This window comes from Rana temporaria, chromosome 2, assembly GCF_905171775.1.
Source record: "Rana temporaria chromosome 2, aRanTem1.1, whole genome shotgun sequence".
Lineage (NCBI taxonomy): Eukaryota > Metazoa > Chordata > Amphibia > Anura > Ranidae > Rana > Rana temporaria.
In genome coordinates, this window is record NC_053490.1 from 64,674,977 (window position 1) to 64,747,065 (window position 72,089).

General features: G+C 45.7%; 1 protein-coding gene and 1 non-coding gene across 5 annotated transcripts; both read left to right on the forward strand.

The window, feature by feature from the left end:
• The first annotated feature begins 2,208 nt into the window (after positions 1–2,208).
• Positions 2,209–47,666, forward strand: ARL11 (ADP ribosylation factor like GTPase 11). Of its 4 annotated transcripts, XM_040340282.1 has the most exons (3): positions 16,738–17,089; positions 21,402–21,434; positions 46,681–47,666. In XM_040340282.1, the coding sequence occupies exon 3, from the start codon at positions 46,690–46,692 to the stop codon at positions 47,230–47,232; it is 543 nt and encodes a 180-aa protein (XP_040196216.1). In that variant the 5' UTR covers positions 16,738–17,089; positions 21,402–21,434; positions 46,681–46,689; the 3' UTR covers positions 47,233–47,666. The 4 variants fall into 4 exon arrangements, with proteins under 4 accessions (XP_040196215.1, XP_040196216.1, XP_040196214.1 ...); XM_040340281.1 differs by lacking the exons at positions 16,738–17,089; positions 21,402–21,434 and adding an exon at positions 2,209–2,379; XM_040340280.1 differs by lacking the exon at positions 21,402–21,434 and having other exon boundaries at positions 16,739–17,089.
• Positions 47,667–62,267: 14,601 nt separating this feature from the next.
• Positions 62,268–62,426, forward strand: LOC120929864. The gene has a single exon (XR_005747530.1). It is a non-coding gene; the product is annotated as a U1 spliceosomal RNA (small nuclear RNA).
• Positions 62,427–72,089: the final 9,663 nt, after the last annotated feature.

Here is a 72,089-nt window from a genome sequence, read left to right on the forward strand (position 1 = left end):
GATCCCTGCAGCCAAGCATCGGGACATTGTCTCCCTGGCTGTGATTAGCGCAGCGCCGTGCAGACTTCCTGGCGGGCTCTGCATGTGTACTATGCGAACACGCCTGAGCTCAGTGAGGTTGAGTGGAAAGATTCCCCACCGTGCAGGCGGACTACATTGGAGCCCATGTGTAAGGCCCCTTTCAGGTCATTAGCAGCTCACCATCCATTGGAAAGGGTCCCTATAGAAAAAAGAATACAGATTGACCATTGTCATTTTCCTAGTGTGGGCTTAATGTACACACTTTACATATTCTGTCTGGTATTTTATGCTGTTATGTAAAGGTGATTCACAGCAATGGCATTAGTCTTCTAGTTTTAAGAAAAGTGGAAGTTGCATTCTTGGCTTCTAAGAACCCATGACAGCAATACATTCTAAACATATTTTCTTTCCACGATTGATTGCACTTTCTAATACAGCATGCAATTTCATACTTGTGTATCTATAGTACACATATTTTTGGCCCCCACCAGAAAAAAATACAGACATATACACAGTGCAGAGGCGTTGCTATGGGAGTGCGGGCCGCACCGGGTGACACCCGCCAGATGGGTGACACCGGGGCTGCCACCCACCGCTATACACTGTACTTCTGCTTGCAGAGCTGCAGCAGAGCGGTGTGAGGTGTGAGCAGGGCACCAAGCCTTGCGGGGGGCTGCCTGCCTGTAACACTCCCCCATCCAATGCTGTCCCTCAGGGATCTCCAAAGTCTCCGGAGGCAGCCGGAGTTGGTGGGTGGACCTGGGGGGTGTGGCTGTTTCCTCCACTCCTCCCACAGACTTGTTCACTCTGGCTGAATGAGAAAGAAACAAGGACACAGCAGCATCTCCAGGCATGCTGTAAGTTAGTTACTGCACTGCTGCACATGTCACTACATAGAGTCCTAACCTGGCACCATGCCAACTCAGCCTGCCCTATGCCACTTCAGCCTGCCCTATGCCACCCCAGCCTGCCCTATGCCCCCCCAGCCTGCCCTATACCACCTCAGCCTGCCCTATACCACCGGACCTGCGCTATGCCACCCCGACCTGCCCTGTGCCACCGCAGCCTGCCCTATGCCACCGCAGCCTGCCCTATGCCACTGCAGCCTGCCCTATATCACCCCAACCTGCCCTATCCCACCCACCGCAAACTGCCCTATACCACCTCAGCCTGCCCTATCCCACCGCAAACTGCCCTATACCACCCCAGCCTGCTCTATACCAACCCAGCCTGCTCTATACCACCCCAAAATGCCCTATACCACCCCAGCCTGCCCTATGCCACCGCAACCTGCTGGAAACCACCCCAACCTGGCCTATGCCACCACACCCTGCCCTATATCACCCCAACCTGCCCTATACCACTGCAAACCTGCTCTATACCACCTCAGCCTGCCCTATACAACCCCATCCTGCCCTATGCCACCCCAGCAGTGGCATATCCAGGGTATGGCAGATATGGTAAATACCATGGGTGCCATGTGAAGGGGGCGCTCATGAGTGGCTGGGCAGCAAGACACTTATCACATACTTGCCATCAACAGTTACAATTTTGTTAGGACATTCCCAGGTTTTGGACCTGTGGCCGTCCCATGTATTTTTCAGAAAAATCGTTTTTGGGCATGGATGAACTGGGCAGAGGTGTCTGATCCCCCCCCCCCCCCTAAAAAAACTTGAACCGCTCGGCTCTCACCCGGCGCCGCCCACACAGTATGCTGGGAGGGATGTAGCAACCAGCTACTAGCTAAGTAGATAGAACGGGCAGGGTTGCCATTAGGGTTGCCACCTCATCCCTTTAAAACCGAACACATATTAATTACACAGGTTCTGTGGCTAATTAAGGTGGTAATTAGACTCATTTGGTGCCTTACCTGCATTAAATTTGCCTCAGAACCTGTGTAATTCATATGTGTTCGGTTTTAAAGTGATGAGGTGGCAACCCTAGTTGCCATCTTTCAGTAAATTTACAAACAGTTTGTAAAATCTGTAATGTTTGCATCTGTCCATAAATGTCCATTATGGACGTGTAGTCTGTATGTCCGTAATGGACATTTATGGACAAATTCAAAAATTACAGATTTTACAAACTGTTTGTAAATTTACTGACGCTTGGCACCCCTGCTGCAGGGGCCCCCTAGCCAATCAGCGCCCTCAGAGGTGTCAGCTGACTGCCATCACATGACAAGAGAGATGGCTGCCCCCTGCTGCATGCTGCTGATGGTGTTGGTTCCCTCAGTCTTGGGGGCGCAGAGCTCGGAGGTGTCTGGCACCCACTCTCTGGGAGCCTCAGCACCGTGCCTGGGAGGAGGGGGGACGCTGTGGCCTGGGCTGCCCTGAAAGGCACCATCAAGCATAACAGGTGAGTGATACTGGGGGAGGGAGGGAGATCATAGATAAGGTGAGGACAGGAGAAAGTGGGAGCTCATTACAGAGCTGATACCAGGAGGAGCGCCGTGACATGTAATGAGGATAACGTGCTCATGGCAAAGGTGATACCAGGAGGTGGGTCTCTCTCTCACACGGTGTCACAGCTGCAGAAGCCGCAGCAGCTCCCCCGTCCTGTATGCAGATCAGCCGGCACTCACAGCGGTTAGGAAATTATTCCTTGCTCTTCTCTTTATCTATTTACATTGCACACAGGATGGGGAGCACACAGGATGGGGAGCACACAGGATGGGGAGCACACGGGATGGTGATCAGCCTTCTGGAAGACGCTGCAAGAGTGTGACAGTATTCCTGGTGATTTGCAGCTGTTTCTGGAGAGCTCTTAGTGCCGGAGTCCTGGGGGCTCTGCATGATTTGTTTTTATATGGCCTTTCTGGATTTATGCTGGTCAGGCTTGGATCTTCACAGGCTTTTTAACCATTTATTGTCTTACTGACTGTGCTTGGGGAAAAATAGGCTGTTGGTAAGCCAGAAACTGCAGTCTGACCATCTCCTGTAAAAAAATATATATATATATTAGGGCTGTTACTGATTACAATTTTCGTGTTCGATTAATCTTTTTTTTTTTAAATCGATTAATCGACTAATTTTGATTATAATGCACATACATTTTTTCGGATCACCACCATATATAGTCCCCACTGTAATATCCACAGACATCTCCCCCCCCCCCCCCCCACTGTAATCCACAGACATCTCCCCCACTGTAATATCCACAGACATCTCCCCCACTGTAATATCCACAGACATCTCCCCACTGTAATATCCACAGACATCTCCCCCACTGTAATATCCACAGACATCTCCCCACTGTAATATCCACAGACATCTCCCCCACTGTAATATCCACAGACATCTCCCCCCACTGTAATATCCACAGACATCTCCCCCCACTGTAATATCCACAGACATCTCCCCCCACTGTAATATCCACAGACATCTCCCCCCACTGTAATATCCACAGACATCTCCCCCCACTGTAATATCCACAGACATCTCCCCACTGTAATATCCACAGACATCTCCCCACTGTAATATCCACAGACATCTCCCCCACTGTAATATCCACAGACATCTCCCCCACTGTAATATGGTCCACATCTCCCCCGCTGTAATATCCACAGACATCTCCCCCACTGTAATATCCACAGACATCTCCCCCACTGTAATATCCACAGACATCTCCCCCCCACTGTAACATCCACAGACATCTCCCCCCCACTGTAACATCCACAGACATCTCCCCCCCACTGTAACATCCACAGACATCTCCCCCCCACTGTAACATCCACAGACATCTCCCCCCCACTGTAACATCCACAGACATCTCCCCCCCACTGTAACATCCACAGACATCTCCCCCCCCCACTGTAATATCCACAGACATCTCCCCCCCCACTGTAATATCCACAGACATCCCCCCCCCACTGTAACATCCACAGACATCCCCCCCCCACTGTAACATCCACAGACATCCCCCCCCACTGTAACATCCACAGACATCCCCCCCCCACTGTAACATCCACAGACATCCCCCCCCACTGTAACATCCACAGACATCCCCCCCCCCCCACTGTAACATCCACAGACATCTCCCCCCACTGTAACATCCACAGACATCTCCCCCCACTGTAACATCCACAGACATCTCCCCCCACTGTAACATCCACAGACATCTCCCCCCACTGTAACATCCACAGACATCTCCCCCCCATTGTGATACCCACAGACATCTCCCCATTGTAATATGGTCCACATCTCCCCCACTGTATAGGAAGATTAGTGCTTGCTTAGTCTTACCAGAGAAGCCAGCCGAACACGAGCAGTTGAGGCCGGGTGATGACGTCAGTGCGCCGCTCTAGGCTCACCTAGGCCACCGCTGGGTGGACCAAGATGGCCACCGTTTCGGGAGCTAGGCCGAAGCTGCGGCCTTTCCTATGGCCGAGGCAGCAGCGGATCACGTGGTGTGCCGATCCGCATATGGTGACCCGTTATCATTTGCGTTCCGCGGTACCACTAGTACCGAGCAAAAGAATTTTGATCGATCAAAAAAATGTACGATTAATCGAGGAATTAATCTTTAATTTCCACAGCCCTAAAATATATATATATATATATATATATATATATATATATATATATATATATTTTGGCAGCAGGCGGGTTAAATTCCCTGGTTGCATCCAGGATGCAGTGTGTGTGTGTATATGTGTATAAAATATATATATATATATATATATATATATATATATATATATAATCTCCTAGGTTCAGGCTTTATGCCAGTGTATACCTCTAGGGGGAGTACTGGGAGGACTTGATGAGCCCAACTTGGAACCAGATCTGTGTGGATAGTCTGGGGAGTGTGATCTCTGTGCGGTGAGACAAAGCCTGTGTGGCTACTACTAAGAACTTAAACAGCAGGGAGTTAGGGACTGGGGCAGCACTAGGCTGTACCCAGGTGTTAGTCAGGGGCACTAAGGGCTACAGGAGGACTGTATGTCCGCTTTTTCATCCATTCGTGTACGGATCAAAAAGAGACATACATTGGTCCCTATGAGATTGCAGGTGTCAGCGGATGCGGGTGTCACCTGGTTTCGCAATCCTCCGATTCTGCAGACGGAGGAAAACCCTATTTTCCCATCTGTCATCGGATCGGATGTACACGGACAGACGATCAATGCATATTCATCCGATTTCCCCCCCATAGGGGAGAGTGGAGATCTGACAGGGCGGTCCCTGCATCCGGCGGCTCAGCGGGGATCAACGGAGCGATCCCTGCTGAGCAAGCAGAGGTTCACGGGGTGGATTATCACGGATGCGTCCCGTGTGAAAGAGGCCTAACGTATATAGTGAGCGGTGAAGTGACCAGGGTTTCTTTTTTTTTTTTTTTTTGTGTTTTTTATTATATTTATTTTTGTATATAGTTCAAATAAAACTGCACCCTTTTTGTTTTTCCATTTCCCCATTGTCTGCTGTGCCTAATCTTTGTGTGGTGAACCCATCCAGGGGGTCACACACACCTGCTGACGAGTTAACCCCTATATATATATATATAATATATATATATATATATATATATATAATTACACATACACGTGTAGCACTCCCTCCGTAGGAGCTGCTGGTTTAGATTTCTGTACGCGGTACAGAATGCACAAAAGTATTCAAAGTTCCAGTATTCACCACTCGCTCCTGAGTGGGTATTGCTCACCCGGATAGACCCCTCTCGCATGGCCTAGCAGCCGGAATGATGCACGGACAGTATAGTACAGTATAGTCTCTGCCACAGACCGTCTGAATGGATAGTCAGGAATCCTTTGCCACAGGATTTAAAGTCCCAAACTTCCTGCCTTACAGCCAAAGAGCCTTTAAGCCGATCCGGCGAACTGTAAAACAATTTGCGTAGTGGATCCCTTTCTCTTAACGAGGTTACCAGGCCTATCCCGAGACATCAGCTTGCCTTGCTTGGTCTCCTCCAGGGCAGGTCCTCCCCCGGTTTCCTTCGCTAAGCAGCTTCCTCCACTTGGACGGACAGCTTGGGATCCTTTTGTAGGCCTACTCGACAGGAACCACAGCCTCAGACCAACGTGGTCCCGAGACTGGAATTACACACACTCACCTCGCGCCAGGAGGGCCTTGAGGCAAAGGAACCCCAAAAAACGGCGTCTACCCCTTAAGTATCCTCTCCCAGCATGCACAGCGGGTTGACCACTCCCACTGTGCTGCTGCCGAGAAGGGTCACTCAAAACACTATGGTTTGCCTGAGTTCCAACATGGGCCTGAGGTGGTAACTATTGGTTCAGACACTCCTAAATTTACAATAGCGCCAGACTCGTTTAGAGACCAGCGCTACATACACAAAGACATACAGTTACACTGACATCATACAGGAATGTATGTCAGTGTATGCTAACGATTATGTGTGTGCATTGAGTGTGTGTTATATTGTTTTTGGATGAGTTTCTGTGTGCACCAATGTATTTTAATGACTGAGTGCCAGTGTTGGATTATCAATGATTTTTGTATCGGTGTGTGCCTGCGGACCATTGTGTTGACTGGGGTCGTCAATCCTGGGTCTGCCATCCCACCAGTGTGTGGCCCTCCTGGCCGGGGGTGCGTGTTCAAGTGTTCCTGGCTCCGGGACCACGTGGGTCCGGAGTTGTGATCTACTAAGAAGGCCCAGTAGTCAGACTAGGTCTACGCTTAGATTGGTTCTGTGCTGTCCGTCCTGGAGAAGGAAGCCACCCGATGAAGAACCTGTCTTGGAGAGCACCGAGCACAAGGCTGGTATCTCAGGAGAGGCCTAGAACTTTATCGAAGGACGCACGATTACTGAAAGGCTGAATGTTGGTCGTCTGTCAGGTCTAAGTTCACAAGAAGTTAATCTGGAGAGATCCGGGTGCTGAATCCTGTGGATATTGGACCGAATATACCTCCCACCTGTGGGAAGGTCTGTGGCAGAGACTGTACCATTATCCGTGCGCCATCTCGGCTGCTAGGCTAGTGAGAGAGGCCTATCCGGGTGCGCAATACCCACTCTGGCTAGAGTGGCGACGAAAGCTGTGTTGCTGGAAGCAGGAGTGTTTCCAGACAGAAGTTGTACACCTGAACCTATTACCCTTCCACCTCTTCAACTACTTATTTTATTCTTTTACCAAGTTCAGCAAATAAATCAAAGAAAAAGAAGTCTAAGGCCTAGTACACACGAGAGGATTTATCCGCGGATACGGTCCACCGGCGACGTGCGCGACGCTGTCATAAAAGGAATTCCACGCATGCGTCGAATCATTACGACGCATGCGGGGGATCCCTTCGGACGGATCGATCCAGTGAGTCTGTACAGACCACCGGATCGATCCGCGGGAGCCAATTCAAGCGGATAGATTTGTAGACATGTCTACAAATTTTTATCTGCTGGAATTGGGAAATTTCCGCGGATAAATATCCGCAGGAATGTACACACCATAGAATCTATCCGCTGAAACCGATCCGCTGAGATTTTTCAACGGATGGATTCTATCGTGTGTACGGGGCCTAAGGGGCAGATCCACATAGAATTAGATCCGCGCAGCGTATCAGAGATACGCTACGCCGCCGTACCTTACCTGGCGGAATTTCGAATCCTCAACGATTTTCGCGCCGTAAGTTACGGCGGCGTAGTGTATTTCTGGCGGCGGATTTCAAATTGGGCGGGTAGGGGGCGTGTTTCATTTAAATGAAGCGCGTCCCCGCGCCGAATGAACTGCGCATGCGCCGTCCCGAAATTTCCCGCCGTGCATTGCGCTAAATGACGTCGCTAGGACGTAATTTTTTTAACTTAGACGTGAGTTACGTCCATCCCGATTCACGGACGACTTACGCAAAAAAAAAAATTCAAATTTCGACGCGGGAACGACGGCCATACTTAACATGGCAATTCTAACTATACGCCGCAAAATACCAGCTTTAACTATACGCCGGAAAAAGCCGACGTAAGAGAATGCGACGGCTGCGCGTACATTCGTGGATTGACAGAAATAGCTAATTTGCATACCCGACGCGGAAAACGACGAGAACTCCACCCAGTGGACGCCGAAGTATTGCATCTACGATCCGAATGCGTACGAAGCCGTACGCCTGTCGGATCGAACCCAGATGCCGTCGTATGTTGGTTTGAGGATTCAAACTAAAGATACAACACAGGTATTTTGAAAGTACTCGCTCTGAGGATCTGGCCCTAAGTGTGGACATTGAACTTTTTCTCAACTCTCATCCGATACCCTAGACGGCGAGGAAATAGAGGTAACATGCCGCCAAAAAAATCCAGCAGCTCCTCCGGGGTAGTGCTATAGTTACATAAAAGATTGGGAGATACACTCACAAATGAGCAGTAACATTGGGCCTGAGGAAGAAGCATGCATGCTTCGAACGTGCGCACCTCCCCACTGATCATACATACTAGGGGGAGTACAACTGGGGGGATCTGTAGTGGAGAAGGATCTGGGGGTCTTGGTAGATCATAAGCTCAATAATGGCATGCAATGCCAAGCTGTGGTTTCCGAAGCGAGCAAAATCCTTTCTTGTATTAAGAGAGGTATGGACTCCAGAGACAGAGATATTATTTTGCCCCTTACAAATCATTAGTAAGACCTCATCTGGAATATGCAGTTCAGTCTTATTTTTTGTGTTTTCACTATGGATCCCGTTACGGGCTTGTGTGAGGAAATGCTCCTGATGTTGCTGAGGCTCTAAAGATGTAGAAAATTGCAAGATAAGACTAGAATTCATCGCTACTGGACTGATCCATTGATTCAGGCAACAGCATGTGGTATTTGTTTTAATAAAAATTTTATATACAAAAATTATCAGAAATGTTTTCCTCTTTAACCACTTAAGGACCAATATGCAGCTAAATGACCCAAGGGGTTTTTTACAATTCGGCACTGCGTCGCTTTAACAGACAATTGCGCGGTCGTGCGACGTGGCTCCCAAACAAAATTGGCGTCCTTTTTTCCCCACAAATAGAGCTTTCTTTTGGTGGTATTTGATCACCTCTGCGGTTTTTATTTTTTGCGCTATAAACAAAAATAGAGCGACAATTTCGAAAAAAATTCAATATTTTTTAACTTTTTGCTATAATAAATATCCCCCAAAAACATATCTAAAAAATTGTTTTCCCTCAGTTTAGGCCGATACGTATTCGTCTACCTATTTTTGGTAAAAAAAATCGCAATAAGCGTTTATCGGTTTGCGCAAAATTTATAGCATTTACAAAATAGGGGATAGTTTTATTGCATTTTTATTATTTTTTTTTTTTTTTACCACTAATGGCGGTGATCAGCGATTTTTTTTTTTTTTTTTTTTTTTTTTTTTTTTTTTTTTTTTTTTTTTTTTCGTGACTGCGACATTATGGCGGACAATTTTGACACATTTTTGGGACCACTGTCATTTTCACAGCAAAAAATGCATTTAAATTGCATTCTTTATTGTGAAAATGACAGTTGCAGTTTGGGAGTTAACCACAGGTGGCGCTGAACGTGTTTGGCTTTACCTAGTGTGTGTTTACAACAGTAGGGGGGTGTGGCTGTAGGACTGACGTCATCGATTGTGTCTCCCCTATAAAGGGGATGACACGATCGATGCGCCGCCACAGTAAAACACGGGGAAGCCGTGTTTACATACGGCTCTCCCCGTTCTTCAGCTCCGGGGAGCGATCGCGAAGGAGCGGCTATAAACGCATGTAGCGGGGGGGTCCCGATCGGACCCACGTCTAGGCAGGTACGTTGATGTGCCTGTCCGTGCCATTCTGCCGACGTATATCTACATGCGGCGGTCGGGAAGTGGTTAAAAACACTTATAAATGTAAACGTGCATAAACGGGGGTAAGGCCTCATGTAAACGGAGCAGTTGGGCGTTTTTTTTTTTTTACACAGCTGCCCCTGAACTCTCCTCTGTTATCTTATCAGTATATGTACACTGGGTCGTTTATAGTAGTTTCTAGGCAGTTGAGTTTAGAAGCATTTTTTGGAATGCAAAAAAAATGCGTTCAGAGGCATTTGAAAGACCAATGCCTGTAACAGATTGTAAATGCATAACTCACATTTATCCATGTTTCATTTACAGGCTTTTTTAATTTTTGGCTATTTGTAAAAAAAAATGCTTCTAAACCTACACGCGGCAAAACAGAAAATGCTGGGCACAGGAGCACGCCCGCAAAGTAACCCCCCTGGGAGAGCACTCCCCGGGGGGCGTTATCTGATGCAGGGAGGAGCCTAGAGAGCCACCGTGGGACCCCAGAAGAGGATGATTGGGGCCACTCTGTGCAAAACGATCTGCACAGTGGAGGTAAGTATAACATGTTTGTTATTTTTTAATCTAACCTATAGTATCACTTTAATGCCAAACTCCAGCTAGCTAGTTCAAATAACCAACTTCCTATTCTTTATCTATTTTTATATGTAATTAGTGGCTGAACTTGCATCTCATAGCCAGTTTCAGTAATATTTTTGCCTTTTGTGCATATCATAAAAAGGTAAGGCAGCTTTTGGAATGATTGTGGAAAGAGTAATTAACATGTTGGCCACACCTTTTCATACAAGAACTGGGCTGTAATTGCACAGGTAATTTCCATCTAAGAGATACTAAGACAAAGTAAAACCGGAACTGCTGCTTCATCTACACTGCTCAAAAATGTAAGGAACACTTTGAAAACACATTAGAGCTCAATGGGGAAGAATCTCATGCTGGATATCGATGTAGCACCCTGGTGTTTAGGCAGGGTTGCTAATAAATTTAGTTTGTCAGGTATTAATCATTTTGGCTGATTGTTAGAAGATCTGCTGATTCCTCTGGATTGCTGTATCCTTTCTCTTCTCTCACTAGGTGGCGCTTGCTGGTGGCATTAGATTGATAAGTGTGTAGCAAGGTCAGATTATGGCAGGATGGGGTGTCTCAGCCAATTGGCAGGGTTGTTGTTTTTTTTTTTTTTTTTTTGGTCCCCTGGCTTGCTGGGAGAACCTGTTTATTTGGGTGGAGTCAGGTGATCAGGGTTCTGTGTCACCTGGATGGCTGTCTGGGTGGATGTGTGTTATGTCGCCCCGGGCTGCTAGGTCGGAAGCCTGGGGCCTATCCCAGGGACACTTGGCTGCTAGGCTGCCTGAGGCCTATCCAGGAGCGAGAGAAGCAGTGTGGGGTTGAGACTGCAGGATTGGAGTCGAACCGAGTTGTGATTGTTCAGCTGGATGGGGAACCAGTTGTGGTCGGAGGTAGAGGGGAAGCAGTTGCCACTAAGGGACCATCCACCTTGTTACCGGAGACTACAGTGAGTAAGCTGGAGCCAGTACCAGAGCAGTCTTCTCACCAGCCGGAGTCAGTGAAGTAGGGGAAAGCTTTAGCAGGTGCCAAGCCAGGGACCCAGCAAGACAGCAGGGGTGACGCTTGAGGAGCATCGAGTACCAAGCTAGGGACCCAGCAGGATAGTGAGGGTGAGGCTTGAGGAGTATACAGTGCTCTAGCTGTGGAAGAGCTCAGGAGATTTAGTGGTGATTGGATTTGGAGGTCTAGTGAGAGATTGGGAGCTCAGTGAGTACAAATCTACAGCGAGAGACTGTAGTGTAAGAGAAGAACTATTCTGTGTTGCCAATAGTTAAATACCGTTAGTGACTGTTGGGGCCAGGACACCCTTAAAGCGGGGGTTCACCCTTAGAGGGCACTTTCCCCCCTTAGATTCCTGCTCGTTATTACTAGGGGAATCGGCTATTTATTTTAAAATATGTGCAGTACTTACCCGTTTACGAGACGCATCCTCTCCGTCGCTTCCGGGTATGGGCTTCGGGAATGGGCGTTCCTTCTTGATTGACAGGCTTCCGAGAGGCTTCCGACGGTCGCATCCATCGCGTCACGATTTTCCGAAAGAAGCCGAACGTCGGTGCGCAGGCGCAGTATAGAGCCGCACCGGCGTTCGGCTTCTTTCGGCTACGAGTGACGCGATGGATGCGACCGTCGGAAGCCTCTCGGAAGAATGTCAATCAAGAAGGACGCCCGCTCCCGAAGACCCATACCCGGAAGCGACGGAAGAAGATGCAGCTCGAAAACGGGTAAGTACTGCTCATATTTTAATTTAAATAGCCGATTCCCCTAGACCGAACGAGCAGGAAGCTAAGGGGAGATTTTTTTTTTTTTTAAAAATGGGTGAACTCCCGCTTTAAGTAGATGCAATGATAATTAAAAGAATCCAAGACTTCTATAGTTGTCTACCTATAGAAGTCTTGGATTCTTTAAATTATCATTGCATCTACTTAAGGGTGTCCTGGCCCCAACCTTCTCTCCCACAGTTTTGTTAAGAGACAATAAATCTCTTTTGCATTAAAAAAAGTGGCACCCATCACTCCATCTTGCATCACACCCACCATGCTTGATAACCCACTCTACAAAGTCGGGTGTCGGCTATCCCTGACTCTGGAGGTCATCGTTAGGCCTTTTGGAGGTACGGGACCTTGCTACTTCTATACTGATATGGACTGGGTAATGTGTTGGAAAAGAAGAGATGCCACATCATTAATGGGAAAAGAAAATGACCATCCTACAGAGGGCTGATTTTAAAGACACCCCTGAAAATCAAAGTGAAAAAATTATGCAGCAGGCTAGTCCATTTTGGACCGAAACATAATGTCCCAGATCTGTTCTATTGGATTTAGGTCAGGTGCGCGTGGGGGCCATTCAGTGGTATACATTTTTTCATCCTCCAGGATCTGGCTGCATACCTTCGCCACATAAAGGCCAGGCATTGCTGTGCACCAGGAGGAACCCAGGACCCACTGCACCAGTGTAGGGTAGGGTTGCCACCTTTTCTTGAAGCCAAACCCGAACACTTTAGCGGCACAATTTTTTTTTTTTTTTGTGGAGTATACACTATAGGATTGTAAAAGACCTAGGACACATTTGAGTGTCTCAAGGAGAGTAGTAATGCAGCGCACTAGGTGTATATATATAAAAAAATGTTTTCCCAACAGGCTTGTTGGGGGGACTTTGGTGAAATATCATGGGAACTAAACAGACCCCTGATAGCTCACTTTTGAAACGGAGAAAGGGACTGAGGGTGGATTCTCCAGTTCTGTTCTCTGAAGCATAATAAACATAGTAAATTGTAACAAATGTACTCTGTGTGTACCCAACGTTACCTCATTCCCTCAATCTCTGTGACTGGTCCCCTGCAGCTTCTGTGAAAGTTGTGACAGGCTGTGGTAGCACTCCATCTTTATTGCACCATACAGGGTTAATGTTCCTGTATGGTACAGCTGGCTGGAACATGGAAACATAGAAGTGAAAGTAGTAATTTCCCCCCAGCAGTGCAAGGGTGGACTTTTCCCTTTCCTCGAGTTGGGCTGTATTCTGTATGTCCCTTGCTGTTTATGCTCAAATGTTTGACAATGTCAGGAATATACTGGGACTTTTCAGGTTCTACATAGAAGTACAGGTGATACTCGAAAAATTTGAATATCGCCCATTTATTTCACCAATACAACTTAAAAGGTAAAACTAATATACGAGATAGACTCATTACATGCAAAGCAAAATAGTTCAAGCCGTGATTTGTCATAATTGTGATGATTATGGCTTGCAGCTCATGAAAACCGCAAATCCACAATCTCAGAAAATTTGAATATTGTGAAAAGGTGCAATATTCTAGGCTCAAAGTGTCCCACTCTAATGAGCCAATTAAGCCATAACACCTGCAAAGGGTTCCTGAGCCTTTAAATGGTCTCTCAGTAGGAATCACTATCATGGGAAAGACTGCTGACCTGACAGTTGTGCAGAAAACCATCATTGACGCCCTTCATAAAGAGAGAAAGCCTCAAAAGGTTATTGCAAAAGAAGTTGGATGTTCCCAAAGTGCTGTATCAAAGCACATTAATAGAAAGTTATGTGGAAGGGAAAAATTTGGAATAAAAAGGTGCACAAGCAGCAGGGATGTCCGCAGCCTGAAGAGAACTGTCAGGAAAAGACCATTCAAAAGTGTTGGGGACTTTCACAAGGAGTGGACTGAGGCTGGAGTCAGTGCATCAAGAGCCACCACACACAGACGAATCCTGGACATGGGCTTCAAAAGTCGTATTCCTCTTGTCAAGCCACTCCTGAACAACAAACAACGTCAGAAGGGTCTTGCCTGGGCTAAAGAAAAACACACCTGGTCTGGTGCTCAGTGGTCCAAAGTTCTCTTTTCTGATGAGAGCAAATTTTGCATCTCATTTGGAAACCAAGGACCGGAGTATGGAGGAAGAATGGAGAGGCACACACTGCAAGATGCTTGAAGTCCAGTGTGAAGTTTTCTCAGTCTGTGTTGATTTGGGGAGCCATGTCATCTGCTGGTGTTGGTCCACTATGCTTGATTAAGCCCGGGGTCACTACAGCCATCTACCAGGAGATTTTGGAGCACTTCATGCTTCCTTCCGCAGACAAGCTCTATGGGGATGCTGACTTCATTTTCCAGCAGGACTTGGCACCTGCCCACACTGCCAAAAGCACCAAAACCGGCTTGAACTATCTCCTATATTAGTTTTACCTTTTAAGTTGCATTAGTGAAATAAATGAACTTTTGCACGATATTCAAATTTTTCGAGTATCACCTGTATTCCACATTACCAAAAAAGAAAAATGTATTCCACACACTATATCTCATTAAAAAATCAATGTGGAGCCTGAAAAGTCCCAACATATTTCTGGCATAGTCAAGATTTTTACTTTCGCTTTCGGTAAACCTGCACTGCAAGGTGCAGAACAGGTTTACAGCACACAAAATTATACAGTTTGGAAGGCAAAACAGGTCAGGACTGAGGGGGAGAATATGCAGTTTGGCATTTGTCCTCTGTTATCTTCAGTCTGCCCCGGGGTGAGCCTTGATGTCAGCTGGGCAAGCTGCAGTCAGTGTAGGGTTGTCTCGCTTGCTCCGTCCACCTGTAGAGGAGATCAGTTATAGCCCCGATTCAGCCTGAGAGGAGCCTGTGCCCAAGAGAAAGGGAGTTTCTTCTTTCTGGAAAGGGGGTGTGCTGCTGCTATAGAAAGGAAACTGGCAATAATTATGGGCTCATCCGCATCCCTGCGACAGGCAGTGTGAGCTCACTGAAGTTCAGATTCCCCTGCTTCCCACATGTTTTTGGGAGTTCCTAGACAAGCCTAACAAGGAACTCATAGAGGAAAATGATGTGTCTTTTCCGACGGGTTCCTTGGTCGTGTGTACGAGGCCTGACCCTCTGCTTTTAGTCTCTACATTCCAGGGGCTGTGCAATTCTGCATGAGAGTTCTGGCACAGATAACATCCTTTGAGGAAGTTACGTTTGTCTTGGTGCCACTCCAGACCCCTACAACCCAAGACAAATCAGTTAATTTTATAGACACCCCACTTTCCTGACACCAAAAGACCAAGTCATCTCTGGTATTGGATAAATCCTTCCTCCCATTGTCTTGGAAGATCCAAACAACCAATGCTAACCTGAAGGGCTGGGGAGGAATCCTAGACAACTTGTTGGTGCAGGGACTTGGTTGCCAGAGGAATCTCATCTCTTGGTCAACATTCTGGAGCCTGCCCTGCAACAATGAACACCTCAACTGGAGGATCATGCAATCAGGATTCATCTGGACAACCGCACAGAATTGGCATGCATCGTTGATCGGGGAGAAACAGAAGTCCTACTGCGGCAAGCAGGGGTAGAAAGGATTCTAGCCTGGGTAGAGCTCCAGGTTTCAGCCTTGCTCGCTGTTCATATTCCAGGTGTGGACAATTGGTGGAAAAGTCCCTACACCCAGAAGTATTTCAGGACCTAAAATAAATGAGAAGTAATAAAACTCTGAAACAAAGCTGTATATCTCTCCCTCAGCGCTCACAGGAAATTGTTAGCAAACAAAAAAGCAGCTACTATAATAGGGTATAAATATATAAATATGTCAAAGTAAAAATTCACTCGCTAATGTTTGAGTGAATTTTTACTTTGACATATTTATATTTTTCGGGAACCTAACCTTCTGGCCTTCAGGATCAACAACACGCCTTATCCTTGCTCAGGGGTCAAGTCCTGGGGGAAAAAAGTGTGGGAACTCCCACCCAAGATCCACTCCACCACCAAAAAAAAAAAAATGATACGCTCATATGCATAATTACTAAACCGCATGTTTTTTTTTTTTTTTCGATCCACTGTACCTTAGTAATCCTTTATGTTACTGGCCGCTTCCTGTATATGGATTCATTGGGTAGTGTGCAGGTATTCTGTCACTTCCTCCTCCACATAAAGAATTACTAAGGTTCGCCTGCCCCTGACAGTGACTCGAGCTGGGCATCGCCGCTTAGTGAAGGATTGGCTCGGGCGGCTCGGCTGCTCTAGTCCTGCAAAGGGAACCGAGTTCCTGCTGTGAAAAAAGTGCAGGAACTCCGTTCCCACGCGTTCCCGCAGGACTTGAGCCCTGCTTGCTTTCATGTAATGAGCTAAACCAATGTTCTATAAAACTCTGTTATGTCAACCTTTTGGAAATGGTTTTTGTGTTCATTGAGATAGTTGATTAAAATCTTGCTTTTCAAAAGGGGTGTACTCATTTATTCTGAGCACTGTATATGTCTCCAATTAAGCATAACTTTCATCAATGGATGGCTAAAAATACTTCTCAGGTAACACCCTATAATAATATGTAATTTACTAGTTTGTAACAAGCCATGAAAAATGCCTTATATTTAATGCAAAGAATTTGTGTCAAATGTGTGACAATCGTCGCCAAACGGAGAAATCTAACTACAGCTGCCTGGTTACAATGAATTACAAACAGCAACACTATACCTCACCTATCACCTTGATTCTGTTTAACTTTCCTTGTCTTTGTAACTTCATATGAAAAACCTGTTTGGAGATGTATGACAGGAATCTATGAAATCTAACGCACTGACACAATATGCAAATGTAAACCCATTGAGGAAATCTTATTGGACAGGGAGGAGACATCCGTTCCGGAGTCATTCTTTGCTGCGTTCTCCGGTTATTGTACTTCTGCTTTGTGGCAATACACTCATTGTCAGCTAAGAGTTTGTAGTATGACTAGGATACCGAGCAGGGAAATGAAGTTTCACCATTTCCAGTAAGACATTGGAGGCTGAAATAAAGGTAAGATGCTTCCTGTAATAAATTCAATATGTACTATACTGTTTGTATGTTATCCAGAGATCAATGATAATGTTACCAGGTAGACTATTAGAAACTAGGCATTCGCTCTATGATCATCTTCTATCCATACTAAAGGTGTCTGAGTATTACAGCTTGATTGTACAAAGTACTTTTTTTGTTGTAATTTCCAGCTGTTTGCATAGATTTCACAGTTATTGGGTAACTCTTCTTTTGTAGGAAATAAATATAGCAAATAAAAAAAAAATAGTAATTACATATACGAATACTACATAAGCCAAACTGTAATAGAAAATTACCTTTCCGTTTCAATCTGCAGTGCTGTAATTTTTAGTAAAATTTTATGCAATACGGCATCTTGGGGGCATTTAATACACAGGGGTAGATCCACATACAAATACATTGGCGCAGCGTATGTGAGATGCGCTACGCCGCTGTAACTTACTTTAGGCCGTTTCGAAACCCCAAAGAATTTGCGCCGTAAGTTACGGCGGCGTAGTCTATCTCTGGCAACGGAATTCAAATCGGCGATTAGGGGGCGTGTTTCATTTAAATGAAGCGCGTCCCCGCGCCGAATGAACTGCACATGCGTCGTCCCTAAATTACCCGCCGTGCATTGCGCTAAATGACGTCGCAAGGACTTAATTTTTTTTAACATAGACGTGACTTATATACATTCCGATTCACGGACGGCTTACGCAAAAAAAAAAGAAAATAATCAAATTAAACGCGGGAACGATGGCCATACTTAGTCTAACTATACGCGACGAAATAGCAGCTTTAACTATACGCCGGAAAAAGCAGACTACAGACGACGTAAAAAAATGCGACGGCCGCTTGTACATTCGTGGATCGTCGGAAATAGCTAATTTGCATACTCGCCGCGGAAAACGACGTGAACGCCACCTTGCGGACGCCGAAGAATTGCATCTTAGATCCGAAGGCGTACGAAGACGTACACCTGTCGATCTAACCCAGAAGCCGTCGTATCTTGTTTTGAGGATTCAAAACAACGATACGACGCAGGAAATTTGAATGTACACTGGCGTATCAGTAGATACACCGGCATACTCGCTCTGTGGATCTACCCCTTGGTGTCATTTCTTGCTTGTGTGGCTGATTGGTTTACATATATATGTAAAAGTGATTAACCCCCTAATATATATATATATATATATATATATATATATATATATATATATATATATATATATATATATATATATATATATATATATATATATATATATATATAATATTTTTAGGGGGTTAATCACTTCCAAAGGAATGCTGAAACTGCAACGTTCTTTATTAGAGCACTGCAAGTACAGGTAAAACTCGGAAAATTAGATAACTGTGCAAAAGTTCATTTATTTCCCTAATGCAATTTAAAAGGTGAAACCAAGGGCGGACTGACCATTGAGTCACTCGGGCACTGCCCGAGGGCCCCATGCCACTAGGGGGCCCCATTAGGGTTGCCAGGCTCAGTATAACCAGGGACAGTTTGTAAAAATCTATGTGGTTTTTTTTTTTTTTTTTTTTTTAGATCTGTCCCTGATATGTCCGAAACCGGCATGCTTTTGATGTAAAAATCCTGAGATTTTAGCTGCCCCGCCTCTGCACTGCCTCCTGGCTTGGTGGCCATCTGTAAGCCCAGGGGCCCCATAATCTTCTATTGCCCGGGGGCCCCATGAGTTGTCAGTCCGCCCCTGGGTGAAACTAATATGAGATAGACTCATTACATGCAAAGCAAGATAGTTCAAGCCGTGATTTGTCATAAGTGTGATGATTATGGCTTACAGCTCATGAAAACCCCAAAACCAGAATCTCAGAAAATTTGAATATTACATGCTATCAATAAAACAAAGATTGTACATAGAACAATATTGGACCTCTGAAAAGTAGAAGCATGCATATGTACTCAGTATTTGGTGTGGGCCCCTTTTGCAGCAATTACTGCCTCAATGTGGCGTGGCATGGAAGCTATCCGCCTGTGGCACTGCTGAGGTGTTATGGAAGACCAGGGTGCTTGAATAGCGGCCTTCAGCTCTTCTGCATTGTTCGGTCTCTTGTCTCTCATCTTTCTCTTGGCAATGCCCTATATATTCACTATGGGGTTCAGGTCTGGCGAGTTTGCTGGCCAATCAAGCACAGTAATCCCACGGTCATTGAACCAGGTTTTGGTGCTTTTGACAGTGTGGGCAGGTGCCAAGTCCTGCTGGAAAATGAAGTCGGCATCCCCATAGAGCTCGTCTGTGGAAGGAGGCAAGAAGTGCTCCAAAATCTCCTGGTAGACGGCTGCATTGACCCTGGACTTAATGAAGCACAGTGGACCAACACCAGCAGACGAAATGGCTCCCCAAATCATCACAGACTGTGGGAACTTCACACTTCCTCCATACTCTGGGTCCTTGGTTTCCAAATTAGATGCAAAATTTGCTCTCATCAGAAAAGAGGACTTTGGACCACTGAGCAACAGACCAGGTGTGTTTTTCTTTAGCCCAGGTAAGACGCTTCTGACGTTTGTTGTTCAGGAGTGGCTTAACAAGAGGAATACGACATTTGAAGCCCATGTCCAGGATCTGTCTGTGTGTGGTGGCTCTTGATGCACTGACTCCAGCCTTAGTCCACTCCTTGTGAAAGTCCCCAACACTTTTTGAATTGACTTTTCCTGACAATCCCTGGTGCTTGTGCACCTTTTTTCTTCCACATTTTTCCCTTCCACATAACTTTCAATTAATGTGCTTTGATATAGCACTTTGAGAACATCCAACTTCTTTTGCAATTACCTTTTTGAGGCTTTCCCTCCTTATGGAGGGTGTCCATGATGGTTTTCTGCACAACTGTCAGGTCAGCAGTCTTTCCCATGATTGTGATTCCTACTGAACCAGACTGAGACCATTTAAAGGCTCAGGTGTTATGGATCAATTAGAGTGGGACACTTTGAGCCTAGAATATTGCACCTTTTCACAATATTCTTATTTCCTAAAAAATGTGGATTTGGGTTTTTTGTGAGCTGTAAGCCATAATCATCACAATTTATGACAAATCACGGCTTGAACTATCTCATATATTAGTTTCACCCTTTTTAAGTTGCATTAGTGAAATGAATGAACTTTTGCACAATATTCAAATTTTTTGAGTTTCACCTGTACATGAGCTAATATATAAATTAGTAGGCATCTGACACAAGCTTTGTTAAAATCCATGCAATGTACAAGGATCACATGGGGGGGGGGGGGGGGGGGGGTTGTTTTTGCTTTTTTTCATAACAAAAGTGGAGTTACTTTTTTTAATATAAAATTTAAATAGATGTGTTTTAAAAAAATAAATAATATAAGTATGATCACATTTGCTTTCTTTATTGCAATTAGACAAATGTGCCAGTGGAAGACCATAGACTGGTTAATATGTGCTTAGGATTTTATAATTTGATACAGTCCTCTTTGAAGCCCTGCAAAAGTTAACCTCTTACAGAAAATAGCCTGAGGCAATCCAGTTCCAGTAGGTAATAAAAAAACTGTGCAGCTTTGAAAAATGATCATTAACTTTATTATCATACCTGTAGACCATTTGGGCCCCCGAAAGCCCAGCTGAAAATCTCAAAGTTGGCAATCCCCAGATCCTGCCTTGTTACAAGGGCATGAAAAACATTGAACACTTAGCCCATGTTCACATTGGGCCAATTTTGGCATGCGATTTGGTGGCGATTGCTGGAAATGACGCAGTCTGAATCTGTGCAGCACTGCACCGATTCCCAATAGACATCTGTGCAAATCACCCCCGAAGTCGGACTGCATTGTTGGTTTAAAATTGTGCGAGTTCTATTGAACTTGCATGATTTTTAACCTGCATCAGTGTGAATTTGGGCTCACTCTTGACATTACAGGAGCGAAAACCAAAGGATTTTAGCTGCATTCACATCTAGGCGGACAAAATCGCGACGTTTTGTCCCACAAATAGCGTTTTGTACCGCGATTTGCGCCGACAAAACGCCACGATTGTCCGCCTAGATGTGCCCCTAGATTGTCCCCTATGGAGATGGTTCCCATCTCCTATGCCGAATGCCGAAAGCCGCCTGAAAAAAAGGTCCGGGACTTTTTTTGCAGGCGGTAGGCGGCAGGCGTGGAGATGTGAACCTTCTCCATAGAGGGCAATGTTAAATCATCCCTCTGGCGTGTCGGGGCGGCAGCGGGCGTCGCACTACAGGCGACAAAACGCCTAGGTGTGAATGGGCTCTTAGAGTCCTAGCAACAAGTCATGACACAATGATCGCTTTTTTTTTTTTTTTCAGCCAGGCTTCCAGAGGGTCCCAAATGGTCTACAGGTAAGACAATAAAATGAATGTATATTTTACAAAGCTCTCCAGTTTTTTTAATACCTACTGGGGCCTCTTGACTGTATCTTCTGGGAAAGGTGAACTTAGCCATTTATGTTTCAATCATTTTTTATTAAAGTTTCATCTAGGAAATACAACAAGAATATCTCAGCTTTTCATCTTACAATATACCAACAACTTTAGGGAATAGCATGGTGGTTTGTCAGTAATGTTAGAGAGTCTCTTCTGTGTCGCCGAAACCATCCAATCAGATGGGCTAAGATCCCGTAACGGAACAATAAACCACTCGGCCCACTGTGTCTGGTGCTTCATGTTCATGCTATATCCCAGCCCTGATCGGGTCCCTTACCCGCTGGGAGAAGACGACCCCCACTCCATCCAGAGGGGGAGCCCAACTCGCCTGCCCACGGGGGTATCGACCCCATGCTTCCCCATTGTACAATAGTCGGTGATGAATAAACAATTTGAGTAAACCTAAACTATAAAATCCTAGAGCAATACCCCAGAGTATAGAGGTATATAGAATGAGAGGTATAGAAGAAAGGAAAAAGAAGGAGAAAGATCGAAGAAGGAAAAGTGGGGGGGAGGGTAAGAGCCACGGCCCCATGCCCAGGGAGCCCACTCGCGAAAAGCGACCTAGAGAGCCAGAGTCCAGGGGTCATGTGTTAGATATCTAATCCATGGGTCCACACTTTGTGGAATAACTTCATCTTGTCCTGCACCAATGCCGTCAACCTCTCGTTTAACATAAGCCATGATAATTTGCCATTGAGCTGATCAAAGGGTAGGGCAGTGGATCTCCAATTCCTGGCTATAGTAATTTCTGCAGAGATAAATATGAAGGTCAAAAGCCTCCGTTGGAATTTGGAGGCTTCCACAACCCTGCCCCCCCAGAAGAGCGTGCCTTCCTGATTTTGATAAGTTGAGCCGGGTGAGGGAGTATATGAAGTTATAGACCCTGATCCAAAACCTCCTGACCTTAGGGCATGACCACCAGATTTGATAGTTCCAGTTTGCCTGAACTTAGCCTTTAAAGAGAAATAGTTGAATATATCCAAGAATTACTTTTTTTGTTTTCTTATTCTTTATTATAGAGGAGATTTGCACAAACAGGCAACAAATTACAGGGTTACAATATTCATGTGTCAAAGCAGGCCACATTAGCCGCCATAAATCAGTTGCAGAACCAGATAAACAACAGTCAGTATTTGAACCACTGCACATACAAACCTACTAGAGACATCAAGTCGGATCCATACCTTTCCTGTCTGAACATCAGAAGTTCAGCCCTCCTACTCCATCCCTACCACAGTGCCATTCAGAAAACGCAGTGCACTTTGTGCATGCGCAGTAGGGAATCGGCTGTAAAGCCGCAAGGCTTCATGACCGGTTTCACTTACAGGCTATGGCGGGGGCAGCACCCGAGAACCGATGGAAACATCGGCTGGGGTGCCGACATCACTGGATTCCAGGACAGGTAAGTGTCCTAATATTAAAAGTCAGCAGCTACAGTATGTGTTGCTGCTGACTTTTCATTTTTCCATGGGGGGCTGGAGCATCACTTTACATCCAGCAAGTCAATACAGTTTCTTAGCTGCCTGCTTTTACTTAAAAAGTTACTGTAGCTTAAATATCTTATATTTTCACAGAAACTTGTACATATTCATTTTTAGGGGTACTTAACAGCTCTACGCAATAAAATTCTTTAATTTTGTATTTATATCCCACACTACTATATGATTCAGAATTGAAACAAATACAAGGGATTTGTAAGAACTGTTACTAACAAAGCTATAAATCATAAAAGACAAGTTCTGGTCTTGTAAGTAAATTAGCCAATATATTGTCATTGTTGGTACATTTATTCATCACTGTTTTATTGAAAAGATTACATGCTTTATTTAAAAGACATTGTTACCTTGCTCATTCAGTGCCAATTCACACTAGTGCAATGCCAGAACCCTGCGAATCCAGTGCGGGTTCCCACAGCACACCTGAATCGCACAGTGGTTCACACTGAGATCTGCCAACTGCTGCGGGTGTCAATGTAAAGTTAACGACACCCCCAGATTGGTCAGCAGATCGCAGTGTGAAATGGTGCAGGAATCGGATTACATAAGTGTGAACACACATGCGATTCGATTCCAGTGCAGCCCAAAAAAAGGGTCTTGCACCATTTTGATGCCAATGTGATGCGATTTCAGCCACACAGTTTGTATGGCTGAAATCGCATCGCACAGACATTGCATGTGATCTGAACAGCAATCGCATGCAATGTCTGGCATCGCACTAGTGTGAACTGGGCCTTAAGGCAAAATGACTGTGTAAGTCCCACCTCTGACCACTATAGTTGCCTCCAACACTCTCCTGCTGCTCCTTCTGTGGCTGTCACAAATATTTTGAACTCTAGGGCATGGAAGAGCATGTGATTTCCTCCCATGATGCAGTGTCTGGGCCTAGTAGCCAATCACTAGGCCCTATTGAAAACGTCACTTATGACGAAACGCGTCTGGGACGTCGTGCAGTGACATCACCGCGTTCTACGCTAGGAGGAAGGGCTCCTGTTATGTCGGCCGGCATCTGTTTTTACACGCCTAATTTACATAGATGTTTGTAAGTAGGATTTTACATATTTTTTAATTAAACCTGAGTTCAAACGATATCACGCTATGGTCCGGTTTCCTTTGTTATGCATGACCCATGGATTGATTGTCCAACACGGATCTGATGTCTCTGTAACCTGAGGATTCAAACCCCCTTGTGGTTTTATTCACCCTGGTTCCATCCTGCCGTGGATTACTATACACTGCTGTTTATCCAATATCTGGTAAGCTGCTCTCCATGTGGTGGTGGTTCCCACGGATATCAAGTGCACCTGGGTGTTGTTCATCCTGATTCCCGAATCTAAGGCGTTTTGTTCATTGTTCAAACTAATTGGACTTTTTTGTTTATTTTGTCATATTTACACTTGCCCTCTGCTATGTGTATTTTTTAGTTGGCGCAGTTTTTTTCTTTTTTTTTTTTTTCTTTTTTTCAGCCAATCACTAGGCCTAAACACTGTCATGATGTAAGGGGTGGTGCCGTTGCTCCTGCTGAGCTCTAATACCAGTTGACATCGTGTATTTTGGTGATGGGTACATCAATATCCAAGGTTGCTAAACGAGCAGCCCTCGCATCTCCCCCCCACCTCCCGTTGTGACAGCCTTCCTGGAATCTTCTCCCTGTATCCGCTGTCACAATTTAAAAAAAAAAAGTGGCCTGGTGGCACATTTGTTCTGTGCATAGGAGAACTACAACTACCATGAGCCATTGAGGCTGACGGCTCGTAGTTCTCAATTAACTACCAGGGTGATGAGCGCCCTAGGTAGTTCATTAATGCTTCCTGTCATTCAGTAACTGCCTGCCTGTACAAGGTATGGGCAGACAGCTACACTGACAGTCTACAGGAGCCTGTGCAATGCTTTATATGGGCTCCTAGTATAAATAAATGCACTTTTTTTTTTTTCCTGGAAAAAGTTGGGAAAAGGGTGAAATTATCCTTAAACTCATCCTTGCCTTTTAATGCACGCGCACGCACACACAAGTAGAGGGAGAAATGTACTTTTACATTTTAAGAAGTCAATCCAACCAAAGGGATATTGTAGTTATAGGTATAGCCTGGTGGGTTTGGTCAGCCCCTTCCTATTTGTCTTGGATACCCTCAAAGTTAAATCTTGCCGCCATCATTTTTGACTCTCTTCCACCTTGTTTTGGGTGTCATTGGGGGTTATTTCCGAAAGGCAAATCCACAAACAATTATCTACAAACAATACGAGTTTTGTTTTACTAACCCTTTTATTTTTTACCCAGGCATGCTGAAAGTTTTCTCCAGAAATACAGACATAATGGGGCTTATTTACAAAAGGCAAATCCACTTTGCACTACAAGTGCAAAGTTCACTTGAAAGTGCAGTCGCTGTAGATCCGAGGGGGACTTGCAAGGAAAATTAAAAAACAGCATTTTAGCTTGCACATGATTGGATGATAAAATCAGCAGAGCTTCCCCTCATTTCAGATCTACCCCTCAGATTTACAGCGACTGAACTTCCAAATGCACTTTCAGTGCAATTTCAAGTGCACTTTGCACTTGTGGTGCAAAGTGGATTTGCCTTTAGTAAATAACCCCCATGTACAGAACATCAGAGCCATATAAATAGAAAAATACTATATTAATGACTCTTGTTAACAGGAGGGAAACAAGGAACTATTACATAATAACTTATGGCGAGTATGCACTTCCTGATGTTTGCAAGTCATATGACAGATTCAAGCATGATGATTAGACCGCTCAGAAGTAAAATAGAAAGGCCAACAAAAGCACTTCTTAGAGCTGATAATGTATGTTATAGTACCCAGTGATTTTTCTATATGCTTAAAATGTCTTGTGACAGAGAAGTTGTTTCTGGACTGTAGAAAAAAAGGGAAGTATCCCTTTACAGTAATGGGGGTTATTTACGAAAGGCAAATGCACTTTGCACTTGTAGTTCAAAATGGAGTTGGAAGTGCAGTCGCTGTAGATCTGAGAGGGACATGCAAGGAAAATACAAAATAGTAGGGATGTCCCGATACCGATACTAGTATCGGTACCGATACCGAGCATTTCCCCGAGTACTTGTACTCGGGGGGAAATGCTCCGATGCCTCACCCGATACCTGGGCAGGCAGGGGAGTTGCAAGTCTTTTCCCCGTGCTACTTGCTGTCTTTCTCCCATGCTCCATGCGTCTTTCCCCCGTGCTCCGTGCGTCTTCCCCCGTGCTCTGTGCGTCTTTCCCCCGTGCTCTGTGCGTCTTTCCCCCGTGCTCCGTGCGTCTTTCCCCCGTGCTCCGTGCGTCTTTCCCCCGTGCTCCGTGCGTCTTTCCCCCGTGCTCCGTGCGTCTTTTCCCCGTGCGTCTTTTCTCCGTGCGTCTTTTCCCCGTGCTCCGTGCGTCTTTTCCCCGTGCTCCGTGCGTCTTGCTCCGTGTGTCTTTCCCCCGTGCTCCGTGTGTCTTTCCCCCGTGCTCCGTGTGTCTTTTTTTTTCCCCGTGCTCCGTGTGTCTTTCCCCCGTGCTCCGTGTGTCTTTCCCCCGTGCTCCGTGTGTCTTTCCCCCGTGCTCCGTGTGTCTTTCCCCCGTGCTCCGTGTGTCTTTCCCCCGTGCTCCGTGTGTCTTTCCCCCGTGCTCCGTGTGTCTTTCCCCCGTGCTCCGTGTGTCTTTCCCCCGTGCTCCGTGTGTCTTTCCCCCGTGCTCCGTGTCTTTTCCCCGTGCTCCGTGTCTTTTCCCCGTGCTCCGTGTGTCTTTTCCCCCGTGCTCCGTGTGTCTTTTCCCCCGTGCTCCGTGTGTCTTTTCCCCCGTGCTCCGTGTGTCTTTCCCCCGTGCTCCGTGTGTCTTTCCCCCGTGCTCCGTGTGTCTTTCCCCCGTGCTCCGTGTGTCTTTCCCCCGTGCTCCGTGTGTCTTTTCCCCGTGCTCCGTGTGTCTTTCCCCCGTGCTCCGTGCGTCTTTCCCCCGTGCTCCGTGCGTCTTTCCCCCGTGCTCCGTGTGTCTTTTCCCCTGTGTCCGTGCTGTCTTTTCCCCTGTGTTGTCTTTTCTCGTGTTGTCTTTTTCCCCGTCCGTGCAGCTCTCCCCCCGTCCGTGCCGCTCTCCCCCCTCAATTTGTCAGGATGGAGAGCGGCGGTAGGAGCCGCTAAACCCGGGTCCTACCTTTTCCAATTGGACAGAGTCAGTGATGACTGACTCTGTCCATTCACATAACTGAGCATCGTAACCTGTGTTTACGATGCTTCAGTTTATGAATGGAGAGGAGCCTCTCTCCATTCATTTTAGCTGAGGCTGCAGAGAAAGGGACTGGGGAATCTGTGTGCTTAGTCCATTTCTCTGTCTTAAAGGGAAGATGTCAGGGGTCTGTTAAGACCCCTGATATCTCACCAAAGCCCCCCCCAATAGGGCTGATAAAAAAAAAAAAAAATTGCAATAAATATAAAAAAAAAAAAATGTAAATAAAAAAAAAAAAACACACTGACAATCCACCCCCCCTAAAAAAAAAAAAAAATTGTAAAAAAAAAAAAAGCCACCGTCACACGATATTAAAATAAAGTATCGGTATCTGCAAGTACTTGAAAAAAAGTATCTATTTGTACTCGGTCTCAAAAAAGTGGTATCGGGACAACCCTACAAAATAGCATTTTAGCCTGCACATGATTGGATGATAAAATCAGCAGAGCTTCCCCTCATTTCAGATCTACCACTCATATTTACAGCGAGTGCAATTTGCACTTGTAGTGCAAAGTGGATTTGCCTTTTCGTAAATAACCCCCTATGTGCCTACAACAATGTGTTTATTTGAGGTATAGCCAAAAGTGCAGTAATTCCTTAATGATGATGATTATTCTTATGCCGCGTACACACAATCAGAAATTCTGACAGGAAAAGTCCGGTGTGAGCTTTTGGTTGGAAATTCTGACCGTGTGTAGGCTACATCGGAATTTTTCTGTCGGAATTTCCACCAAGAAAAAATTGAGAGCTGGTTCTCAAATTTTCCGATGGGAAAAGTTCTTGTCAGAAATTCCGATCGTCTGTAAGCAATTCCAACGGAGAAAAATACTACGCATGCTCGGAATAAAGTCGACGCATGCCCGGAATCATTGCACTTCGTTTTTCTCAGCTCGTCGTGGTGTTGTATGTCATCGCGATCTTGATGGTCAGAATTTGGTGTGACCGTGTGTATGCAAGACAAGTTTGAGCCGAAATTCCATCGGGGAAAAAAAATCCACGGATTTCTTGTCGGATTTTTCAATCGTCTGTACGCGGCATACGTGTAGGCTGCCCTTATGTGCACACACTTCTCTTAAATATGTATTGGCTAAAGGTGGTGCACAATGGCAGACAGAATCAAAACATTCTCCACATCCAACTAGTCATTGAAGAGGTGCCTTGTTGTGATCTAATCTGCCAGCTGACCAGTGAACACCAAGCCTGACTCATTTTATATAGTGATTGTTCAGGACTGAAGATATTAGGTGGGAGCTGCATGCAGGCCCGTCGGAAAACAGGACAGGCAAAACAAGCAACTGCTTGGGGCCCCGAGCTGGCCTGGGGCCCCAGCAGAGCGCTGCCGCCGCTTCCTATAAATGCTGCAGCCTGTAGCGTGGCCGAGCTCCTTTCCTAATACCTCCTGCAGTCCGGCCAGGTACCGTAACCGCGCGGTACAGGAGATTCAGTTTCCTGTTCCCGGCCGGACTGACAGGAAGTGCACACACACTCAGTGCTCACTTCCTTTCAGTCCAGCCGGGAACAGCAAACTGAATCTTCTGCAGCGCGGTATGCGGTAAGGGGGGGTAAAAAGAACATGGGGGGGGGGAGGCAGTCAGAAGAAGTACTAGCTGACGTTCGGAAGCAGCAGCTGTATGTGGTAGGGAGGGGGGGCAGCAGCTGTATGCAGCGGTAGGGAGGGGGGCTTAAAAAGAACACGGGGGGAGGTAGCAGAATAATTACACTTGTCGACTTGCACCCCCCCCCCCCTTCTCAACTTGAAAATCAGCAACACCCCCTCCCCCGCTTTATGCTTGGGGCCCCCAAATTCCTTCAAACGGCCCTGGCTGCATGTGTAGGGCTACCCCTTCTATTGTTTCTCACACAATATGGGGAGTTAGCCCCTGTCAAGCCTGCTATAGCTGTGGGTTACCCAGTCTGTTGCCAATAAGGTTGACTCTTGGCAAGAAGAAGAGTTTTCAAGCACCTGTAAAACCAAAAGTACCCTAAGGCCAGGTTCACACTGGTACGATTTGAGATGTCAAATCACATCTCAAATCGGCGGCAATTTCGGCAATGGCACCGTCTTAATCGGTGCAACGCCGCATCTGCGGCGCTGCATCGATTTCAAAAAGTAGATTCCTGTACTACTTTTTGCGATTCGGGCCGCGATTTATATTGACATCTGTGCAGAAACCTACACAGATGTCTCTGAAATCGCGGCCGAAATCGTGACTGCCAGCGGGAGTGAAATCGTGCGAGTTCAGCTAAACCTGGGCTAAAAGATGCATGTTTTTTTTTTTTCCAGAATAGATTTACAGTATAGCTGGTAGTGTGCAACGAGAGGGACAATATACTGTGTATCAAATACGACATTTCCCAGCACTTAGCCATGTTAGCCAGCAAAAGAAATGTGTAGCGTAGACAATCCGCGCTACCCCCACTTTTGCAAAGTGCGTTAGTATAAGTGAATAGGTGTAAATAGAAATACACATTTATTAAAATGAAGGTGCTGCAACTAAGTAAAACAGCCTGAATATTCGGCTGGTAGTGTATGGAAAAGTGGTAATTAGATCCGCATTCAAATAACAGCAAATAAAATTGCATATAAAAAAGTTCTCTTTTCAATAGTAGAAAAATGATCAAAAGAAAAGCGACTAAAACAGTGTCCGTTTTCGAAACACAGCTGCAGAGGCTCCAATGTAATCTTATTCCTCTGAAAGACGGAATAGGTGTGTACATTTTCCTCAGAATATTTCCACCGGGCAGGTATAAGGCTGAATTCACACTAATACGTTTTTCGATGCATTTTGCAAAAATGCAGGGACATTTTTTAACATGGCTTCCTATGGAACATGTTCACATCTGCATTTTTGGAAAGGGTCAGGGATAAGGATGAGCTCTGGCGTGTTCGCATAGAACACGTGCAGAGCCCGCCAGGAAGTGTGCAGTGTGTAAAAAGCAGCGTTTTGCATGTAATAGAATTCAAAGGACCCGCATCCAAAACGCAAGTACCGCGGTTTGCGTTTTTTTTTTTTTTTTTTAGCTGGTTGCTAAAGGAAATGTAAAAAAATCAAAATCGCCGGCTAAAAAAAAATTGTATAAAAAAAACCTGCAAATCGCAGTAAAAACGTGTGTCAAAAAACGCAGCAAGCACCGCAAAAACGCTCAAAAGCAACATGCATAGGTGTGAATCGAGCCTAAGAAAGGGCTGCTTACCAGATTTCCTTCTATGGCTGGGATCGTTCTCAGAATGTGTTGCGGAAATGTATTATGAAAGGAGAAGAAAGTGCTTCATAGTGCAGTAGGTTACTTAACCACTTAACCCCCAGACCATATTGCTGCCCAAAGACCAGAGTACTTTTTGCGATTCGGCACTGCGTTGCTTTAACTGACAATTGCGCGGTCGTGTGAAGTGGCTCCCAAACAAAATGGACGTTATTTTTTCCCCACAAATAGAGCTTTTTTTTGGTGGTATTTGATCTCCTCTGCAGTTTTTATGTTTTGCGCTATAAACAAAAATAGAGCGACAATTTTGAAAAAAATGCAATATTTTTTACTTTTTGCGTATTCTTCTACATATTTTTCGTAAAAAAAAAAATCACAATAAGCGTTTATTGATTGGTTTGCGCAAAAGTTATAGCGTTTACAAAATAGGGGGTATTTTTATGGCATTTTTATTAATATTTTTTTTTTACTAGTAATGATTTTTCTTTCGGTACTGTGACATTATGGCGGACACTTCGGACACTTTTGACACATTTTTGGGACCATTGGCATTTTTATAGCGATCAGTGCTATAAAAATGCATTGGATTACTATAAACATGCCACTGGCAGTGAAGGGGTTAACACTAGGGGGCGGGGAAGGGGTGAAGTATGTCCCTGGGTGTGTTCTTACTGTGGGGGGGGGGGTGGCCTCACTAGGGGAAACACTGATCCTCTGTTCATACATTGTATGAACAGAAGATCAGCATTTCCCCCCCTGACAGGACACACAGCTCCCGGTCCCCGCTCTGTAACGAGCAATCACAGGAGTGGGGGGCGCGCGCCCCTGGTAGCCTGCGAGAGAGCTGACGTAGTATGACGGGCTGTCGCGCAGGAAAGCCAACCTGACGCCGTAGAATGACGGTGGCAGGTCGGCAAGTAGTTAAAGCGGGGGTTCACCCCAAAAAAATTTTTTAACATTAGATTGAGGCTAATTACGGGAAGCAGATTCGGGTGTTTTTTTTGTTTTTTTTAAATCAATGCAGTACTTACCGTTTTAGAGATAGATGTTCTCCGCCGCTTTCGGGTATGGTCTTCAGGACTGGGCGTTCCTATTTGATTGACGGCCTTCCGACGATCGCATACAGCGCGTCACGAGTTGCCGAACGTCGGTGCGGCTCTATACAGCGCCTGCGCACCGACGTTCGGCTACTTTCGGAAACTCGTGACGCGCTGTATGCGACGGTCAGAAGGCTGTCAAACAAATAGGAACGCCCAGTTCTGCAGCCCATACCCGGAAGCCGCGGAGAACATCTATCTCTAAAACAGTAAGTACTGCATTGATTTTAAAAAAAAACACCCGATTCTGCTTCCCGTAATTAGCCTCAATCTAATGTTAAAAATAGATTTTTTTGGGTGAACCTCCACTTTAAAAACTTTCTTTCGTTCCAATTGCTGGACAAGCTGCTGGCTCGAGCCGCGGCTGGTTTGTTTTTATGCTTCGTTTCTGAAACTTTGTATCGATAGAAGCTTTGAGATGTCAGCTTGTCCAGCAATTGGAATTAAAGAAAGTTTTTTTAAGTAACCTACTGCACCACATTCGCAGCACATTCTGAGAACGATCCCAGCCATAGAAGGAATCTGCAGGAGATTGCTTTGCTATTTCCAGACTGTCAGCGGAGGAGAGGGTCGGGGGAAGGGTTCCACCAGCTGATGATATCTGTGCTGAGCCGATTTGATCTCTGTCATAGGGATCCTACGGATCTGGTAAGCAGCCCTTTCTTATACCTGCTCTGTGGAAATATTCTGAGGAAGATGCCTACACACCTATTCCGTCTGTCAGAGGAATACGATTACATTGGAGCCTCTGCAGCTGTGTTTTGAAACGAACCCTGTTTTAGTCGATTTTTCTTTTGATAATTTTTCTACTATTGAAAAGAGAACTTTTTTTATATGCAATTTTATTTGCTGTTATTTGGTTGGGCATCTAATTGCCACTTTTTCAGCCAGCAAAAGAAGCCTAAATAAGGTACCTGGTTGCATACATTTTCACTTTTAGACCCCTTTCACACTGAGGAGTTTTTCAGGCGATACAGCGCTAAAAATAGCGCCTAAATACCACCTGAAACTCCTGCCCAGCCTTCTCAATGTGAAAGCCAGATGGCTTTCACACTGCTGCGATGCGCTGGCAGGAGAGAAAAAAATCTCCTGCAAGCAGCATCTTTGGAGCGGTGAGAGGAGCGGTATGTATACCGCTCCTTCCCATTTAAAACAATTGGAAACCTCGGTAATACCACCCGCAATGTGCCTCTGCAGAGGCACATTGCGGGCGGTATTAACCCTTTATCAGCCGCTAGCGGGGGTAAATACCGCACCGCTAGCGGCCGAATCCTGCGGCAATTTCAACAGTATAGCGCCGCTATACCGCCATCGTGCCTCCTGCCCCAGTGTGAAAGGGGCCTTAGGAGAAAGCCACACATCAGTCAAGGTACCTGTCTGTACATTGTGGTCCCTACTTTAACCTATAGGAATATCCACATTATAAATATTTATAGCAATGAATGAAAGGAAAGTAGGCCTTCCTGCAAGTTAATTTTAACGTGCTACAAGAATTTATTGACGGTTTAACCACTTAAGGACCGCCGCACAATGATATACGTAGACAGAATGGCACAGGTGGGCGTACATGTACATCCCTGCCTTCCCACGGGTGGAGGTTTCGATCGGACCCCCCCCCCCACCGGTGTCTGCGGCGGTCCGTTGCGCTTCAGGAGCGATCCGGGCTGAGGGGGCGGTCATTGATTTCTGGTCACACCCCTCATGATCGCTCCTGGCGAATGAGAAGCTTCCACTGCCCGTGTAATGTAAACACAGGCAGGAGGAAGTGATGTCATCTCTCCTCTCCTCGGCGGTCTTTTCATCCGGAGTGCACCAACAGTACACTGACACCAGGACACATAGGCACACAATCCACCCCCCAGTCAACCCCAGATCAACCCCCCCCCCCCCGATCAGCCCCCAGTCACAGTGCAACTGATTTCAGTGATCGTTTTTCATTACTGATCACTGCATTTAGTGTTATCTGTGACAGTAAAAAGTTGCAGGGCAGTTAGCTTTAGGTCCAGGGTAGCCCCCCCTACCCCCCAATAAAGGTTTTAACCCTTGATCGCCCCCCCAGTTAACCCTTTCACCCCCTATCGCCAGTGTCACTAAGCGATCGTTTTTCTGATCGCTGTAGTGTTTATATCCCAATAAAGGTTTAGCCCCCTGATCGCCCGGCGGGTGATATCAATTAGATTTTAGCGTCAGAGTCTGCATCGCCCCAAGCAGCATCAGGTTAGTGCCAGTAGTGCTAACACCCACAGCATACACCTCCCTTAGTGGTATAGTATCTGAACAGATCAATTTCTGATCTGATCAGATCTATACTAGCGTACCCAGCAGTTTAGGGTTTCAAAAAACGCATTGTTAGCAGGGATCAGCCCAGACACCTGCTAGCACCTGCGTTTTGCCCCTCCGCCCAGCCCAGCCCACCCAAGTACAGTATTGATCGATCACGTAGAGACAGGCCTGATCCCTGCGATCGCTAACAGTTTTTTTTGGTAGCGTTTTATACATTTGCTGACAGTCAGGTGCTTTTTTACCTGTGAATCCTTACTAGTGTACCACAAAATTTAGAGCCCAAAATGGCAAATCGAAGGTACACTAGTAAAGAGGCCTACAAGTTTCTGAGCATGACAGATGGTGAAGAGGAGGTCACGCATCTGTCAGATTCGGGCTCAGAATACAATCCCGTATAAGACAGCGGCTCCATGTCAGATAGCTCTGATGACGAAGATGAGGTCCCTGCTAAGGTCAGGCGTACCCGACCCCATTCTGCTTATGTTGAGGTGCAAGAACCGCAGGTCCCTCGTATGGAGCAGAGAACCTGTACTAGCGCCGCTATTTCTTCTGGTGAACTGGCAAGCACCAACTAGTACACCCTGGTCGTACATCCAGCACTGCAATAACACTTGGTGATGTGGCGAGTCCCAAAAGTGCAGTTCAAGCTGGCGAGGTGGCAAGCACAAGTAGTGTCCCGCTGCCACCAAGAAGAGGACAAAGACAGGCCCGTCATGCCCATAGTGCCCTTCCTGCTGCATTCGCCAATCCTGATTGGGTCCCCACCACTTCTGCAGCACCTGTACTTCCCGCATTCACTGGCCAACCCGGTATTCAGGTGGAAACAGCTGATTTTACGTCACTTGAGTTTTATTCGCTGTTTTTGACGGAAGATCTCTATAGATCTATTGTGGACCGGACTAATTTGTATGCTGGTCATTTCATCGCCACTTGTCCCCAGTCCACCCTTGCCAAAGAATGGAAACCAGTTACGGTTTCCGAATTTAAGATCTTTCTGGGCCTTTCCCTCAACATGGGCATACATAAATTCCCGAAGTTGCGGACGTACTGGTCCACACGTCCACATGAACATATGCCCATGTTCTCTGCCTCCATGGCCAGGAAATGATACGAGGCGATCTTGCAGTTCATGCACTTCAACGACAATGAACTTTATCGTGCTCGTGGAGACCCTGAATACGATCGGCTCTACAAAATTCGGCCCCTCATAAACCACTTCAATGAACGTTTTGCAGCCTTGTATACTCCCCATCAAGTTGTCTGCGTTGATGAGTCCCTGATTAAATTTTCTGGCCTGTTGTCTTTCAAACAGTACCTTCCCAGCAAGCATGCCAGATACGGGGTCAAGCTTTATAAGCTTTGTGACAGGTCAACAGGCTATACATGGAGCTTTATGGTTTATGAGGGAAAAGATAGTCAGGTAGAGCCGGAGGACTGCCCAGATTACATGGGGAGCGCTGGAAAGATTGTGTGGGACTTGGTGTCACCCTTATTCGGAAAGAGGTACTTCTACGTGAACAATTATCACATGAGCGTGCCACTTTTTAGTCACTTGTTTGATCATCAGATTGGAGCATGTGGCACCGTGCGACCTAATCGCCGGGGCTTTCCCCAGTGGCTTGTAGAATCCCGTCTTAGGCTGGGGAAGAGAGCCTGCTCAAGGTGTAATAATTTGCTCGCTGTGACATGGAGGGATAATAAGAATGTTTTCATTCTTGCCTCCTTTCACACAGACACGACAGTCCAAATTCGTACAGCGGAGAAATCCCTCTGTGTCCACAAATATAACCAAAATATGGCCAGTTGTTGGCGCCGTATCAAATTGCCCGTAAGGCAAGACGCTGGTACAAAAAAGTGTCTCTATACTTATTTCAATTGGCTTTGCTGAACGCTCATGTACTATACAGAGCTTCAGGACAGACTGGATCCTTCCTTACATTCCAGGATGAGATCGTCACAGCCCTTCTGTATCCAGGTGGTGCTGCACCTTACCATTCCCAACCAAATGCAGTAAGCCGACTGCATGAGAGGCATTTTCCATATGTCCTCGAGTACCCCTACCCAATGAGCCCCCCAAAGAAAATGTTGTGTCTGTAGAAAGCACAGATATAGGCGTGACACCCATTTTTATTGTCCACACTGTCTTGGCAATCCTGGTCTTTTCATTGGTAAATGTTTTGAACGCTACCACACACAATTTTTTTGTTTTCAGGTACACCATTCAGCTGCAGCGCGGATTTATTTATCTTGACAGCAACAGCGTTTGCTCCCACGATACATAAAGCCTTGACTCCAACGCTGTAGGAGGTGATTTCACCACCACAGTTAAAAAAAAGAGCATATATGTCGAAGCAGGGGCGGAGGAGCGATTTTGCTCCTAATGCCGCGTACATAAGGTCGAAATTCTGACGAATGCTTGCCCGTGGAAAAGTCAGACCATGTGTCCGCCCCCCCCCCCCCCCCCCCGGATATAAACGGCGCCATTGGGAAAGCATTTTATCACACCGATCTTGGTGTGACCCCAATTTTTACAAAAAAAGAGTACCTGTCACTACCTATTGCTATCATAGGGGATATTTACATTCCCTGAGATAATAATAAAAATTGTAAAAATAAATAAATGGAATTAACAGTAAAAAAAGCTAAATAAATAATAAAAAAAAACCCTGTCCCCCCTGCTCTTGCGCAAAGGAGAACGCAAGCGTCGGTCTGGCGTCATATGTAAACAGCAATTGCACCATGCATGTGAGGTATCGCCGCAAAGGTCAGATTGAGGGCAGTAATTTTAGCAGTAGACTCTAAGGCCGGAATCACACTAGTGCGTTGCTTTTTTGAGCTGCGTTGTCGTTGCAGATTTCTCTAGAGGGTGTTCTGCAGATCAACTGCGGTTTAGCTGCAGATCAGGTGCGAATTTGGAGACCTGGGAGAACTTCCGGGTGAGAGGAGAGTGGGGGAGAATTGTATTGAGCTGAATGAGAGAAATTCCTGCAGAGAACTGAACACATGTGCGAATTAGATGCGTACCCATAGAAGATAATGGGACTGAATTCGCACCTGAGCCGCACCGCAAGACATAAAAACCGCATGCGGTTTGGAGGCAATACGCAGTGCGAATGCATCGCACATATGTGAACCAGCCTCATTGAAAACAATGTATTTTGAAATGTCCTGCGAATTAGATGCGGTTTAAACCGCACTCAATTCGCATAGGTGTGAACCTAGCCTTAAACCTCTGTTAGGCTAGGTTCACACCTATGCGAATTGAGTGCGGTTTAAACCGCATCTAATTCGCAGGACATTTCAAAATACATTGTTTTCAATGAGGCTGGTTCACATATGTGCGATGCATTCGCACTGCGTATTGCCTCCAAACCGCATGCGGTTTTTATGTCTTGCGGTGCGGCTCAGGTGCGAATTCAGTCCCATTATCTTCTATGGGTACGCATCTAATTCGCACATGTGTTCAGTTCTCTGCAGGAATTTCTCTCATTCAGCTCAATACAATTCTCCCCCACTCTCCTCTCACCCGGAAGTTCTCCCAGGTCTCCAAATTCGCACCTGATCTGCAGCTAAACCGCAGTTGATCTGCAGAACACCCTCTAGAGAAATCTGCAACGACAACGCAGCTCAAAAAAGCAACGCACTAGTGTGATTCCGGCCTAAATCTAATGTGGTAACCTGTAAAGGCTTTTAAAGATGTATGTAGTTTGTCGCCACTGCGCGCTTGTGCGCAATTTTAAAGCATTTTATGTTTGGTATCCATGTACTCAGCCTAAGATCATCTTTTTTATTACATCAAACATTTGGGCAATATAGTGTGTTTTAGTGCATTAAAATGAAAAAAAAATTTCATTTTCCCCCCCAAAAAAATGAAAAATCGCTGTGCAAATACTGTGTGGGGAAAAAAATGCAACACCCACCATTTTAATCTGTAGGGCCTTTGCTTTAAAAAAATATATAATGTTTTGGGGTTCAACCTAATTTTCTTGCAAAAACAAATATATATTTTCATGTAAACAAAAAGTGTCAGAAAGGGCTTTGTCTTCAAGTGGTTAGAAGAGTGGGTGATGTGTGACATAAGCTTCTAAATGTTGTGCATAAAATGCCAGGACAGTTCAAATCCCCCCCCCCCCAAATGACCCCGTTTTGGAAAGTAGACACCCCAAGCTATTTGCTGAGAGGCATGTCGAAACCATGTAATATTTTATATTTTGACACAAGTTGCGGGATAAGCACAATTATTTTTTTTGCGCAAAGTTGTCACTAAATGATATATTGCTCACACATGCCATGGTTATATGTGGAATTACACCCCAAAATACATTCTGCTGCTTCTCCTGAGTACGGGGATACCACATGTGTGAGACTTTTTGGGAGCCTAGCCGCGTACGGGACCCCAAAAAACAATCGCCGTCTTCAGGCTTTCTAAGGGTGTAAATTTTTGATTTCACTCCTCACTGCCTATCACAGTTTCGGAGGCCATGGAATGCCCAGATGGCACATTTTATGGCCTTCGAAACTGTGATAGGTAGTGAGGATACATGTGTTATCCCCATACTCAGGAGAAGCAATTGACAACTTTTTGTACATTTTTTATTTTTTTTATATATTTATTTTTTTGTCATTATCCAATCACTTGGGGCAAAATAATTAAATATATTCAATGGGCTCAACATGCCTCTCAACAAATGGCTTGGGGTGTCTACTTTCCAGAATGGGGTCATTTGGGGCGGGTTATGTGCCATCTTGGCATTTTATGGCCTTCAAAACTGATGGGTAGTGAGGAGTGAAATCAAAAATGTTACGCCCTTAGAAATCTTAAAGGCGGTGCTTGGGTTTCGGGGGCCCGTACGTGGCTAGGCTCCCAAAAAGTCCCACACATGTGGTATCCCCGGACTCAGGAGAAGCAGCAAAATTTATTTAGGGGGGAAGCGAGCGTGTGCCCCCCACCCCACAAACTCTAAACTGTACAAGCAAGACTACATGCCCTTAACATGGGCTGTACCTTGCCAGGGTGAACCACCCTGACAAATCACCTTGTCCTTATGTTGAAGAGTACAGGGTACCTCATCCATACTACCCTTAGGCCTCTTTCACACGGAGCGGACCGTTTTTGTGTCCGCTCTGTGTGTGTCCGTCGGCTCAGCGGGAATCCCCGCTGAGCTGTCGGCGGACAGGGCGGTCCCCGCACACAGCGCAGAGACCGCCCTGTCTCTCCTCCGCTCTCCCCTATGGGGAATCTGATGAAGACGGACCGTCTGTCCGTCTGCATCCGATCCGTACCGCCAGACGGAAGAAAAATAGGGTTTTCTTCCGTCCGCAAAAGCGGATCCTGACGGACGCGGATGGTTGCGGACGTTAGCGGATGCTCCATCCGCTAACGGACGCAATCCCATAGGGATGCATTACAAGTCCGTAAACGGACTTGTAATAAACGGACGAACGGTCCGCTAGTGTGAAAGAGGCCTAACCTGATGGTTGTGTGGAGTAGAGGGCTCATTAGAATCTTAAACCCCCTTTAAAAATAAGGGGGTTCCTACTTACTGCTTGCCCCCATGAGAATAAGAAGAGGTAAATATACTAAACTAACAACACAAAAAAAAAACAAGATGATGATGCATGCGTTTAACACATTTTTCATTGAACTGACTACTTTCAAGATAAATACTATACAAGTTATTTTACTGCATAACGTAATGGGTCAAATTGGGTCAAATGGCAAATTCTATTTTATTACATTGTGTAATCCCTCTAGTATTATGAGAAGATCATTTTGTATATTACTAATGTATGTATTTTTACATGTCAAAGTTTTTGTATTTAGTTGGTCAGCTGGGGCAAAAATACCTATTTGAATTTACATGCAATGGCACACAGAAGCATTGTGTCCATCCTCCTTAAAGTGGAGTTTCCATCCCAAAATTTTTTGTTCATTATTGTGCTCATTAGACCTAAAAAGGTAAAAAAAAAAAAAATGTTTTTTTATCATCTGGAAATGCCTGTTGCTATGCAGTCCGACGAAATCTGCCTTTGAAATCACCTAGGATTCTGACATCATCTCCCTCTAATGCTCCTGGGAAATGTGTGTCATCATTTCCCAGGATGCAGTGCGCTGTCCAATTATCACTCCCCATCCAAGACTTCCAGGAAATAAGTGCCTGTAGGCTTCACAATGCCCACAAGCAAAATGACAACGGTGTAGACATAGTTTTATAAGTGTAAAGGCTGGCCGAAGGCTAGCCTGTGTTTGTGGGAGGAGTCTGCTGAGTACTTAAGCCTCCTCCCACGCTGGGTCCTGTGTTGGCGCCTTTTCAGGTGTTTGAACCGGCCGGCGGACGTCACTTCCGGTTCCAGACAGAGCGGTGGTTTGGCCGCAGCAAGGGGTTCCTCTCCTGGGCAACGGTGGACCTCCTGCCCACCCACCCCCCTCCATTTATCCCTGGGGTTCACCAGCATCGTGGGTGCAGCCCGCCCGCTTCTCCCGGCGCTCATGCCGGGGGGCTGCGGGAAGGTCGTCCGGCCATCCTCCACCCACTCTCTACAGTGCATCAGCCCGCTTCTGCCGGCGCTCATGCCGGGGGGCTGCGGGAAGGATGTGTGTCCATCCTTCATCCACCCTCTCTCTCCAGCGCATCAGGGAGCCGCCCGCCCGCTTCCCATGGTGCTGCCGCTGGAGGGGGAGGAGGTCTTCTGTCCATCCATCCACCCTTCGCTGGGCTCAAATCTGCGCCGTCCGCTTCTCTCTGCCATCCCCGTGTTCCTTCCAGCATGGGGGGACCGCCCACCTGCTTCGCCCGGCGCTCATGCAGAGGGGGGGTTCGTCCCTCCACCGGCCGGTTCTCCTCACTGACTGCAAACACGTGCGTCATGGAGGGGACGCCTGCATGGTCCTCAAGGTTTGGGCTCACACGAGGGGGAGCACACCTATTCTCTGGGTGAACACTGCTGTACGAGAGGGAGGGGGGGCGGCCGTCCATCCACCCTCCCACTCCTCCGGGCACACGCCGGCATTTTTGCGGGGGTCGCCCACTCCTCCTCCCTGTCGGTTACAAGCTCATGCGGAGGGGGGGGGGTCCGTCCATTCACCCACCTTCTTACTCCTCCGGGCGCACGCTGGAACTTACAGGGCCGCCCGCTGTCCATGGTGGGGGGGGGGGGTCACGTTGGCAGCATGGGGGGGGAGACTGTCCACCATTCAGCTCCCGGGGTTGTGCTAGGAGGGAACCATGTGCGTCATGGAGGGGACGCTTCCCGGTTCTCCCTGGCTCCGTGCGTTCTGGCGCACGGTGGGGGGAGCTCACCTACTTCTCCGGGTACACGCTGCTGCACGACGGTGGCGTGAGGGGGGGGGGGTGGTTCACCTTTCTGCTAGGATTTGGTTGGAGTGGGTGTGTGATCAGTGTTACAGTTAGTGAGTGCATTTTTCAGTCAGGTTCAGTATGCATTCATGTCACGTTGCTCAGGTTAGTCATGTTCCAAATATTTACGTTTCTCATGCGACGACGTTCTCATGCGACAACGTTTCTCATCCGATGACGTTTCTCATGCGATGACGTTCTCATGGTATTTTCTCATGCGGTGACGTTTCCCATGCGATTATGTTTCCCATGCGATCACTTTTCGTGTGGTAGTTATCATGCGACTACATTTCGCATGGTAGTTCTCATGCGATCACGTGTCTCATGAGTCATGTCCTCATGTGTTTACGTTTCTCATGCGATTAATTACGTTCTCATGCGATTACGTTTCACATGGTAGTCCTTGTGCATTACGTTCACATGCGATCACGTTCTTATGCGATCTTGGTTTTTCACGAGGCTCGTCCTTGTGTTTTACGTTTCTCATGCGATCACGTTTCGTGTGGTAGTTCTCATGCGACTACATTTCGCATGGTAGTTCTCAGGCGATCACGTGTCTCGAGTCATGTCCTCATGTGTTTACGTTTCTCATGCGATTACGTTCTCATGCGATTACGTTTCACATGGTAGTCCTTGTGCATTACGTTCACATGCGATCACGTTCTTATGCGATCTTGGTTTTTCACGAGGCTCGTCCTTGTGTTTTACGTTTCTCATGCGATCACGTTTCGTGTGGTAGTTCTCATGCGACTACATTTCGCATGGTAGTTCTCAGGCGATCACGTGTCTCGAGTCATGTCCTCATGTGTTTACGTTTCTCATGCGATTACGTTCTCATGCGATTACGTTTCACATGGTAGTTCTCGTGCATTACGTTCACATGCGATCACGTTTCTTATGCGATCTTGGTTTTCACGAGGCTCGTCCTTGTGTTTACATTTCTCATACGATCACGTTTAGTGTGGTAGTTCTCATGCGACTACATTTCGCATGGTAGTTCTCAGGCGATCACGTGTCTCGAGTCATGTCCTCATGTGTTTCCGTTTCTCATGCGATTACGTTCTCATGCGATTACGTTTCACATGGTAGTTCTCGTGCATTACGTTGACATGCGATCACGTTTCTTATGCGATCTTGGTTTTCACGAGGCTTGTCCTTGTTTACATTTCTCATGCGATTACGGTTGGCATGGTAGTTCTCATGCGACTACATGTCGCATGGTAGTTTTCATGCGATCACGTTTCTCATGAGGCATGTCCTCATGTGTTTACGTTTCTCATGCGATTACATTTCTCATGCGATTACGTTTCACATGGTAGTTCTCATCCGATCACGTCTTTATGCAATCACGTTTCTCTCACGAGTCATGTCCTTGTGGGTTACGTTCTCATGCGATTACAGTTTACATGGTAGTTCTCATGCGACTACATTTCACATGGTAGTTCTCATGCGATCACGTTTCTCATGAATCATGTCATATGTTTACGTTTCTCAGGCGATTACGTTTCACATGGTAGTTCTCACGCGATTACGTTCTCATGCGATTACAGTTCACATGGTAGTTCGCATGCAATTGTTTCCCAGGGTAGTTTCTCATGCGATTACGTTTCATGTGTTACGTTCTCATGCGACCACGTTTCTCAAGCATTATGTTGGCTCATGCATTACGTTTTTCATGCTTATGTCCTCATGCGATTAAATTTTTTCATGCGATTGCGTTCTCATGCGACCACGTTTCTCATGCATTACGTTTTCATGCTTGTGTCCTCATGCGATTACGTGTCCTCATGCGATTACGTGTCCTCATGCGATTACGTGTCCTCATGCGATTACGTGTCCTCATGCGATTACGTGTCCTCATGCGATTACGTATCCTCATGCGATGACGTTTCTCATGCGAGTTAGGTCCTCTTGAGTTACGTTTCTCGTGCGAGTCATGTTCTCATCAGCATCTTCAGTGTTCAGGCGCAGCGTTTCTCCCTTAGCGTTCTGCCCCAGGTTCCTGTCATGGCATTTCTGCCTCGACGTGTCAGGCTCAGCATTTTCTCTCTTACCATTTCTGCCCACGTTATCTGTCATACCATTTCCGGCCGACGATTTCTGTCATACCATTTCCGGCCGACGATTTCTGTCATAGCGTTTCTGCCCCACGATTTCTGTCATGGCGTTTCTGCCCACGATTTCTGTTGTAGCGTTTCTGCCCCACGATTTCTGTCATGGCGTTTCTGCCCACGATTTCTGTTGTAGCGTTTCTGCCCCACGATATCTGTCGCAGCGTTTCTGCCCCACGATTGCTGTCGTGGCGTTTCTGCCCCACGATTGCTGTCGTGGCGTTTCTGCCCCACGATTGCTGTCGTGGCGTTTCTGCCCCACGATTGCTGTCGTGGCGTTTCTGCCCCACGATTGCTGTCGTGGCGTTTCTGCCCCACGATTGCTGTCGTGGCGTTTCTGCCCCACGATTGCTGTCGTGGCGTTTCTGCCCCACGATTGCTGTCGTGGCGTTTTCTGCCCCACGATTGCTGTCGTGGCGTTTCGGCCCCACGATTTCTGCCCCACGATTTCTGTCGTAGCGTTTCGGCCCCACGATTTCTGTCAGGGTTGGTCTGTCATAGCGTTGTCTTCGTTGTGGTTACCATGTCTCATTTACTTGTCCACGTGGCACCTGGGTTGGTTAGCTAGTGCTCACATCTCGGCATCTGTCACGTCTACAGATACGTACGGGCTGTGGTTTCGTTTCTTAACACAAGGGGGGGGGGGGGGCTGTTGGCATGTTCATTCACGCACAGTGGTCTCAACGTTTTGTTCATATTCTCATACTTAGCATTTCTGGATCTGCGTCCTAGCATTCCAGTCTCTGCGTTTCTGGCCCAGCGTTCCTGTCTCTGCGTTTCTGTCATTTCTGCCCCAGTCTCTGCGTTTCTGTCATTTCTGCCCCAGTTTCTGTGTTTCTGTCATTTCTGCCCCAGCGTGACGGTCATAGCGTTGTCTGTCATGGTGGGGTTGTTTCGTTGGTCATCATGTCGTTGTACTTTGTCATGTTGCATCCTGGGTTAGTTAGCTAGTACTCGCATCTCGGGATCTGTCACGTCTACAGATCCATACGGGCTGAGGTTTCGTTTTTAATGATTGTTGACCACAATCTTCTCGCCTGTATACCATACGTCATACGTTGCACATTCATTCTTACACCTATACGACTACCCACCACGCTCCGTGGGTACACCAGCCCTGAGTGTTCAGTTAATTGCCTGTGTCTGCGCTGCAGGTTACTCGGGCTCATTTACCACTCGCACAAGGGTGGGGGGGGGCTGTCTTCAGGTTCATTCACGCGCAGTGGTCTTGACGTGTCTGCTCATGTTCTCGTACTTAGGTAGGTGCAGAGGGGGTGGTCGTTGTTGCATGTCTGTTGTCTTGTTTACTGGTTTATGTTCCTAAGTCTGGGAGTCTGGCTTGGTTCCCATGTGCCATGATACTATTGCCTAGTGCATTGGCCTTATATGCCTTCTCCAGGTATCTGACACTTACTCTCCTGCCAGTTGTTCTTTTTGGCTATTACCCTCTCACTTCCCCATATCAGCATGGGTAGGCCAGGGGTTGGGGGATTTTCACAGAGCCACTTCACCGGTGCCCGGTTGAAGGATTTAATCCGCTTGGCCCTTGCTCCATTTCCCCCAGGCATCCTCTTGTCACAAGCAGTTAATTCTTTGTGGTGGGGTTGTCTCGGGCATCAGGCTTGATCCATCTTCTTGGGTCATTGAGTTCTGAGCGGTTTCGCAGGTTCTATAGGGGGTTTCTTCTCTCACAAAGTCATGGGTCGGTGGGGTTCTCCTGTCATAGTGGATACGTATACGGTTGCCTTCCAGGTACACGCTACTCCACTGGACGGATTGTTCTCTACCCTTCTACACCTAAATATGTGTCTTTTTGCCCTCTTCTCAGGCATACCGACCAGCTAGGCCAAGGCACACCTCAGGCCTTGGGTGTTAGGGTTATCACAGTTCATACTCGAAGACTCTGACTACAAGTGTAAAGGCTGGCCGAAGGCTAGCCTGTGTTTGTGGGAGGAGTCTGCTGAGTACTTAAGCCTCCTCCCACGCTGGGTCCACGTTGGCGCCTTTTCAGGTTCCCCACCCACCCGTTCCCCCAGCTTCATACACACTTTTACTCTTTCTACATTTTCTTATTCTCACATTCAGGGTATGCCCTCTTCTCAGGCATACCGACCAGCTAGGCCAAGGCACACCTCAGGCCTTGGGTGTTAGGGTTATCACAGTTCATACTCGAAGACTCTGACTACAAACTATATTTTTTGAATATCTATGTGGATCGGCGGCGGATTGTAAAATTAGTAAGTGACCGGATTTATATTATAAAAACGCAGGATGAAAGGACATACATTTAAAAAATGCTAATTGTGGTTGGAACTCCGCTTTAAACAGATTCTGCCACAGGCAAGAATTTGTATCAGTGGATGCTTACATGTTGTGGCTGCACGGATCATCGGGTGCCAATGAGCATGCACAAGTTCCTGGCGCTTATCACACCACCACTGCCCGCCATATAGGGAGCGAAGGGGGGAGAGTCACAGCACCACCTGGTGATCGGAGGACATCCCTGCCTGTGGTAAACCAAGGTCCACAGTGGTGGTGCCACACTAAGCACCATATGCGCTTCTGCAGGTTGCACAATAGCACAGAAAAATCCTGCAGATGTGGCTTGAGACATTTTTTTTTTTTTGTGTGATATTTGTTATTTGTAGGACAGATCTTTATGTTATATGGATGTATAAGATGGTACAGACCTGTGAATGGATATGCCTGTGCTAACGTTAAATTTGTGACGTATTTCAATCCTCGTGGCACCTTTTTAATACATGCAGTATATACAATAGTTGTCTTGCTTGATGGAACCTTTAAAGGGGTTGTAAAGGTACAAGTTTTTTCACCTTAATGCATTCTATGCATTAAGGTGAAAAAACATCTGAGGATTAGTGCCCCCCTTTTACTTACCTGACCCCTCAAAAGTCCCGTGCCGTGAACGCGTAGACTTCTTGGCCGGCTTCTAGGCTCATTCATTGGTTGATTGAAAGCAGCGCAGCCATTGGCTCGCGCTTTTGTCAATTACATCCAGTGATGTGGTGGGGGTGCTCACTGTATCACGGGAGCGCGCCCACAAGAACTCGCCACCATGCGAGCTCACTCGTATGAAGGTGGTGAATTCTTGTGGGGAGGAACCGAGACAGTCGCCGAGGGACCCCAGAAGACCAGGTTTGGGGCCACTCTGTGCAAAACGAGCTACACAGTTGAGGTAAGTATAACATGTTTGTTATTTTTATTTATTTTCTAATTTACCTTTTAGTGTTACTCTAAAAGTCCCACATGTTTGTATTTTTCCTGTTTATCTGTGGTGGCAGGTGATCTCCGATCGCTCCTTCTCTTTTGATAATATACATAGAGACTATGCAGATACCTAATGTGTATATAATAAAATCTAATTGTTTCTTTTAGAACTTCATCATGGGAGCACAGAATTCAAAGCCTGTACATAAGAAACAATCACGGGTGGTGATGATGGGACTTGACTTTTCTGGAAAATCCACTATTTTATATAAACTTAAATTAAATCAGACAGTGGAGACCTTTCCAACAGTTGGGTTCAATGTGGAGTCCCTGGAAGTAGCTAAAAATGTTTTTATCACTGTATGGGATGTAGGAGGTCAAGACAAGCTGCGCCCCAACTGGAAAGAGTACTTGGAGGACACGGATGTTCTCATCTATGTGGTGGACAGCAGTGATAAAGCCCGGATTCCAGATGCCACAGCGGAATTGCTGACTGTGTTGAACAATGTAAATATGGCTGGCGTTCCATTCTTGGTTATAGCCAACAAACAGGATGTACCCGATGCCCTGTCCACTGAAGAGCTTGTGAATATGCTTAAACTGGAAAATTACGATGATCGACTCTGGGAAATAGAAGGCTGTAGTGCATACACTGGAGAAGGATTAATGGATGCAGTTAATGCAGTTTTACGTCTTTTAAAAAAAACTCGTGACCTATAAGTGCTTATGCTGTTCTAGGATCCTATAAAATTGGTTTTCATAAAAGGACAAACTATTCAATTGTTGTTTACACAAAAGCATGTTCCATTTATTGTAAATTTAAGTTATTATTCATTAACATTTCATCAGACAGTGAAAATACACCTGTGCGCAGATGTTGGTCATTTTCAGAATACTTTATTGATCCCCAGGGGAAATTATTCATTGGGTTACAATATAATTTACATATTATCAGAACCTCAAATAGGATGACTTTCTAACCCTACCAGTTTAAGTCTCATGATGATCTGGGAATATCTATATGAGCACCAGGAAACAGTATTTCTTGTTCCTACAAATGAGCTCAATGATTGGCAAGGGTAATTAAAGCCGAACTTCAGGCACATATGAAAACGCCATTTAAAGTGGAAATAAAGTTAAAAAATTCGAGCAGGTACAGGTTTGTTTGTTTTTTTGGTGGATTACTTTTTACGTTTCTTCAGCACAAAAAATTCCTTTACTGGTCTGTTTTTTTTTTTTTTTTTTTTTGTAAAGTGCTTTAGGACATTAAAATATGAAGTGGCAGAATAAAGTAAATTAATTGTGCATGCACAGACGTTGCATCATTGGTGGCCACCCAATGGGCAAATAAAAAAGAGGCCAAGTCTAGAATAATAGCGGGAAAAAATTCTGCCTCTTTACAATACTCTGGTTCGGCCCCATCTTGAGTATGCCGTCCAATTCTGGTAACCAGTCCTCAGAAGGGACGTGCTGGAATTTGAGAGTCCAGAGAAAGACAACAAAACTAATAAGGGGGCTGGAGGACCTTGGTTATGAGGAATGATTACATACATTAACGTTATTCTTCGAGGAGAGACACTTAGGCCTGGTTCACACCTATGCATTTTTTTTAGTGCGTTTTAAGTTTTGCACTAACACACTACAGTCCATTTAATATGGTTTCCTATAAGTCACGTTCACACCTGTGCATTTTATGTAAAGGGCCAGGGACTTTTTTCTGGTTTTTGGTTCCATAGACTTCAAAAGGGATCAAAAACGTGTATTGAAAAAAGCAAAATGCACCTGGAATATGCAAACTACAACATGCATAGGTGTGAACCTGGCCGTAAGAGGGGATATGATAGCAATATACATCACTGAAAATAATTGAACCCTTTGGGGCTTTTTATGACTTTTGCCTCGTACACACGGCCGGATTTTCCGAGAAAAAAGTCAGACAGGCTTTTTTTCTAGGAAAGTCCGGCCGGATGTAGCCTCCATCTGACTTTTTTTCCGGAAGTCCAACGGACCTTAGATAGAGAACCTGTTTTCTTTCTTTCCGACGGACTCACGGTGGACTTTTGCATGGTCAAAGTCCGACCCTGTGTATAAGGCGTTTTATGTATTTTGATGAAAATCTGGGAACATGGTGAATCACATCATTGTTTTCAGAGCTGTTTTAACCACTTCCCGCCCGGCCTATAGCCGATTTACGTCCGGGAAGTGGTTCTGAAATCCTGACAGGACGTTCCAGAACGTCCTGCAGGATTTCATGCAGCGCGCTCCCGTGGGGGCGCGCAGCGCGGCGATCGGTGATGCGGGGTGTCAGTCTGACACCCTGCATCTCCGATCTCGGTAAAGAGCCTCCGGCGGAGACTCTTTACCACGTGATCAGCCGTGTCCAATGACGGGCTGATCACGATGTAAACAGGAAGAGCCGTTGATGGCTCTTCCTCACTCGCGTCTGACAGACGCGAGTAGAGGAGAGCCGTTCGGCGGCTCTCCTGACAGGGGGGGTTCGCGCTGATTGTTTATCAGCGCAGCCCCCCCTCGGATCGCCACACTGGACCACCAGGGATGCCCACCCTGGACCACCAGGGATGCCCACCCTGGACCACCAGGGTGGGCAAAAAAAAAAAAAAGCCTGCAGAAAAAAAGTCTGAAAAAAAAAACTTTCAAAAAAAGATGCCAATCAGTGCCCACAAATGGACACTGACTGGCAACCTGGGAAAATCAGTGCCACCCCACAGTGTCCATCAGTGCCACCCCACAGTGCCCATCCATGCCCAGTGCCCACCTATCAGTGCCCATCTGTGCCACCCATAAGTATCCATCAGTGCCACCCATCAGTGCCGCCTATGTGTGCCCATCAGTGCCGCCTATGTGTGCCCATCAGTGCCGCCTATGTGTGCCCATCAGTGCCGCCTATGTGTGCCCATTAGTGCCGCCTATGAGTGCCCATCAGTGCCTCATACCAGCGCCGCCAATCAGTGCCACCTCATCTGTCCCCGTTAGTACTACCTCATTGATGTCCATCAGTGCCATCTCATCGGTGCCCATCAGTGCCCGTAATTGAAAGAGAAAAACGTATTTCCAAAAAAATTAACAGAAAAAAATAAAACGTAATTTTTTTTCAAAATTTACAGTCCTTTTTTTAGTTGTTGCGCAAAAAAAAAAATCGCAGAGGTGATCAAATACCACCAAAAGAAAGCTCTATTTGTGGGGAAAAAAGGACGCCAATTTTGTTTGGGTACAGTGTAGCATGACCGCGCAATTGCCATTCAAAGTGCGACATGGCTGAAAGCTGAAAATTGGCTTGGGCGGGAAGGTGCGTAAGTGCCTGGTATGGAAGTGGTTAACCTGTACATTGTTTTTTTTGCACAATACATTTATATTTTTTAATATTACTATATGTGTGGTATATTTTAAGCTGCATCAAAAGTCCCAAGGGGTTAAATAGTTTTCGGTGGTGATATTTACCAGGGACAAGCAGCCAAACAATTCAGGCTCAGGCCACTAAGGCTGGGTTCACACTTGTCCGACAAACGGTCCTACATTGGGAGCCTCATGTAGCATGACGTGTGAAAATCAATGTTTCCCTATGAGAGCTGTCTTAACTGGTCCTACACAAGTCGTTCCGACTTTGAAAATGCTCCCTGTACTACTTTTGGTCCTACATTGATCCTACTTCAGCCCATTGAATATCATTGAAGTCGGACCAAAGTAGTATCCTGTTCATGAAAGTAGGATGGATGTAGGACCAATGTAGCAGAGCAAAGTAGGATGAAAGTAGTGTAGTAGTGTGAACCCAGCCTTAGGCTAGGTTCACACTACTACACTACTTTCATCCTACTTTGCTCTGCTACATTGGTCCTACATTTATCCTACATTGGTCCTACATCCATCCTACTTTCATGAACAGGATACTACTTTGGTCCGACTTCAATGATATTCAATGGGCCTGAAGTAGGATCAATGTAGGACCAAAAGTAGTACAGGGAGCATTTTCAAAGTCGGACCGACTTGTGTAGGACGCTACAAGACGCTCTCATAGGGAAACATTGAACACAGAGCAAAGTAGGATGAAAGTAGTGTAGTAGTGTGAACCCAGCCTCAGGCCTGGTTCACACCAATGCATTTATTTAGTGCGTTTTCAGTTTTGCAGAAACACACTACATTTAATTCCATTTAATATGGTTTCAAATGGATGTAGTTCACATCTATGCATTTTATGGAAAGGGCTATGTATTTTTATTTTTCTGGTTTTTGGTTCCATAGACTTCATTGGATCAAAAATGTGTATTGAAAAATGCAAACTGCAACCTGCATAGGTGTGAATCAGGCCATAGGAGAACACCTGGCCACTCAATGAAGTTGGATGAGAAGCGGTTTAACCTTAAATGGTGTAGGGTTTTTGTTTTTTACTGTTGGAGCAAGAAGAATGTGGAACTCCCTTCCACAATCAGTGATTTCAGAAGTAAGTGCCACTAATTTAAAAAAATGTTTTAGATGGCCATCTTACTGAATACAATATACAGGGATATGGGAAGAGGTACCGACAAACAAACCAACCAGAGTTCTTATTCCAGCTTATCAACTAAAGAACTAAAACTAAAAGAAAGGTGGTGGGGAGCCTAGACCCTGCAAACTCAGAAACAAGTCTGCCTGTACATAACTTGTCATAATGGCAAATTTGGTGCACTCCTCCGCTAACATTAAGCTTCAATGAATTATGTATTCCCTTGTAGTAGCTATTTTTTTTCCTGATTGTACATGGTCATCCACATATGTGCAGCTCAATATACAATTTCGGGTGCCAGAGCAAAATAACTCCCGTGTGTATGTGCAGGAGTTACATCATCCCATGAACGCCAATCATGATATCTCAAGAGGCCAAAAATGGAAGTCCAGTAGAATATGTCAGCGGGAAGACATCACACCGCTGGAGGAGAACACTTTGGGAGTTAAGTGTGCCATAATGTGCAAGTATTCTGTGCATACATACACATTATGACAAAAGTCCTGGGGGATACAAATTCCTTAAAGCGGAATTCCACCAAAAGAAATAAAAAATTAAGTCAGCAGCTACAAATACAGCACCTGCTGACTTTTAATATTAAGACACTTACCTGCCCAAGGCACCCGCGATGTCAGCACCCGAAGATAATCTGTCCCTCGGCTCTCGGGTGTTGTCGCCTCCATCTTCGGTAAGGAAATCAGGAAGTGAAGCCTTGCAGCTTCACTTCCTGGTTCCCTACTGTGAATGCGCAAGTCACGCTGCGCTATCTCACTGGTCCCTGCTGTCTTCTGGGACCTGTGTGTCCCCCAGAAGACAGCAGGGGGGCCGGACATGGTGTAGATCGCAGCGGATACTGCGGCGATCTATGCACAGAAGTGTGAGCAAATACCTGTATTAGACGGGTATCTGCTCCCCCCTGAAAGGTGCCAAATGTGACACCGGAGGGGGGAGGATTCCGAAAAGCAGAAGTTCAATTTTTGGGTGGAACTCTGCTTTAAGGTCCACTTTAAAAATAATAATGTATTTTTAAATACGACAAGTAGAAGTAGATGTAGACTAGCCCCTTTATGACCGCCAAACACATGTACAGCAGCAAATAAGGTGGGCTTTAACGTCCACATTCTGCATATACGTGTCACTGGGCAGCTGGTGTTTATGTTGAGAACGTGCTCACTGCACAAAGACTGAGCTGTCGAAGACCTGCTCTCAGTCCAGGGTAAAGATCAATAGCCAACAGGACCTGCTTCCAGGCCTGTGACCACAGATCACGATCATTCCCGCTCCCTGGGCATTCTGCCATATTTAAATGGATGTCAGGAAGTGGGAGGGACAGGAAGGGGTTAATATCTGCATCCTGGCATCCACACACAGCAAACACTGGGAGCCAAACAGGTTTTGCTGTATGCACCGCCGGTGCTGAGCAAGCAGAGTTGCTGATCTACAATATCCATCTTGCAGGATGGTCGGTGACACTACTTTATTCCTTAACTGTAACTGGAAAAGTGGTGTCACCCTCTTCACTGTGCTGTCAGGCAGAGGTATGTGAATCGGAAAAGCTGGACAGAATTTCAAGTCTTTTATTCAGGGGAGACGATTCACATATGTGTTTTTTTAACTGTGTATGTACCTGTTTATCTGGAGTTCTGCTTTAATATCTGGAGCTTCCACATCTGGCTATAAAAATGTATGTACTTTATTTCAGTCTTGCACTATTAATGCAGATCTAAACTCACTTAACCAATGTTAACTATTTGTAATCTATTTGCTACTAGGCTTATTAAAGTGGATTTTCACTGCATCTAAACACCACAAACCAAAAACACTATTTACATAGTTACATAGTATTTAATTCATTTTTGGTATTCAAAGCTAACTCTCCCATCCATTAATGTCTGCATGCTTTATTTTGTTGAGAAATCACTTTGAAAAACAACTCTGCAGTATTTCTGGCCGTGGCCATCTTTAGTAAGGGCAAATGATTCATGTAGCATTTACTTCCTGGAATCCATCTGCCCTTAGATCAAGAATGCATGCAGGAGAGTGTGCATAGCTAAGAAAACCCCTCCACTCCTGAAGACTCCTGAGATGTATGACAGCAAGAAACCAGAAAGTAACTGAGGAAATTTAAAGAAAATACCGTATTTTCCGGCGTATAAGACGACTTTTTAACCCCTTAAAATCTTCTTAAAAGTCGGGGGTCGTTTACCTTATCCTAAGACATGCAGAATCGCGGCCGTCCATTTTTCAAAGCCGCGCCTCCTACTTCTTCTGTTCCGTGATAGGCGGAACACTCAGCTTCCCAGGAGACACTGTGTTTAGTGTCCGCCTATCACGAAGGCCCTCTTGTCCTGTGTTTAGTGTCCGCCTATCATGGAGGCCCTCTCGTCCTCCGACGAGAGGGCCTCCGTGATAGGCAAACACTGAACACAGTGCCTCCTGGGAAGCTGAGTGTTCTGTCTATCACGGAACAGAAGACGTAGGAGGCGCGGCTTTTGAAAAAATGGACGGCCCCGATTCTGCATGTCTTAGGATAAGGTAAGGGCACAGCGAGTCTGGCATGTAATGAGGCACAGTCTGGCATGTAATGGGGCACAGTCTGGCATGTAATGGGGCACAGTCTGGCATGTAATGGTGGCACCGTGAGGCGAGGCATGACTAGTAGGAAGGGGGTAGTCTTATACGGCGAGTATATCCCAAAACCAACATTTTGGCTGGAAAATTAGGGGGTCGTCTTATACGCCCAGTCGTCTTATATGCCGGCAAATACGGTATATAATATTTTTAAAAAATTATTTACTAATGCAAGCAGAATATTGATTAAAAATAATCAATGTTGATTGAGAGAGAGACTTTCCATTTTAAATAGATAGGAAGGTGTATTATATTTACTTGTGTTTAAACTTTTTTTAGTTGCTTCCTGGTTTCTGGCCTAGGCCAAAATGATGTCGGACATCCCAGGAGCCTTCCTGAGGGTTTTTCTCAAATGAGCACGCTTTCCTGCCTGCTTGCCTGAGCTAAGCGTAGATGGATTGCAGGAAGTAAATGCTACATGAATTATCTGCCCTTACTCAAGATGGCTGTGGCTAGAAATGCTTTTTCATCATTTTTTTCTCAATAAATGATAGAATAAAGATATGGCTGGATGGGTGATTTTGATTTGAATAATAAAAAGATTTTTTGGTTTGTAGTGCTCAAAACCACTTTAGCTAGATTATGTACAGAGGCCCTTCAAACGGTAAAATAAATACATTTAAAAGAAAAAAAAACTATTTGTTGACAATGCTTTTGTGTTTTTTTTTTTTACCACTCTTTTACCTAAGGCGTGTTACCTACTCCAAAACAAACTTTGCCTAAGTATCCAGGGCGTGCGTAGCACACGATGAGTTTCGATCTGCATATGATGTCAGTTAAAGCAATCTAACAAATTTAAAATAGGTTAACCCTTATCAGTCATAATTAACTTCTTCCCCTTTTAACTATTTAATTTTTTTATACTTTTCTGTAGATTTTATATTTATTTTGTTATCCCTTAATATCTAAACTACTAATATCTAAGCTTTTTTTTTTTTTCATTTATTTATTTATTGTTTAAAAAAAGGCACAGACTCTAAAAACTATTATTATTGCCATGCTTTGTACCAAAAACATAATTTTATTAGAATTTTAAACAGGAAAAATTATATAATAAAAGGTATAACTTGTATCTACTTTTTTTTTTTTTAAATAGCAGTGGTCAAAGTAGAAAAAAAAAAGTGTGTTTTGAAGTTTTATTTACATATGTTTGTCTATAGAATGGATATATAATAAAGTAATTTTGCAAGACAATATCATCAAAAGAAAACTTTTTTTCCTTAAAAAAAATGTCCATGTTGTGAGTTCTGCCTTTCTGCTGACCATCTCTTACATCAACTTCCCAGGATGCTTTGTGGCTTCTCCTCTGCTGTTTACTTTCAATTTTGAAAAAGGACTATATGTCCCATGGTACCTTCCTGCCTACAAGCAGTGAATCCTGTGCTGAATCCATAAACCTAACAATAAGTAAAGTTATTGTTGAATAAATAGGCCCTCTGAAGAACTGTGAATGAATGAATGACTTGTATAGCGCAACGCATGCGAACTGAATCGCCTCTGGGCGCTTTTTTTCTGTGCAAACTGCTTTGGTTCATTGGGGGGTGTACAGGAGCTGAAAGAGGTAAAAGATCATTTTATAGACAATTTATACAGTAGATTTTTGATTTCTCAGTAGATGTGTATCAGGCACAGTGTAAATTCTGTGATCTATGCCATTATCTACAGTAGTTAGACAGTAGTGCCAAACTAATATACATTTTGGAGGTGCCGCAAGCTGCATTGATCATAAAGGGAACTTGTGAAGAGTGGCAGTGTATGCTTCTTCATTCTGAATGCACCCCTGCCCCCCATAGTTCCGTGCTGATGGAGGTGCTCTGCAGCACCACGCAGGATAACACACTAATGTGTGTTGTGGTTTCGTTTACTGCCAAAAAAGTGCAGGTACTAATCTTGGACTATTAAGGTGCGTTGCCAGTTTCTTTTGAATACCTAATGCGGTGCATGTTAATGTGCATGTTTTAATGCAACATCGGGTACAGTAATACCTCGGATTGCGAGTAACACAGTTAACAAGCGTTTTGTAATATGATCTATTATTTGAATAAAATCCTAACTCGGTTGGCGAGCGTTGTCTCGCAAAACGAGCAGGATTCAAGCCTCTGCGGTGTGCAGTACCGCATTTGGCCAGAGGTGCCGCTCGGATGCACTTGGAAACACTCCGTTCTCGAGCCTCTCTTAGGCCCCATACACACGATAGAATCCATCCGCTGAAAAATCCCAGCGAATGGGTTTCAGCGGATAGATCCTATGGTGTGTACACTCCAGCGGATCTGTTTCCGCGGATATTTATCCCTTGGGATGGATTTCCAGCGGATAAATATTTGATGACATGCTATCAAATCTATCCGCTGGAATCCATACCAACGGATGGATCCGCTGGTCTGTACAGACTCACCGGATCCATCCGTCCGAAGGGATCCCCCGCATGCGTCGTAATGATTCGACGCATGAGTGGAATTCCTTATATGACAGCGTCGCGCACATCGCCGCGTCATAATCGCGGCGACGGCGCGACACGTCATCGCCAGAGGATTTCGGCGCGGATTTCGATTCGATGGTGAGTACACTCCATCGCATGGAAATCCGCGCAAATCCTCGAGAGGATTTATCCGCGGATACGGTCCGCTGGACCGTATCCGCGGATAAATCCTCTCGTGTGTATGGGGCCTTAGTGTTTTCAAGTGCAACTGAGTGGTTTGAGTGTTTCCGAGTGTCTCCAGCGCCCCCACCTCTGGCTACATGCGTACAATAGAAGTCACCGTGGAACTAATTATCTGAGTTGCCTTTGACTTTGATGGGGAAACTCACTTTAATATACGAGTGCTTTGGATTACAAGCATTCTTCAGGAATGAATTATGCTCGTAATCCAAGGTTCCACTGTATTTTTTAACCTAACTTAAAGTGCATGTAAACCCTCTCCTATACCCAGTGAAGTGAACAGCCTCAGATGATACACAGAGATGAAACAAATCTCCCTACATATGTTTTACATGTATATCTGCTGTCTTTCCCTTTCTACGCTCTTTGGAAAGTGCTGCTCATCTTAGAAATCTTGTTTCCTCATTCAGCAGTGGGTGTGGAGTCTGAGCTTACACTGTGTGAGAGCTGATTGGAGAAAAGGCACACCCCCCACGCCACATAGGCAGAAGAACGAAGGAACATGCAGAGCTGCAGTCTGAGTAGACAAGCTCTCTGCTAATCTATCTCTAAGCTCCCTAACACAAATTTTCAGCTTATGTTATCTCGTGTGTCGGAGAACCTGTCAGAAGTGACTCTGCTGATAACAGAAGAAGCCACACTTAGTTCTTTGGAGAGAGATACGTAAACACTACAGATATATGTGCTTAGGTCACATTTCATGAATGGGGTTTACAACCACCTTAAATATTTTTTGTTGAGTTGAAAACATTTGTCAGGTGTTAAAGCCAGCCATGAATGGATCGAAATTCAACTGGTTCAGTTGAATTCATTTGGGGCCGTCCGAATTTCATTCTCTGTACGGGCAGTGTGGTGGTACAGAAATCGATCTCCTGATCACCCTCTGTACAACCGCCCCTGTTAGATTTTTGCTGCTCGATCAGCGCTGAAGGCTATAGCCGGGACTGCTGATCAGTGTACTCTGGCTGGTTAAACAAAAAAAAAATGAATCATCTATGGGCTTCTTAACCCCAGGGCCGGCCCTATGATGGGACCGGGTGGTACCATGGGTACCAGGCAGCATTTTTAGGGGGGCAGCATACTGATACCCGCCAGCCCGTTCCGCCAGCTCTGCTACCCAAATAAAATTGATGTCCTTTTTTTTCCCACAAATAGAGCTTTCTTTTGGTGATATTTGATTGTTTTTTATTTTTTGTGCTATAAATATATATATTTTTTTACTTTTTGCTATAATAAATATCCCCAAAATTTAGAAAAATAAACAATTTTCTTCAGTTTAGGCCAATATTTATTCTTCTACATATTTTTGGTACCAAAAAAAACACAATTAGCGTACATTGATTCGTTTGCGCAAAATACATTGTGGCCGCCGGCAATTCACAGGTCCCTTTATACTCCTGGATACATGTATAGAGTCATGGCAGGTCCTTTTATACGCCTATATGCATGTATAGAGTCATGACAGGCCCTCTTTTTTTACATCTATAGAGCCATGACAGGCCCTCGTTATACTCCTTTATACATGTATAGAGCCATGACAGGCCCTCTTTATACTCCTATATACATTTATAGAGCCATGGCAGGTCCTCTTTTTATTCCTTTACATGTAAAGAGTCTCGACAGGTCCTCTATATACATGTATAGAGCCATGACAGGTCCTCTTTATACTTCTTTATACATGTAAAGAGTCTCGACAGGTCCTCTATATACTCCTATATACATTTATAGAGCCATGACAGGCCCTCATTATACTCCTTTATACATGTATAGAGCCATGTCAAGTACTCTTTATAGTCCTATATACATTTATAGAGCCATGACAGGTCCTCTTGATATTCCTTTATATGTAAAGAGTAATGCCAGGTCCTCTATATACATGTATAGAGCCATGACAGGTCCTCTTTATACATGTATAGAGCCATGACAGGTCCTCTTTATACATGTATAGAGCCATGACAGGTCCTCTTTATACATGTATAGAGCCATGACAGGTCCTCTTTATACATGTATAGAGCCATGACAGGTCCTCTTTATACATGTATAGAGCCATGACAGGTCCTCTTTATACATGTTTAGAGCCATGACAGGTCCTCTTTATACTCCTTTATACATGTATAGAGCCATGACGGGTCCCCTTTAGTTATCATCATGATATAAAATAATGAATGTGGGGGCCTTTTGGTTGGCGTGATTTTTTTTTTGGGGGGGGGCAGCATTTCATTCTTGGTCCCAGGCAGCGCAATGTCTTGGGCCGGCACTGCTTAACCCTTTGTTACCCTGATGTCCTAAGGGCAGGAAGTCTTCCCAATAGGAATACAGACAGAGATTTGAACATGGCAACTATTTCACCCTTTAATAAAGTACTTCTGGTGCTGTCAATTTTCCTGTTGGAGATATTTCCTGCTCCAGTTACCCTCTGGCACAGGAAGTGAGAGGTAATCTTCCCAATTAACATACCATCAAAAGAGAGCTCTATTTGTTTGAAAATAAATAACAATTTTTCTTATGGGTACAGTGTAGCATGACCGCGCAATTGTCATTCAGAGTTTGACAGCACTGACAGGAACTGAGAAATCCTCACTTCCTGTTCTTCTGTCTGTAACTCCACATAGTAATGCAAGGCTTTCTCCCTGGTGTGGAGTGTCGTGCTCGCCCCCTCCCTTGGACTACAGGAGAGTCAGGACACCCACTAACACACAGCTCCTTTCTCTATCTGCAACGTAGAGAGCGCCCTGACTCTCCTGTAGTCCAAGGGAGGGGGCGAGCACGACACTCCACACCAGGGAGAAAGCCTTGCATTACTGTGTGGAGTTACAGACAGAAGAACAGGAAGTGAGGATTTCTCAGAAGAAATAAGGACATTTAAAAGCAAAATCTAAGGATGAGGTAAGTGCATACCTCCCAACTGTCCCTGATTTGGAGCAATGTCCCTCTGTCCCTCATTCTCCTCATTTGTCCCTCATTTTGGTCTGATCGCTATAGATCTTTATCTATCAAAAAGTGTTTCCCAGTGCTAAACCTTTCATCTGATTTCTAAATTGCTGCATTTGTAAATTCCAATATAAAGGAATTGTAAGGGTAAAAAAAAGCACTTGTGGGTTTAACCAATCTTATTTTTTTGTACAATTCTCCTTTAAGTGGGCGTGGCAAGGGGTGTGTCCTATGCCTGCACACTTTTGCTGATAGGTGTCCCTCATTTCCATCTCAGAAAGTTGGGAGGTATGGGTAAGTGAAGGAGGACTGCACTAAGGTAAAGGAAGCTATTTAGGAAAAAAATTACCTTTACAACCCCTTAGTGTGTTCCCTGGGTGTGTTCTAACTGTAGGGGGGGTGGGCTACCAGGGACATGATAGAGATCACTGTTCCCGATCACTGGGAACAGAAGATCTCTGACATGTCATCTGGCAGAACGGGGAATCGCCTTGTTTACATAACCGATTTTGTTTTTCCGTACGACAAAAACTGGATGTGCAGAATATCAAATTGTTGTCGTACGTGAACTCAACGTCCAAAACGACAGAACACATTCAAAACAATTCAACACATTATGTCACTTCTGAAGTTGTATCCTGTTTTACGAAAGTTTTGTATGGTGAGCAACCTCTTCACTTTCGATATGAGACTAATGCCGCGTACATACGATAATTTTTCGGGTTCTAAAAAATGAAGTTTTTTTTTAATGTCATTAAAAACCATCGTGTGTGGGCTTCAGAGCATTTTTCAGGTTCTAAAAAATGGGCAAAAAAAAAATTCGAACATGCTCTATTTTTTAACAACGTTTTTAACGTTGTCGTTTTTTTCGGGTTGTAAAAAATGATCGTGTGTGGGCTTTAACGACGTGAAAAATTTGCGCATTGCTCAGAAGCAAGTTATGAGACGGCAGCGCTCGTTCTGGTAAAACAAGCGTTCGTAATGGAGTAAGCACATTCATCACGCTGTAACAGACAGAAAAGCGCGAATCGTCTTTTACTAACAGGAAATCAGCTAAAGCAGCCCCAAGGGTGGCGCCATCCGAATGGAACTTCCCCTTTATAGTGCCGTCGTACGTGTTGTATGTCACCGCGCTTTGCTAGAGCATTTTTTTTTCACGATCGTGTGTAGGCAAGGCCGTTTTAATGATCAAGTTGAAAAAAAAAACGTCGTTTTTTCTAGAGCCTGAAAAACGTCATTTTTTAGAACCCGAAAAATGATCGCGTGTACGCGGCATAACATGCAACAAAAAACAGATGAGCGGTCACCTGAAAATCTGATTGTGTGTGCGAGGTTTTACAGAGAGGGCTGCAAACTTAGGTTGCCGCCGATATCCTTGATGTACTGCTTGGTATTTATAAAAAAGCAATAAAACATTTTTACTCAGGACCCCAGAAATGCAAGGCAAGGGCACCATAGAGATCTGAGACAAGCACAACAAATTCCAATATGTTTGTAGAATTCCATTACAACACACTAATCAGCCCAACTTTCATTTATTATATGTGAGTCAGTTTGCAATAGTAGTTAATCATTAATGACAACTTAGCTAGTATTTGTTTGGTAACACCAGGAAGAAACTGATGAAATGTCGCAGTGTGGCACCCAATGTCTTGAATACTTTAGAGCAAGTAATGGGGACCCACCAAGTTACTATTTGAAATAGTTTAAATCAGCAATCCAGCTCCTGAAGGTTTGATATGCTGAACCGTAAATTAAATAAGGCTGTTTTCTCTCTAGACTTTCTTCATATACAATAGTACTGTGATGCAGGAAAATACTACATTATGATTAGTAGATGGAGCTGACAGTATTTGCTATGATTGTCACCGCCATCTAGTGGTCATAATGTGACCACTGCAATAGAGTAGGAGGGTCAATCCTTGGGCTATAAATATTTATCTGACCTCAGCCGATCCCTGGGAGGTGGTGCCCCGAAGGTGTGGCCGGGGAGAATATAAATGTTTGAGAGGACCTGTTCAGTGGTCTCTTTTCCTAAGGCCTTGTACACACGACCGAACATGTCCGCTGAAACTGGTCCGCGGACCAGTTTCTGCGGACATGTCCGACCGTGTGTACGGCCTAGCGGACAGGTTTCCAGCGGACAAAAGTTTCTTAGCATGCTAAGAAACTTGTCCGCTGGAAACCTGTCCGTCGGACATGTCCGATGGTTAGTACGACTCATCGGACATGTCCGCTGGTTATGACGTATAACCAGCGGCCCGAAATCCCGCGCATGCGTCGAATTGATTCGACGCATGCGTGGAAGCATTGAACTTCTGTGTTAGAGAACGTCGGTGTCTTCTACGTCACCGCGTTCTCTGTCTGCGGGGATTTTGGTCTGATGGTGTGTACACACATCAGACCAAAACCTCCCAGAAGACATGTCCGATTAAAATGGTCCACGGACCGTTTTCATCGGACATGTTCACTCATGTGTACAAGGCCTAAGGCCTTGGCCCGTGGGAGGCAGCCTGTGCTACTGAAGATCTGTTGCTATTAGGCCTTAAAGTGTGGTTGGCTAAAAGCCTTAAAGACATCTACTGGAGGACACTATTTTAGTAAGCTGAGCTCGAAAAGGACCCCTTGTACATACCTTCCAACTTTTTGAGATGGGAATAAGGGACACCTTTCAGCAAAAGCATGCAGGCATAGGACACACACCCTTGCCACACCCCCTTAAAAGGAGAATTGTACAAAAAACAAGATTGGTTAAGATGTCCGCTGCTGGCATACTGTGGCCGAGTGCAGGGTGTACCAAGATGGGTTTTTGCAGATTTTCAAGCACTGACAGTGTACTGGTGTAGTAAAAAAAAACTTGACTCATGCAGAAGCTCGACCGCATCACTTCCTGCACGGCTACGTCACAAAACAGCTGATCACGGGGCTCCACCGGTCACCCAGGGGCTGCATTTGATGGGCACAAGTGGCAGCATATACTTGGCACAAGTGGCAGCATATACTGGGAACAAGTGGCAGCATATACTGGGCACAAGTATACTTACCTGGCAGGGGAGACACCATGATCATGAAGGTGGTTCTCCCAGGGCGAGGCACGGCTATTGCACACTCTAGGCCGTGCTGATCGTGGTTGTCTTCCCTGCAGCTTCTCGGCCTTCTGGCTGGGACTGGGTGTGGTATCTGTCCTTATCAGTTGTCAGCGGAGCGCTGAAGCACCTCCTACATGGGAAGGGTGGATGCAATCCAATGACGTCATTGCACCTGGAAGGATGGTTTCAGCAGGGCCTACGCTGTGCTGCCCGACAGAATACTGGGGGCCGGCCCATGGTTGAGTCTGAGCCATCTGGAAGGGTGCTCCTGGTGAGGATGGGTGCTGCGCTTGGTCTTGGTCTTTTTGCCGAGTTCTAGTCTGGCCTTCTGGCTGGCTGGTGTAAGTGCTATCTCTGTTCCGGTTGGAGGAGCTGGTAATGCCCTGTGGTAGGACGGGGTAGAGCCATGCAAATCCGCTGGGTTGACGGAGGGTCTGGAGGGGCTAGTATTGGTGGAGGCTGTTACCTGAGCGGCAGTTCTCCTCAAGAAAACCTTTAAGGGCTCTCTAGCTGGCAGGGGTGGAGGGCTGCACTGGCCGGTCGGGGGGTCGGATATGGAACGAAAAGCCTATGGTGCATGTGCCCCTGGAGTGGCAGTCCAGGGGTATCTGAAGATCACTGTGTGTGAGGGACACATTGATTTAAGATACCACGGTCACTGCACCAGATACACGCTTTTTTTAGCACCTGCCTCCTGGGCTGGGCCTTTTGGCTAGGACCGGAGGAATTTTTTATTCCTGGCCGGAGGGCCTGGTCATTGTTTCACCACAATGGCCACTTCTTTCACTCTCCTCTCCACTATCCCTTCCCCCACTTTATTCTATTTAAGCCTGTGTTTGTCACTTTTTTGTCTTTTTTTGTTGTGCACGTTTTGTGACACTGTGTGATTAGTAGGGTGCGGGTCCTCGGGCCAGCCCTGAACGTCTTGGGAGTGGGTGGACATGGCCTTCTGGCTTAGTTTGCCTGCTCTCATGGGCTCTCCCTTCGTAGGAGCCCCACCTAGTACTTGGAGAGTTCTGTTTTTGCAGTCCCTTTGAGGAAGTTGGGTCCGTGTCGGCTTCGGTTGCTCGGACCACAGTACCTCAGTCCCCGTCTGGAGCCTAACGCCCCGGGGGATCAGGGTTTGGGTCCCTCTTCACAGGAGGACCACTTGACGTTGCACCCGTTTATGTGTGTGCACATTTTTTCTGCACCGGGTGGAGTTTTTGGGTGTGTTCACACCCCATAGGCTTTTCAAGAAAAAAAAAAAAAAAAGCATATACTGGGCACAAGTGGCAGCATATACTGGGCACAAGTGGCAGCATATACTGGGCACAAGTGGCTGCGTATACTGGGCACAAATGGCTGCGTATGATGGGCACAAGTGGCTGCGTATGATAGGCACAAGTGGCTGCGTATGATAGGCACAAGGGGCTGCGTATGACGGGCACAAGGGACTGCGTATGACTGGCACAGTGGCTGCATTTGACTGGCACAGTGAGGCTGCAATTGATTTGGGTTGGTGGGAGGTTTCAGTATTTTTCAGCTAGTTTGCGCCCCCCAAGCACCAGCCGTCACTGGACACTTGATATAAACAATGCTAAGTTTCAAGGGGGCCCGTCCCCCCTTCTCCAGAGCAGGCTTGGGGCGTATTAGGGGTGGGGCTGGTAGGGATGTAATCAAGAAACTCGTACCGCCTCCCTCCGCTCGAGTCTATTATTTTTCCTCTACTGAAATAAGCGTCTGCGCATGCGCGGTATAGGTGCGGTGATGCGCAGTGGAGCCCACGTGATGTAGCCGTATGATGTAGCCGCACAGGAAGTGATGCTTTTTTTTACTACACTGGCAACTCCTCCCCTCCCCAGGTATCGGCAAAGGCATCGGGAGCATTTGTGCAAGTACAAGTACTCGCGCAAATGCTCGGTATCGGGACAACCCTAATAAGTACCCAGCTCTATCAATATCATTCACTTTGTTTATACTTCTGATACAATTGTAATATACTGATATATTCTTTTGTAGCCTTTAACCACTTGCCGACCGCTCTATAGCAGTTTTACTGCTACAGGACAGCTGCGTTATATCAGATGTGAAAGTGCGCATGCAGCAGCTCGCTCACGCCGTGATTCTACAATGTCTCCTGCGGTCCCAATGTCTGCTGATCATTCGATACACAGGCAGAACAGCGTTCTGTCAGTAGGGAATGCTTGGATTTTGTGTTCCTGCAAAGAAGGGACACGGATCTATGCCTACCCCTAGTAAAAGCACCTCCCCCACTACAGTGAAACATTAGTTAAGCACAAAGTTAACCCACTAAACAGGCCCCCGATGTTAACCCCTTACCTTCCAGTGTCATCAGTACAGTGACAGTGCATTTTTTTTTACCACTGATCACTGTATTAGTGTTACTGGTTCTCCAAAAAGTGTCAGTGTCCAATTTGTCTGCCACAATATCGCAGTCGCACTATAAGTCGCTGATCGCCATTACTAGTTAATATAAATCAATTAAAATTCCATAAATATATCTCTTAGATTCTAGATGCTATAACTTTTGCGCAAATCTATCAATATACGCTTATTGGGATTTTTTAACCAAAGATATGTAGCAGAATACATATTGGCCTAATTTGATGACTTATAGGTAGATTCAGTAAGAGTTAGGCCGACTTATCAGTAGATAAGTCGACCTAACTCAGAATCTACGCCGACCTATGTTTAAGCGTATGCTCAAACAGAGATACGCTTAAACATATCTAAGATAGGATGGCTTGCGCCGTCCTATCTTAGGTTGCAATATTTTGGATGGCCGCTAGGTGGCGCTTCCATTGCGGCCGGTGTAGAATATGTAAATGAGTTTATACGCCGATTCACGAACGTACGCCCGGCCGCCGCAGTCGATTTACGCCGTTTCCGTAGCGCATTACAGGCCTAAAGTTATTCCATCTATTAGGTGGAATAACATTGTTAAAGTATGGCCGCCGTTCCCACCGCGAGATTCGAATTTTTTACATCGTTTGCGTAAGTCGTCCGCGAATCGGCATTTACGTCGTTTACGTCCACGTCGAAATCAATAGGCCCGTAGAGCGTACTTAGCCGCAATGCGCTCTGGGAAATGTAGGCGCCCGGCGCATGCGCAGTATCGAAAAAACGTCAAAAACGTGAGGTCAAGCCTCATTACCATTAAACACGCCCCCCTCCAACCCATTTGAATTAGGCGCCCTTACGCCCGCCGAATTTACGCTACGCCGCCCTAAGTAAGGAGGCAAGTACTTTGAGAATACAGTACTTGCCTCTCTTACTTAAGGCGGCGTAGCGTAAACACGCTAGGCTACGCCGTCTTAAAATTGCGCGCCCGTACCTGAATCTACCTATATGTTTTATAGCAGAAAGTAAAAAAATATATTTTATATTTTTTTTTTTTATATTGACGGTCGTTTTTTGGTTATAGCGCAAACAATAAAAAAACACAGAGGTGATCAAATACCACCAAGAGAAAGATCTATTTGTGGGGGGGGAAAAAGGACAACATTTTTATTTGGGTACAGAGTTGCATGACCGCGCTATTGTCAGTTAAAGTAGCACAGTGCCGTATAGCAAAAAATGGCCTGGTCATGAAAGGGGGTGAATCTTTCAGAGCTGAAGTGGTTAAAACAGGTCTTTGTTTTTTGTTTTATATTATAGTTTGTACCATAAGACTTTTTATATATGTGGATACATTTCATGTAATAAGCACTCACTGTGAGAAAAAAAGAAAAAGTTTGATTGGCTAATTATAAATGATATGAAAGCTTGTCAGACATTACTCATGCCAAGCTCAGCATTTTTCAAGCATTTATAAAGGAGTAATAAAACCATGCAGGTATTCAATTAGAGGACAATCTGTGAGCGATAATAATGTTTCATTAACCACTTAAGGACCGCCTAACGCCGATATACGTCGGCAGAATGGCACGGCTGGGCACAAGCACGTACAGGTACGTTGCCCTTTAAGTGTCCAGCCGTGGGTCGCGTGCGCGCCGCCGGCGGCACGCTTGCGACACGGTCCAAAGCTCCGTGACCGCACCAATGCGGGACCCGATCGCCGCCGGTGTCCCGCGATCGGGTCACAGGAGCTGAAGAACGGGGAGAGGTGAGTGTAAACACACTTTCCCCGTTCTTCTCTGTGGCAGTGCCACTGATCGTCTGTTCCCTGTTATAGGGAACGACGATCAGTGACATCACAGTCCAGCCACGCCCCCCCTACAGTAAGAATCACTCCCTTAGGGCACACTTAACACCTAAGCGCCCCCTAGTGGTTAACCCCTTCACTGCCATTGTCATTTTCACAGTAATCAATGCATTTTTATAGCACTTTTCGCTGTGAAAATGACAATGGTCCCAAAAATATCTCAAAAGTGTACGATGTGTCCGCCATAATGTCACAGTCACGGAAAAAAAATCGCTGATCACCGGCATTACTAGTAAAAAAAATTATTAATAAAAATGCCATAAAACTATCCCCTATTTTGTAAACGCTATAACTTTTGCGCAAACCAATCAAACGCTTATTGCGATTTTTTTTACCAAAAATATGTAGAAGATCAGCCTAAACTATATTTTTTGGGGATATTTATTATAGGAAAAAGTAAAAAATATTGAATTTTTTTCAAAATTGTCACTCTATTTTTTGTTTATAGCGCAAAAAAAAAAGGCAGAGGTGATCAAATACCACCAAAAGAAAGCTCTATTTGTGGAAAAAAAAGGACGCCAATTTTGTTCGGGGACAAACCACGTCGTACGACCGCGCTATTGTCAGTTTAAGGGACGCAGTGCCGAATCGCAAAAAGGGGCCAGGTCCTTTACCTGCATAATGGTCCGGGTCTTAAGTGGTTAAATGATTGTAAAAAAAAACAACCTGTAAGACAATGGCAAAATGTGCTAGTATGCATCGCATACTAGCACATTATGAAACGCTTACTTTAGAATGAAGCCTTTCCAGTGGCGCCCGCTCACCGCTGAGACAGCTGACATCTTCCCCCGGTGTTTATTCTGAGTTTGTAGGCTCCAGCACTGTGAGTGGCCAGAGCCAATATGATGTCACTCCTGCGCATGCTTGCAGGAGCAGCTGCGCCTGGCACGGGCTCTGAAGGTCTGCCACTGTAAGCTGGGCCTTCAGAGCACGGGCCAAACATTGGCTAAAATCAGCTGGTATAATAGAAACTGGCTGACATTCGGCCTGTGTGTACAGGTCCTTGATTGATAGAAGACAAGCCCCCGAGCAGCTACTGTTGAACGAGCATGCTGGAAAACCAGCAGCCAATCAGCATCTGATCAGCACTGCCAGAACACAATAGCTCTGCGGGGCGATTGCTGTGCTAACATTGAATAATTAGTACAGAGACCTCCTTACTAGCTGCTCACTTACTGTGTGTACCAGGCTTAACACTCCCCTCCCCCAGACTGACACTGCTGCTGTCCAAAGGTGTCTCCATTGCTTCTACATGAATACTGGAGACACTCTAATGCCGCGTACACACGATGGGAAATTCCGACAAGAAAACCGTGGATTTATTTCCGATGGAATTTTGGCTCAATCTTGCGTTGCATACACACGGTCACACAAAATTCCGACCGTCAAGAACGCGGTGACGTACAACACTACGACGAGCCGAGAAAAATGAATTCAATGATTCCGAGCATGCGTCTAATTGATTCCGAGCGTGTGTGTTTTTTTGCGCGTCGGAATTGCATACAGACGATCGGAATTTCCGACAAGAACTTTTCCCGTCGGAAAATTTGAGAACCAGCTCTCAAAATTTTTGCCGTCGTAATTTCCGACCAAAATCTCACATTACACACGGTCGGAAATTCCAACCGTGTGTAAGCGGCATTAGACTGGAAGTGTGTTACTCCATGTGAAATCAAAACATGAAAAAAAGGAAAAATGTCTGGTGCATCATATCAATAGGTAATGGGTTCTGTATGATAAAATAATATATATATATATCGGCATCTACATATTAGACATGTGCACTGCCGGAAAAATTTATTTGTTTTCGTTTCATTTGTTTTTCGGATCATTCGTTATGATCGCAATTAGAAAATGTGTAATTTCGTAAATTAGAGAATTCGTAAATTCAAAAAGAAAAATCAGAAAATTCTAAATAATAACTAACTATTAAAGTATTGGAATTTCCTTATCAAATTTGGCTGTTGGTGAACCTAACAAATCCGAATTTATCCGAAGTTAGGAATTATCCGAAATAACGAATGGCACATCTAAACAAATGGAACTGAACTAATTATTAATAATAATAATAATAAAAAAAAACGTTTTTCTTATTGTTTTTTATAATTAATGCGTTCCGTTCCACTAGTTTAGATGCGGCATGCGTGAGTTCGGAAAATTCGTAACTTCGGATAAATTCGTATTCGTTACGTTCACTAACAGCCAAATTTGAAAGGAAATTCCAATACTTATAATTTAATAGTTGGTTATTTCAAACTTTTAAATTTTTTTTTTAAACTGTGTGCAAGTGTACCTAGAGAAATTGATGCTGTTTTGAAGGAAAAGTGTGGTCACACCAAATATTGATTTGGTTTGGATCTCTCTTCTGTTCATTCACTTTCCATTTTGGCAATTGATAAAAGTAAATGATTAAAACTTCTATACACAGCATTTTTTCACACCTGCCTAAAATGTTTGCACAGCACTGTGTTTTCATATGTGTAAATGTGTGTGTGTGTGTGTGTATATATATATTTTACGGCTGTGGAAATTAAAGATTAATTCCTTGATTAATCGTTAATTTTTTTGATCGATCAAAATTCTTTTGATCGGTACTAGTGGTGCAACGGATCGTAAATGATCCGTGATCCGAATGGGCACAATATGCAGATCGGCACACCACGTGATCCACAGAGCTCCGCTGCTGCCTCAGCCATAAGAAAAGGCCTAGCTCCCGGAGCGGCGGCCTTCTCAGTCCACCCGGCGGCAGCCTAGGTGAGCCTAGAGCGGCGCACTGACGTCATCACCCGGCCTCAACTGCTCGTTTTCGACCAGCTTCTCTGGTAAGACTAAGCAAGCACTAATCTTCCTATACAGTGGGGGAGATGTGGACCATATTACAGTGGGGAGATGTCTGTGGATTTCAGTGGGGGTGATTGTGGATATTACAGTGGGGGCGATTTTGGATATTACAGTGGGGGGAGATGTCTGTGGATATTACGGTGGGGGAGATGTCTGTGGATATTACAGTGGGGAGATGTCTGTGGATATTACAGTGGGGGAGATGTCTGTGGATATTACAGTGGTGAGATGTCTGTGGATATTACATTGGGGGAGATGTCGGTGGATATTACACTGGGGGAGATGTCTGTGGATATTACAGTGAGGGAGATGTCTGTGGATATTACAGTGGGGGAGATGTCTGTGGATATTACAGTGGGGAGATGTCTGTGGATATTACAGTGGGGGAGATGTCTGTGGATATTACAGTGGGGGAGATGTCTGTGGATATTACAGTGGGGGAGATGTCTGTGGATATTACAGTGGGGGAGATGTCTGTGGATATTACAGTGGGGAGATGTCTGTGGATATTACAGTGGGGGAGATGTCTGTGGATATTACAGTGGGGGAGATGTCTGTGGATATTACAGTGGGGGAGATGTCTGTGGATATTACAGTGGGGGAGATGTCTGTGGATATTACAGTGGGGGAGATGTCTGTGGATATTACAGTGGGGGGAGATGTCTGTGGATATTACAGTGGGGGAGATGTCTGTGGATATTACAGTGGGGGAGATGTCTGTGGATATTACAGTGGGGGAGATGTCTGTGGATATTACAGTGGGGGAGATGTCTGTGGATATTACAGTGGGGAGATGTCTGTGGATATTACAGTGGGGGAGATTGTGGATATTACAGTGAGGGAGATGTCTGTGGATATTACAGTGGGGGGAGATGTCTGTGGATATTACAGTGGGGGAGATGTCTGGTCTGGATATTGCAGTGGGGAGATGTCTGTGGATATTACAGTGAGGGAGATGTCTGTGGATATTACAGTGGGGGGAGATGTCTGTGCAGTGGCGGCTGGTGCTCAAAATTTTTGGGGGGGCGCAAACGAAAAATAAATAAATTGCAGCCTCACTGTGCCCATCACATGCAGCCACTGTGCCATCAAACGCAGCCACTGTGCCATGCCACCAAATGCAGCCACTGTGCCATCAATTGTCACCACTGTGCCATGCCATCAAACAGCAACTGTGCCATCAATTGTCACCACTGTGCCATGCCATCAAACGCAGCCACTGTGCCATCAATTGTCACCACTGTGCCATGCCATCAAACGCAGCCACTGTGCCATCAATTGTCACCACTGTGCCATGCCATCAAACGCAGCCACTGTGCCATCAATTGTCACCACTGTGCCATGCCATCAAACGCAGCCACTGTGCCATCAATTGTCACCACTGTGCCATGCCATCAAACGCAGCCACTGTGCCATCAATTGTCACCACTGTGCCATGCCATCAAACGCAGCCACTGTGCCATCAATTGTCACCACTGTGCCATGCCATCAAACGCAGTCACTATGCCATCAATTGTCACCACTGTGCCATGCCATCAAACAGCAACTGTGCCATCAATTGTCACCACTGTGCCATGCCATCAAACGCAGCCACTGTGCCATCAATTGTCACCACTGTGCCATGCCATCAAACGCAACCACTGTGCCATCAATTGTCACCACTGTGCCATGCCATCAAACGCAGCCACTGTGCCATCAATTGTCACCACTGTGCCATGCAACACAGCAACTGTGCCATCAATTGTCACCACTCTGCCATGCCATCAAACGCAGTCACTGTGCCATCAATTGTCACCACTGTGCCATGCCATCAAACGCAGCCACTGTGCCCCTCAACTGTTGCCACTGTGCCAATTGTCACCACTGTGCCCCATGATGCCACTGTGCCCATTGTCACCACTGTGCCCCATGATGCCACTGTGCCCATTGTCACCACTGTGCCCCATGATGCCACTGTGCCCCATGATGCCACTGTGCCCATTGTCACCTCTGTGCCCTTTGTCACCACTGTGCCCCATGATGTCACTGTGCCAATTGTCACCACTGTGCCCCATGATGCCACTGTGCCCATTGTCACCACTGTGCCCCATGATGCCACTGTGCCCATTGTCACCACTGTGCCCCATGATGCCACTGTGCCCATTGTCACCTCTGTGCCCTTTGTCACCACTGTGCCCCATGATGTCACTGTGCCAATTGTCACCTCTGTGCCCTTTGTCACCACTGTGCCCCATGATGTCACTGTGCCCCTTTCCCTGTAAAAAAGCACTTACCTGAGGATTCCATGTGCTCCCTCGATGTCTTCTGCCGCTGTGGTGAAGCTTCAGCCAATCAGGTTCCTGATAACCAGAATCCGGGAACCTGATTGGCTGAAACAGCCGTTTGTCTTATACAATGAGCGCAGATTGCCTGCGCTCAGAGTATAGACATCTGAGAGCCGGAGAAAAGCCTATCAGAGCCGCTGGCTTTGATAGGCAGTTCCCCTCAGCCAACCAGCTGCCGCTATTCGGGTAACCGGCGTCCCGCATCCGGTTATCTGAATAGACCAGGCAGCGCTGGCAACCAGCAATAACATACATTCGTGCATTTATGCACGAATGTGTGTTATTTGCGAGAGGGGGTGGCGCTGCAGCGCCCTCTATAGACGGCCGCCAGAACTGCGGCTAAAATGTCAAAATGACATTTTAGCCGAATAAAAGTTCTTAAAGGGCCCGTTTTTTT

What these genes read in the sequence shown, in the direction of transcription:
- ARL11 (XM_040340279.1), top strand. Translation starts at nt 32,127, where the DNA reads ATGATATCTGTGCTGAGCCGATTTGATCTCTGTCATAGGGATCCTACG. An exon ending in ATAGGGATCCTACGGATCTG is followed by an intron (nt 32,181 to 46,680) that starts GTAAGCAGCCCT and finishes TGTTTCTTTTAG; the next exon opens with AACTTCATCATGGGAGCACA.